Below are 70,401 nucleotides of genomic sequence, written 5' to 3'. Positions count from 1 at the left end.
ACATAAATAGGAACCTACTAATTATGAATTAACTAATTTGCTATGAATAAAAATCTGAATAATTGAGTATTACAAAAAATAATAATATTTTTTTTAACAATTTCGATTACTAAATATTCTTTAGAACTGGAGTCTATACCATTACAGCGGTAAGAGCAATTAATTGCAACAAAGAAGAGATTTTTATTAAAATCGGTAAGCATTTGTGTAGATTGTAGAACATGCATGACGTTTTTTATTGTCCTATGATGTTGCATTCTGGGTTGTGTCACGTAATGATAACGAGATTGACATTTTAAGATGTCTGTAGCGGTTTTTTTACGTCTGTGTATTTTATTCTACGATTTGGCAAATCCTAATCTCATAATAGATGAAAAGTATGGTGATTCAAGATAAGATGAACAATTTATTCTAAGCTCATATCTGACTTGTTATGAGTTACATTAACAGATCGAGGGGTAAATATAAAAAAAAAATATAAGTACAAACTTTTGTTCTGACTGCGTTTGTCAAGATAGAGCTGGGCGCCAGAGCAGATGTAACCTGGCAGGGGCAGGACACCGGGGTTGTACGGCAGCTCGGTCTCCAGAGAGTACGGCACACAGACTTGTTCTGCTGGGCACGGGTTGCGGGAACAAGGATCCTGTTGCTGGAAATCAATTAGGATATGTTAGTCATAATATTTAATTATAGTCACTTAATAGCAGGTTGCTGATAGCAACCGCCGCTGCATTTTAACCGCCTTCGCGCGACAGCTTGGGCAGGGATCTTCATGCCAATAATATTATAGGAAGATAGTGTTAAATTTATTCAAGAGCCAAGCAAAAAAAAACAGAATTGAATGGTTTGTCAATACAAGGCATCAAAAGAAGCATCTACGACTGCCTAGCTTTAAAACCGTTAGTACTTAGTTCAGCAATTCTGAATTTCATTCTCACTAATTCTTTAATACTTGGGGCATTGAAGACAGAAAAGGTAGTGCAACTACCGAGCATTAATATTCTTATTACTCCTCCATTATCCGTTGCCGTTCAGTTTGAACGTCGCTCTTTGGTTTTCATGTACGATTGCTCTCAATTTATTAAAAAGGTATTTATTTTGTTGTGCACAACACTCCAGTTACCATTATTATATACTTGTTTACTCTTTAGTGTCGCACTCTTATAATATAGCGGTTTCAGCGTTTATTAGGCCGTAGGCCTGTCGCCGATTCTTAACATCGCAGAACATTCACAGCATTTTGATTCAGCACAATCACAGCATCGCAGAACATTCACAGCCAGCACTCTTAAATCTTAACCTCGAATTAACTCAAACCTTAATTATGGAACATCAGAGAGTTAATGGCACAATTTTTGCAGTTCAATTTAATAGCCCAATACGAGCCGTTCCAAGATCAGACTAACTCATATACTGTATAAGTTACTTATCAGAATTTAGTAACTAGACTAAACGATTCCTTCCACTCACAAAAAATACTTATCAGAACATGTTAAGCCTTCGATAAATAAGTGTCCAAATTTAGACTATAGAAACTAACTAGGAAACTAACTATGAAATAAGAGGCCCATCCTGCCGCAGCCACGGGTCTCGTCAGGTTGGACATCAGCTGGCACGCACCTCCTGTCAACAGACTTCAACACATCACGGCCAGGGAGTAAACTTTCTAGGTATAACCATCCAATTATTTCTTTACTTTTGATATTCAAATGTCTACAGACCTCCACAAGTCACAGCAAGGACGTTAACTTATTGGACATAACTGTCAATTATTTGTTTACTTCAGACAATGACATGCTAGTGTCTATCCCGAATGTATGGTCACAATTAACAGATCACCGAAGTGATATCTGATCAATTCTAGCACGTTTTATAAAGTTAGAATTGGAATTTTCATCCCCCATTTATTTCTTTATTTGAATAGGGATTACTTTTTTAATATTCGGGCAGCTGGAGCCGAGCATACAAACATATTACAGTAGACGATGCTTGCAAATTAATACAGAAAACTTTCATAGGATTAATAGATAGATTAGCGTTACAATTAAGATTAATCTTGTATGAATTAATACTTATAAAATTACAGATATAATGACTTTATTAATATCACATTAATATTGTTGTATAGATAGCGATATTTATACAAGATTCCAAATTCATAGTTGGAATGCTTCGGATGTCATTAAAGAATTTCGGCTTGCTGCTTGATCAACAGTTTATGCTCAATAACAGATTTCATTCCTTACGGCCTTATTCTAGAAACTCCTCTTACTATTCATCTGGATATATGCTTAGTTCATATAAAGCTAAAGTGCAATCAAAAATTTCAGAAGCGTTTTTCCGAGAGCAATGCAAGACAAAGCCAAGCCAAAAAGGCAAACCTAATTGCAAACGTAAATACAATATTCAGAATACACAACTAATGTTGTCGCGTCCAGTACGCGTGCGACAGATACTTTTAGTTTGTAGCCTTAAGACACGGCGCGGAGCCACCATTCGGGGTCGCAGCCACCTGCCATTCACTACAGTTTTGATGTTCCTAGAAGTTAAGCTTCCGCTGAATTAATCTTTAGGTCAATTTGCTATAATTGTCATATTGTCTTGTTCATGTTATAGTAGTTAGTTTATAGTTTTCCAGTGTGAAGTAAAATCATTTTCTTTCTTTTAACAGAGTAAAGTAAGCTTAATTCCGTTGACAACTTAGAATTTAAAGACTTGGGGCCATACTTTCAAAATTCGCTAAGTGAACGTAAGTACTTACGCTCTATTTTCTTATCTATGATTGGTGGATTTTGCTTGAAAGGCCGTCAATGATTGGCTGATGAACTTACGATCTCTTAACTTTTTTTTGAAAGTATGGGCCCAGGGGTAAGTTTTGATAATGCCAAAATTAGGGTGTATTTACGTACCACAGAACTTTTTTGTCGTAAGTACAAAAAGTTACGAAGTTTTGATAATCCGGCCCTAGGGCATAAACCATCCACGTAAGTTACTAGTGATTTGTATCTGTTGCCACGTTCATATTTATTTTAGCCAGGAATTGTGCGATACTGATATATTGGTTCTTTAAATACCCATGTATGCTTCAGTTTTGTATTTTCATTTGTTCTGATGTGCGGTATTTGTCCCGCAGTTTTACAAGAAGAAGAAGGAAGCACGGAATGACTATACTACTTTCCTTATCATTGTTCCTGCCTGGCTCGATGAGGTGGCCGTTCGTAATTTAGCCAGGACAAATGTCAAAATCATATTAACTAAAACGATCGTTTAGTATAGTGTTCACACTTGTAAATAGTGTTCATACTTGTAAATTATAACACATATCATCTGTGAAACCGAATAATTGGCTTGCTATTCACTGATCACAACGTACTATAGCATTAGATCCTGAACAGAAAATCCTAAGCTAGTTATTACGTCACCGTTGTAGCTGAAGCCTGAGCAGAGCCTCGTGACGTCATTACACAAGCTCAGGCAGACCAGCCGACTGTTGACTGTCGTGTTCAGCTGAGGAGTCCCTGAGAAGCGCATGTCTTTCCCTGAAATTGATTTAAAATGATATAATTTTAATTAATGGTATAATTATATAATATATTTAATAATGGTAATATAATATATATACCTAATATATAATAATATATATAAATAACATGTTTCTATGTTTTGGTGGCGGAAACTTTTTTGAAGATAAGAATGTTACATCTAAAGACAATATATATGAAAATATACAACAAATAATAATTATTAACAGGTAGTGCATTTTCCTTTTTGCTCTTGAAGCATATATATATATATATATATATATAAAATATATAAATGCTATGGTTAATTCACACTGTGGACATTTACTTGGGTGAAATACATCTTTTATCTTTCTTTGAAAGTTTGTGGCTTTATATCGAAGTTTATATATTAAAGTCATGCCATTTATGCTCATGACGAGCGTCGCAGAATGCCTGACTTGCAATATATTTTTGCACTGGTTAATCATCAATTGGATGATCTTGCCTAGTTTCGAGCTCAAAAATGGTCAGTTTTATCTCTCTAAAGATAAGTTCTAATCTCGATGAAAGATCTCCAGACATCGCAAAGCGCAGTGAATAGTATGAGAAATATTCTTTCGTTTTGTTTACTAATATTTAAATCGCAAAAAGCTTATGTAATTGATATAACCTCTAAGAAACCGAACATAAGACATACGCTAAATAATTTTGAACCAATCGTAGCGAAGCTATAAACAATTCAACATAGACTTTGTCAAGTGTTTCACGTAATTAAGATCACTCAATGGAATAACTTACCCAAAGTTTTCGCCAGGGATGTCGAGTGATTGCCCGACGCGTAGCTGAGATACCACGCGAGGGAGAGCCCAGCGAGCAGTAGAGGATGGGTCATCATTATAACGGCACTCGTACTTTGACTATCGTTAATAAAAATCACTGCTACTACTTTCTGAAAATGAGCATTTGTTTGGCATTTAACACGATTCAATTTGTTTTTAGGCTATGACCGCTTAAATTCAGATAAGATTTGGTAAATTAAATGTTATAAAAGATAATTTGCTGTGCACCTATGGTGGAAGGCATGCCACTTATGCCAAAAAACTAGGGTAGCTCGAGAACCGAAACACTTTAGCGCATTTTCTCATTTATGGAAAAAATGCACTATTGCGCTCGCGATGTCCGTCTTTAATTCCGTCCGTCCATCTGTCTGTCTGTCCGTGACTTAATTTTTTCGTCGACGAGAAAATGCGCTCTCTGTCAATCACTGCAGTGAATACTGAGTTACATTTTTTTTTAATTCCGTTTTCTAGAAACCCATAGCTATTTCTAAAACTAGAATGCTGTTATCTGAAGAATGACGCGTTCAGCCTCACATTTAACACTAAGCACTATTTTATCTCACTTTATAATAATTCCTTTAAAACCAAATATGGCTCGGATAAATTCAAAATATGTTATGAATTTCTAATCTAGATCCCTTATAAAGTGTTTACGATGCCACATCACGTGAAATTACATTTCAATGCCAGGCAATATGCCGTAGCAACTAAATGTAATTACGATCAAATGGGCGTTATGTATTTTTAGTGCCAGGCAACTATCTTTCTAAATAAAAAATATAGGATAATTAATTTTGGGATTTACATTTAACTTACTTTACTTTTACTTATACTACTTTTTTGGGATTATTACTTTTCGGGATGAGTATCATTCCAGTTGGACAAATCGTCCCAATCATTTAAGCAATTAGTTACTGTATTGAATTTACGTGGTAATATGGAACTGACCATTGACTATACACGAAGAAGCTCACAAGTGACACCGAATAATTTTGAACATTGAAGAAAGTATAATTTATTTAAATGAAGACCTTTAATAACATTGATCTGCAACCAAATGCTGTTGGATCATTTTCAGCAAATTCTCATGTATGTTGGTGTGCCAACAAGGAAAAAAATGATGAAGTAATTCTAAACGTCCGTTGTTGTTAAAAATCTCAAATTATTTTTTAAAATATAATTTGTATTACTTTTTTATTTTTTCATCCCCTGTTTTTTAAATAAAATCAAAATCAAAATTTAATAATTCACATCAATGCAGTCGAGATATACAATGACATATATGTGTAGCTTTAAACTACAAAATCTTTTAGGAGCAAATGAAATAAAATTTAACTCAAATAAATTCAAATTACATTATATTTTTTCATTAATATTTTTTTTAGATATTAAGAAAGATCCCGAATGAAAAAATAAAGAAAGAATGAATTGCAAGAAGTGTGACGAGCTGTGGTGAGTTATTGAGGATAGGATAGGAGGATAATATCATTAGAGCAGGGATGGAATAGGCTAAACTGCTTGTGGAACACTTTTTTGCAAGCCTGTGATAATAATCGACGAACGTCCATAGTTCAGATAAGAAAAAATGAATTAGTTTCTATCAATTCCGATAAATGAAAGGATGTGTAGAAACACCCGTATTTTTTTAAGTACCATGAATCCAAGCCTAATAAATCTAAGCACAAAATTTATCCAAAGCCAAGCTGCAAACTATATAAGACGCTACTCAAGAACAACTGGCAACGCGTTTATCCGAACAGTTACTTTTATAAGTTCATCTTAGTCTGAACTTTTTGAGTTATATTGCTAAAATAACTTACAGGTAGCGTGACTTATTGCACTGCTGTCAGTAGCGTGATAAGCTAATGCCCCCAAAATGCCTCTATATCATAATCTGATGACTGCTACTACCTAGGCAAGTGATTACGTATTCCTTGATATATGTAGATAAAGGAAAGGTTATCGTTCTACGAGCGATGAAAGGAATCAGTAAAAATTATCATGCCGGGCTGATAATTTAGAATGACTTTTTGAGTAGGTAATCTTCCTAAGGAGGCTGTTAATCCGCATGGTCGAACCTTTGATCTTTATTTCACTCATAATAAATACGCACGTGAACGATGTATCCACTAAATAACTTCGACGCCTCGATAGATCTTCTACTGAGCGGCATGCAAAAGGTGAGAGAAGTTCGTTTAGTCCAAATTCAATTCCGTGGAATATTTCAGGAGTAAGTAATAGCAGCGAGCGAATCTGTTTGATGTCTAAAATTACTGACGGTAAAATGAAAATTAGTTCACTATAATTTCGGAACATTTTCTGCCTAAAAGTAAGCTAGGAGTGGATATGAGAGTTTCTTACAATCAAATGATTGCACTTATTTTGATATGGACATTAACTTCCACTGAATGCTTAGATTGGTTATGCTAAGTGTTCAGAAAAAATGTTTCGGAACATCGCCTTGCTCGGTCGCTTTGGCCTGATATTTACAGTTTAAATAATTGGTTTGACCTCCAATGTTTGAAATTCATCATTGCAAACATTCGCTAAAAATTTTCGAGCACGATGTATAGAATTGTAGCGTTAATAATAATAAACTTTATAATTAACGATTTAAACAAGCGTTAACAATTTTTGCAGTTTCCGCGGATATTACTACATAAACACTTTTAATACATAAATTATTCAACATCATTTTGACGAAATTTAAATATCACTCCGAGGTCTACATTTTTATGTTAGGTATTAAAGTGATACGAAAAGATGCATCTAATTGAATGTAAGTGTTTTTCATTATCTGGAGAACATCCATGATAAAAAAAAGTTCCAGATAAAACTTTTCAATCCTGTGCATAGATAATGTAAGTATTTTTTATTTAATATGAAACCGTACAATAGTTTTCACCACGTCATTTAGCGCGCTGTAGCCACCATAGCATAAATGAACATGTGACTAGTAGAATTTTCACGTATTGAATAATATCTTGTGGATTTAGTCTGCAAGTATTATCGTTTTTACTCTTTTAATTGGATTATATAAAAAAATATCTTTAGTTGAACAGTGTCGTATAAATTCCAGCAATAGCCCTACTGAAAAGGTGATGCGGCAAGAAAGAGATCAATCGACAATTTAATGTGGCAATGATTGTGGAGCTTCCTAATTACTACATTTTTTCATGACGTAAATACATACATCGAGCTACCGTAGGTGGTAGGGACAAAATTGAAAACTTTCATTTAAACGCCGTGAATGTAAATTCAGAATTATCGTGATAAATTAGGATATTTAGCATCCGTAGAATATACTTTAAATTGATATTCATTACAACCTGCTAACGACGAGAAAATGTACGGAAAGCTATCCGACCCGCAAGCTGGCTTTGCAATCATTGTTCGGTTGAGGATCGTCAGTGAAATTGGCGGCGGAATTTGGCAACGATATTGCGAATTTTAGAATAGTATTCCAACAACAAGATTTCTTTCCACTCATGTTTACCTGCCGAATTTTATTAATACTCAAATAATATTCATTCACATTGCCGAATTATTCGGAAAATAATAATTTATAGTCAAATTTTAAGGGCTTATAACGAAATAATTATTATATTCTGAGATAGATGGAACCCTGCAATTTGATACTTTTGTCTCATATTTACGTTGCGACTGTTTATCAGAAAAATAGCTGTATATTTCTGCGGCCAAACCATCAAGACTTGCTAGGACTTCCGTAACGTCCTAAGTACACGTAGCAGCAAATTTCTCGTCTGTGATTGGTGGGTTTAGATTGGTAAGCCGACAGTTACTGGATCACGGATTTAAAAATACTTTATTATTATTGTTGGTCGGGCCCATAATTCAATAGAGAATCTCCATGCAAACAACTCATCTACATATTTCGCCGCCATCATAGAGTGCCTGTCGAGCCCCGCGGCGTAGGTGAGATACAATGTGAGGTATAAAGCCCTCCGAGTAGCCGATGATGGGTCATCGTTCCCGTAGCACGCACATTGTGTGTCACTATCACGATTAACTGTTAAGCAATGAGTAATCCCACTTAAAAGCTCTAAAGCCTTGTATTGACTGTGTGTTTAGATTTCCGTAGTACTCATACTATTACTAATGATTTACCTTTAAAATAAACAAGGCTGCCAAGCCCTCGTTAATTAGGCTGCCAAGCCTAATTAACGATTTAAACAAACGTTAACAATTTTTTACAGTTTCCTGGGAGATTACTACATTAACACTTGTAAGACATAAATTATTCATCCACATTCTGACGAAATGTGGATGATAACTATAACCCTTAAACTTCCACCATTTTTTTTTTTGTAGATGCTACACACATAGTGATGCTGTGCTAGTGTTGTGGCAAATCAAAGGTTGAGATTAACAAGTTGACCGATGCAATAAAGGACTTTATTGAATTTAAATATACTGAATATCCTTCGACGGACTATCGCTTCTTCTCACGAGTTCTTTTCGATTTTTGCATTTCAAAATTTCATCTAGTTTTGATCTTGAAAGAAAACGTTCCTTTTGCCTTTGATGTGGAAAATCAACTGCCATTTTTCAAATTGGAAAAATATCTTTCAATCTTTCTCGGAAAGAATCCTCGCTGTCAACATAAAAACGTAACTTTTGTCAAGTTACATAATTTCTGAAGATTACAGACGACGGGTTATCACACAGCCATCCCATAATATAACTTTTCTCAACGAAATACGTATCTCTTTCCCAATCACTGTGAATCTGCTGGAACGGTATCCATTTGATCTTTATTGATTTATAATGAACAGGAGATATTCACAATGCCACACGTGAAGGCTCTGCAAATCAGCTCTGCAAAGTCAAATAATTTCGGAAGCGTTTTTGCTCAATCAGTATTGATCATTTCATTCATTTGTACCAAGGAAAGTTGATCTATGAAATATCTGAGAGTCAATTTACTGCTCTTAGAAAATAAACTTTACCGCAATCTTGACTGGTCTGGCAAAGGAAATGATCTACAGCAGATCCATATTCGCCCAAATGGCCATCACTTGTTAAGATTCGAGTTTATCTTGACCAAACGAAGACGCCTTTGAACTCTTATCTTGATGTTCATTTCCAATTAATGCTTGGGTATTTTTGAGAAAACTTTGGAAATAAAATTTTTCAGTAGTATGTACATGCTTGTGAACATTTCTTTCAATGTTAAAAATGGCGGTGCGAAAATAAAACAAAAATATCTGGTTTGAAAATTTAATAATAACTGTATGAGAAAATTACAATGTTTCGTTCCACTACAATGAAAGCGGTATCATAGCCACAAAATGCAGTCCAGTATATGCTAAAACAATTCATGTTCAGTATATCAAACTTATCGTTCCACGTTCAATTTGCACTCATCTTCGTCACGCGATAGTTACCGATACATTACATTTACATTATATATTCTGTTACTCTCCCTCTTGCAATATGAGCGTTCTTAAATAGTAAAGTAAATAGTAGTGTCAGCGTTCTTAAGGTAAAATAAGGTCTGCTACCCTTTCTTGACATCATAGAATTATCGCGGCTTGATGTGTTTGAACCAGAAACTCATTGCTCCAATCTAAACTCAGAACTATAACCACTCGACTGCCCTGCCTCCGTGCACCGGTACTACCAGCTTCGTCACTTCGGCTGCATGGAACCACGAGATTGGCACCTCTATCAATTCTGCTTTACTGCAGTCAGTCACTCGTGTACAATGTGCTATTCAATAGTCAGAACCTGACTAACCACTATTGTACCCCTACGATTTCGAGTGATACATATTCTACTCAAACCACTGTTCTAACCCGGTTTAATTGTTACTTTTCCAGTCTAGCAGTCAAGCTAGCTACTCTGTTAGTCCACGTAAGACGTTGTCGGAGTTGCATCAGTTGTTTCGTCTTCGCAAGGTGTCAGTTCAGTATTCTTCATTTTGCCATCAGATCTGATTCAAATTTCCGTCCCGAGCAATGTAAAAATCTAACAACTCAATGTTAATGGTTTCGCATTTTATATTCAAGTATAAATGTACAATAGTCGTAAAAACGTGCTCAATATCTACACCTTTTTGAACTCCTCCGCTCAATTCTAAACGATTATTTTGAAAAGATCAATTCTATGGAATCCTACCGCTCAATTCAGCACTTAAAAAGGCCCAAAGTTCATAAGTTTCTGTAACAATTAGAGGGTGAAACACAAAGTTGCAAGTTGCATGATTTTATTTAAGCACACCGTGTATTGGGGGATCTGAAACGTATAACCGAAGCTCCTACCGAATCATCCGATAAAATGAATTACTAAGTAGAGCTGCTACAGATGAATGTGACACAGTTTTGACTGCCTGACAAGATAGACAACTCGATCATCCTATAGTGAATATTAAGAGCTGGACCAAGTTATTATTGCATGATCTCTACAGCTTTACTGGCAACGCAAAATATTGGCATCCGGGTACTTGACAATGCCACGAGTTCTTCAGTGGATGACTGGAGAGAAGCCTTTTCAGAAGCCAGAAGAGATAACCATGAAGCTGGCCGTTCAGCATTGCGAAAATTTACGCACCGCTGACAAAATATTGGAGCACATCGTGGAAGATTGGCTAGAGCGCGAGCAGACTGAGGGGTATGATCAGAATTCAAAGCCACATGTCAAGGAAGAAGGGTCAAAAGTTGAGGGGTAGGCGAAGGTCTGCTTTTCTTATGACAACACTCTTTGACAAGGCTTTCTTGTATATGAAGAATTACTCGCAGGCATTCCGTGTATTGAAGTTCCTGACAATAATGTAATGATTGTAAGCGTTCAAGATTGTGAAAATTATATCCATTGCTGTGCTGTAGTCGGAAGGGCAAAATATTAGAGTATATAGAGGTTGAGAATGCCAAGATAGAAACTGTTGATGGGATGGCAATATCCATGGTTGATGGTGCCGAGAAGGGAGCTGTGGATGGGATGGCAATATCCATGGCCAAAATGTTTGCATCCCGTCTCGGCGTGCGTGATGGAGGAGGCCGAATGGTACTACTTATGGCCTCGGAGCCCTACCATTAAATTCACACAGCACACATTTCAACTAAACTAATTGTTAAGAGAATATATGAGTAAGAATAAGATGTATGAGTAATATATATATAATATATATTCTTACTCATAAGAATATATGAGTAAGAATATATAAAGCAAACAATAGTGCACATTAGAGACATATATATCGTATTGATGGTACGCGGTGGTACCAGGTGGTGCACGTACAGAGCCTCTTCTGGACCTCCAAGTTTTGTGGGAGCACACAAAGATTGTGAACCCCGGCCTGGGCAAGAGGGTATATGGGAATAGAAAATTGGAAAAGAGCAGAGACAGATACAGTCTGCGTGGTAGTGGTGGATGGACCGAACATGTTGTGGGTAAAGCCTTACACCGGTAACAGAAAACGGTGAGTAACGGGGTGTAATAAGCCTTGGCCGGCTTGTGCTCTCCAAAGAGAACAAAAATACGATGAAGCGTGAAGGAAAGACAGCGTAGGGTGCCCCAAATGAGAAAAGTAAACAGTCAGACACTAATTATCTGGAGAGCGGAGCTTCACTGAGCAGCTAAAAAAATCAAAACGCAATATCGTTACAAATATCCGTGGGTGCGCCTGTAATTGTCAGCCCAGCTAGCGATTCCCGGAATCCAGGCCAGCGGGAAAGACCAGGACACATGCTACATGACGTAGGCCCTATGTAGTCGTTAGAATCTTAAAGTCATTGATTAGTCGAAAAGTATTCTTAATCAGGGGCTTCTTGTTGTGTCAATTCGTCACCGCATGCACTTTTATTGTATAGCATAAGTTATTTAACATTAATAAACTATCAAATTACAGGTAAACATTGAACGATGTATATACTTATTCCAGGATACTTCGCAACAGAACGAGCATCACATATATTGAAATACAGAGCCACAGTAAATAAATCCTTCATTTGAATATTATTATTTTAGGAAATCTAATAACCAGTCTTTGTATCTTAGTCAAGGTGAAACCGTGCCGTGTAAAAAATGTCGAGACACAGAATTCTTCATAAATTGCCAAGTAAAAATGCTTAAGAGCAATGCTTTAAGTAATACTTCGCATTAATGGAAAGCTTCCCCCTCCAGATACACATGATGTTCCTCAAGCCGCTCCGACGGTGCGTGGTTCAGGTACACTCAGGGAGCCAGCCGACCATGACTTCAGCAGGCCTCACGTAAGGAGAGGTTGCGACGGCCGCGTTCTTGTAGTATACGTCTGTCCTGCCGTCCGCTGTGACAGAACACAAAATCGTTTGAAAGATAACTAATATGGTTTTTATATTTTGAACATTGAAATTATAGTTTATAAATAGCTTTAAAGTGATTTTTTTGATGGAGGTAGGAGTAACCGGACCATTTCCTATCACGTGACGTAACGTGTTTTACAAGGCATCTGATCTTCTGTCTTCATAATTTATTTTTAGTATTTATTTTACGTTGCTCATTCATTTCCTAAGAAAAGCGAATAATGAATGTGAATTATAAGAAAAATGGAGGAAAGTAGGAATGCATAAAGCGTCGACAGCATTGCCGAATTGGTTTGATCTTCTTTTATTCTGATCATAACTCATCAAGACCGAACTCGAGCTTGATCCTCAATTGTTAATATGTTCCTGTGAAGTTTTCCTAACAAGCAACTTTTATACATTCATACGAGAGTTGTGTAAATTATACGAATATTTATTCGTGAATTATGTTAGAATATTGATTCGTGAGGTGTTTAGATTGAAGTATATAAATTTTCTCACCTTAATATATAGCTCAAGGTACACATTTGTATGTGCATCCCAATGTTCCTCTGAGATTATGGGGCTAAACATTTTAATATGAAGGTAATTCCCCAATTGTGTACATTCTTGATTTTATTTCAAATAATTTAGTCGTACAAATATTTTAATCAATCAGAGCCTAGAATATAATTCAAAATTATATTCAATAATTATTGTTGAATATTAATTATTCTGTTCAATAATTCAAAATTAAACCCACTTACTGTCGGATCTGTTCTATTAACGAAGAAATAATAATAATATTTATGACATAATTGGTATATGGCATTAAAACGAAAGAAATCAATCGCGAGACTTGAGCGTGTATCAAAGGCTGCCACGAGAGCATCCGTGTCAAAACTTACGTGTAAAATAAATGAACAACATCACGCAGTTGTAGTCGGAGCAGCGATAAAAGGCCTCGGAGAGAGGGAGATAATAAGCTTTGTACGAGTCGTACCCGTAGACGTTCACGTCTTTGACAGCCACAAGTTTGCAACCTGACGTATGAAAACACAAACAGAGAATCAGTTATATGTGAATATTGTTTTCAGTCAACTGTTTATTCCTGGAAAAATTTACAACGTAACGAACAATAAGCAAATAGTCGAACAACTAGAATTGATTCAAACTAGTTTTTTATGGCTATCTGACTCGAATTTAAGTTGCATGATATGTCAGAAAATTATAACGCAGGCAAATGGTTCACAGTGATTGCTTCAGAAAAATAAACAGCTGAAATTTAGAAAAGGATTGTGTTTTTGCCTCAACAAGTTTAAAGGGAAATGTTATTCAACAATTTCCTTGATAAATTTTTAGTTGAATTCATTAAAAATTAATTTTCAAGCTCAGGTACTTTTTGTGGAGTAGAATATAGACGTTATTCACAAGACACAAATTCATAAGATAGATCATGAAAACTTTTATTCGATTATTTTTAATTTTTTTACATTTTTAAACTTTTTCAGGAAAGGAAAGTATACGGACTGACGTCTCTTATGGAGGCATCGAATCATCAATTTGTAGCTTTTCCAACCACCACATTGGCGGTAACTGCCATTAATTGCAACAGAAACGAGTTTTTTTAATAAAATAGGTAAGCATTTGTTTTGACTGTAGAACATGCATCACGTTTTTTATGTTTTTGATCGTACATAAGTTTTAAAATCACTTGACTGCTTAAATCGCAAGTTTATAAAAAATTTAAAAGCAAAGAAAATAGCCAGAAAATTCACCATTTCTTAAAAAGGAAAACGTTTCGGAGACCAGCTCCATCACCAGTTCAGAACCTAAAACACTGGTACAAACAATTAGCAATAAATTCACATTGAAGCATAAATCGTCAAATGAAATAGTAATAATAATATTTAACAAAATAGTAATAATAATAATAATATTATTATTTAATGAAATAATTTATTATTTATATTATTTATTATTATTTATATTATTTAATGAAATAATATAACAAACAAGAATGAAGCAAACACGGGCACAAACCTATCTATTTACAATTTCGAAGGGATATGAACTGTTAGCGGCATTTAAAATAGGCTTTTGTTTAAAAATATAAAGGGACTCTAAAATTCGCAGGTCGGAAACACCGGTCGTGGAGGCTAAAATTCTAAAATCACGATCGGACACTGGCACGTTGCACTGTTCGGCATGGACGCGTACTGCTGAATGAGGGGGATGCGCAAGCAGGTTTCCTGTTCTAAAACTCCTTTCTTTATGCTCCGCCAGCCTAGTATAAGAGTTGCGAGATGCCATACCGACATACGCAGATGCGCATAGCGCACAACTATATTGATAAACTAGGGACGATCGCATAGGAACAGGAAGTGTGTCTTCATACTTGAAAAAAGAACTGATTTTAAAATTATTCACCAGCAATACATGAAGATTTACATTTGGGAGGTATTTAGAGAACAAACCCTTCAACTCTTTAGCCATTGACTCGGAAGCGGGACCAAGGTAAGGAAATGAACAATAAACAGCATTCCTATGGTCACGTTCGGGAACAACCTCAGAATATTGCTTAGACAAAAATTTCTTAATTTGAGTATATACCAATTGCGACGGAAACCCATTAAGTGAAAACGTTCTGCGTAAAAATTCAAATTCAGAGTGCATAGTATGGAAAGTTGAGCAGATGCGAAAGCCTCGGTTTATTAACGTTCGAATACCATTCAATTTTAAACGAAACGAAATGAACAAAAGCTAAAGAAGTTGGTGCTTAAACCGGTAAACGTTGATTTTCGGTAAACAGAGGTCAGAAAACGGCCATTTGATTTTGTGACATTGCAATCAAGAAAAGATAGACTATTGTTTGATTCTAGCTCCATGGTAAACTTGACCTTGGTCCCGCTTCTGAGTCTGTAGGGTTTAATTCCCTACGTTGGAGGTTAATTCTCTTCTAGAAATGATTTCAAAAGTTAAGCGCTAAGCAGGATAACAATAAGTGATCAATTTAGGCATTTTAATAAGAATTTATTCAAAGCTTCTTTTTCGGGGCAGTTTCTTCATATTCAAGGTAGTGTAAAATCCATTTAGAAAGCTGCGTCCAGGTTTAATTAAATTTGGCAGAAAGGCAGCAGATGTTGACGATTAATCGAGATACTGGTAAAACAAACGCATTATTACAATAGAGTCAATAAGCTAGTAAAAAGTAATAATTCAAATATTTCAGTAGTTAATCAGAAGTAGTTCAGAAGTATACGCTAATAAAAGCTAATGGCTCACCTTAATCAATTAAGATTAAGTGCACAAATTGCGTAGTGCTTTTAGATGTAGAAATCAATTATTGTAGAAATTATTAATGATTTAATTTAACGCGCGGCAGTTCCGAACATAAATATGGGTCACCTTAGAATAGAGAATGACCACCTTGGCCAGTCAAGGTATTAATTTTAAGGTTTGAAGTTTAGAGGTTAACAGTTAAAGTTTAAAGTTTTTAAGGTTTCAAGTCAAATAGGCAATTTGACGAGCTGGCCAAAGTGTCAAAAGAAGTGAAAAAACGCATGCACCCCAAAACTGAAATTTAAACAAATCAAAGGTTGTGCACAACAAATTAACACCATTCATTTAGAGAATTAAGGAAACAAAGGTAACATTAAGCACGTGGAGGAACTGAACACAACCGCGCAGTTACAGTATACAGAATTAAGCCTTATACGAGAGCAGCGGCTCAGCCTTATATGGACTGAGCACGTTCTGCTTCTTCGCCGTAGTCTTTCCAGAAGCCCGGATCGGAAATTTTCCGAACAAGTCTATGGCTAAAGAGTTGAAAGGTTTGTTCTCTAAATACCTCCCAAATGTAAATCTTCATGTATTGCTGGTGAATAATTTTAAAATCAGTTCTTTTTTCAAGTTTTAAGACACATTCCCTGTTCCTATTCGATCGTCCCTAGTTTATCAATATAGTTGTGCGCTATGCGCATGTCGGTATGACATCTCGCAACTTTTATACTAGGCTGGCGGAGCATAAAGGAAGGAGTTTTAGAGCAGGAAACCTGCTTGCGCATCCCCCTCATTCAGCAGTACGCGTCCATGCCGAACAGTGCAACGTGCCAGTGTCCGATAGTGATTTTCGAAGTTTAGCCTCCACGACCGGTTTTTCCGACCTGCGAATTTTAGAGTCCCTTTATATTTTTAAACAAAAGCCTATTTTAAATGCCGCTAACAGTTCATATCCCCTCGAAATTGTAAATAGATAGGTTTGTGTCCGCGTTTGCTTCATTCATGTTTGTTTCTCACTTGACGATTTATTCTTCAATGTGAATTTATTGCTAATTGTTTGTAGCTACCTGTATTTTAGGTTTTTGGTGAATTGTTTTTTTTAGGTGAATTATTATTATATTTTTAGGTTTTTGGTGAATTATAGTTTGGTCCATAAGAAATGATAAATTTTCTGGCTATTTTCTTGGTTTTCAAATTTTTGACGTTTTTTATTGCCCCATGAGGTTGCATTAGCCGAGTCTTTGTTGTCTGTTCATCCGGGAGCGTAGCTGTAGTTAGGCTGCGTTCATCAACTAGCCTGGGAAGGCTCGGTTCTGGGTTACATGGTTGAACTAGTATAAGGTTGACCCTCAGAAGCCCATTTTTGCGGATGTAGTTCGTTGTTCGCATGTGACGTCACTGATTTCAGTGACGTCACGGGCATTAACCAATCACCTAAATGCGATCAAACCAGTCAGCCAATCAGGCATGGGAATGACGGGTTTGTTTGCGTTTCTCGATCTACGTGACGTAACAAGAAAGCTGAACTGAAAGACGGAACTTCTCGTGGGTCAATCTTATATAGTTCAACCATGCTGGGTTATGCCGCGCATCCAACTTCTTTTCGAACAAAGATGCAGGATATGGTGACTAAGAAACTTGAAATTGATAAAAAGAATTGATATTTTAAGACGTTGGTACTGTTTTTTTACGTCTGTGTATTTTATTCTACGATAATGGCAAATCCTAATCTCATGTATAAATGAAAAATATGATGATTCAAAAAAGATGTAGTATTTATTTTAAGTTTTCGGCCTGACTTGTTATGTGTTATATTAACCGATCGAGGACGGTAAATATTCAAAAATATTAATACTAACTTTTGTTCTGACGGCGCTTGTCAAGATAGAACTGAGCGCCGGAGCAGATATAACCTGGCAGGGGCAGGACACCGGGGTGGTACGGCAGCTCGGTCTCCAGAGAGTACGGCACGCAGACTTGTGCTGCTGGGCACGGGTTACTGGGACAAGGACCCTGTTACAAAGAATCAATCAAATTATGTTAATAATAATATTTAGTGAATATTAACTAATGGCAGGTTACCTGGTCTGATAGCAACCGCTGTTGCATTATAACAGCCTTGGCGCGACAGTTTGGGCAGGGATGTCTTGCCAATAATATCCTAGGCAGATAGTGTTGGAGCAACATTCATTCAGGAGACAAGCAAACAAAAAAACAGAATTGAATGGTTTGTCATTACGAGGCATCAAAAGAAGTATGCACGACAGCCTAGCTTTGAAACAGGCAGTACTGTAAGGTTGTAAATTAAATCCTAGGAGACACCGGTTGGAAACACTCGACAAGAGTGAAAGACCGGACCTTTGACTAGTCGTTACCCGGCAGTTCTCCTGTGAACAACCCATTTCTAGGCATGGTTGACGATAATCATTACGCCTTGACTTGCTTTGGTTCTAGTCAACTTACCCTGCCGTTATTGGTAAGATGTTCCGCTCATTCAAATTGAGAGTAGACAATAAAATATGCAGCATCTATTTCATATTCAGTTGCTATTTAGTGATTATATTTCGATTCTATAATTAACGTGCTAAAATGATTAGTCTCAGTCAGTTCATAAGTATTATTATTTTTATTATGTAGGGTTGCGGATCTCGCGTGGACTGGACTGGAGGTGGCACTATCCAAGCTTGTACTTGAAGCTGTTCGTGCTCAGTGTTCACCACATGCACCGACTTCTTACTTTGAGGATCGGAGAAGCCCTGCAGACTATCATGGTTAAGGAATTCGCAGATGTCGCCTGTTAAATCGGTAGACTGAACAGCTAATGTGACAGATAGATTAATGTATGGCGTTATCTCTTAATGTAAAGTTTGCTTTTTCTGTTTTGTTCTATTAAATTGTTGGTGTTCCTAAATATTTGAAGTATCCGTGTGAGTGAAACGAACCCCGCTGAAGGACAGCCTTCATTACAAGTGCTTAGTTCATCCATTCTGAATTTCATTTTGAGCACTACGGCCTTAATACTTGGGGCATTGAAGACGTAGGAAAGGTAGTGCTCGCGTTACTATATAGAGCCAAGGCGCAACTACCGAGCATTAATTTTTATTACTCCTCCATCATCCGTTGCCGTTCAGTTTGAACGTCGCTGTTTGGTTTTAACGGAAGATTGCTCTCAATGTATTAAAAAGGTGTTTATTTTGATGTGCACAACGCTCCCGGTACTATTAAGGTGCCTGCTATTTTACTTGTTTACTCGTTAGTGTCGCACACATAAATGTTAACCTCGAATTAGCTTAAATCTTAATTATGGAACACCTAAGAGTTAATGGCCCAAATTTTGCCGTTCAATTTAATCGCCAACACTCTTGCTAAGAACATGATTTCTTCCTCCTCCCGAATACGTTCTTTTTTCTCTAGATGAATACTAAAACTAAAGAGTTAATGGCCCAATTTTTGCTGTTCAATTTAATGGTCCTATATACTCTTGCTAATAACTTGATTCCTTCCTCCTCCAGAGTACGTTCATTTTTCTCAAATTTCTGAGATATTCAGTATTATTAAATTCACTTGTTACCTTAAATCGCAAATTAACCAGGAATCTAAAATCAAAGACAATATCACAAAAATTCACCATTTTTCATAAGAGAAAACGTTGCAGAGTCCAGCTCCATCGTCAGTTGACAACGCAAGTCCAAGAAACACAAATATAATTAGTAAAGTAAAATCCACTGTCAGGTATTAAATCGGAAACAAGCGAACGATGAGAAGCCATTTTGTGGGTATCTTTTCACAAAGTGGCTTTCCATCGCACCTGGTGATTACTCAAATTAAAAAAAAAATTAGGTCCAAGCAATATACTGAAGTTGTTTCTAAGTGTGACAATATAGGGACGTTGTTTACAGTTCTTTTCCCTACTTTGTCCCGGCATCTGAGACAATGTGAGAGGAATTAAAATTTTTATTCGCTAAATACCTTCCTTGTACAAATCTTCATGTGTTGTTAGTTAACAATTTTGGAATCAGCACGTTTTTCAGGTGTAAGGATACTCTCCCTGTTCTTATGCGGTCGTCCCTAGTTTACAGATATAGTGCACAGTGCGCACAAGCGTACGTCGGTATGACGTTACGCAATTCCTATACTAGGCTGGCAGAGCATAAGGGGCGGAGTTATAGAGCTGGAAACCTACTTGCACACCCCCTCATTCTGCTGTACATGTTCATGACGAACAGTGCAACACCTATGTATCTGATAGGGTTTTTAAAGTTCTGGCTTCCACAACCGATGTTACTGATCTAAGAATTTTATAATCCCAGCATATATTAAAAAAAGCCTAGTTTGAATGCTGCTTTTAGCTCCTTTCACCTTGAAATAGTAAATAGATATGCCTGTTTACTAGTGTTTATTTCAAATAGTCATTTTGCTTGTTTCCATTTTCATGCCTGACGGTGGATTTTACCTTACTAAGACTATATCTGTATATACAGTATTTCTAGGACTTTTGTTACGAACTGACGATGGAGCTGGACTCCGAAACGATTTCTCTAATAAATAAATGGTGACTTTTTGTGGTATTCTCTTTGCTTTTAAATTCAGAATTATAGTATTTTTCTCGAACTGTTAACCTACTACTTAGTATTCTGAATAGAAATATTATAGTGAAAGAATTACATTAGCGTTGGAAAATTCCCTATAATTTCAAAAATGTTTATTTTCATATTAAGTACTAGTGCCCATTCAAATGAGTTTAAATATTAATGATAAATGACTCCGTTAGACCTGTTCCCTTTTGCTTCATTTAGTTCATTTAAAAATATTGTTTCCTCGGCTACAAGTCGATACATGATTGAAGAAATTCGAAACATCTCCTCATCGGTGCTGGTGCAAACCTCACACGGTGTTTTGAGGTTGTTCGTTTGAACCTCCATTCGGCTTATTCGTAACATTTTTCCTTATTTCTTCTTATGTTTGCATGCTCATGATACTGAATTTCACGTTGAATCAGCTCACAAATTTTATATCCCAAGTAGCCGGACACACCAGTCAGTCGCACATTATATCAATTATCAGTGAAAGCGTCCACCAAATTTTGATATTAGCGCAATGGAGTGTAAAACACCCAACTTCCATGTCTACCCATATTTTGGGTAGATATATTAGATCCAACATAACGAAACACACATTTCTTTGTGACACCAAACCTCTTTGCGTGAAACAAAAAATTTGTCAGTGGACGGCGTTATTGATCCCAAGAGTTACGTATCATTTGGTATGGTCCAGCTGTGCTTGGTCTCAGTTACACGCTACTGGAGATGAAACGCCTGCCTGCGAGGCCAACTTCGCTCAACTTCACGTTTTACTCGTACAACTTTCCGTGGGTAAGCTCGCTAGAGGACATGGTATCCTTAGAAGCCAACTGCCTTAAAACTTAGCCCCAGATGTCCACAGTCACCGCTTTTGCATGGACTTCTTGCCTAACCTCTTCCGGCCTAACCTCATTGGCTGCAGGAAGTTAGAGAGGTGGATCAAGTGAGAAGGTAAATAGAGCCAGTCATTGGCCGCAAGAAAGTTGTGAGTGAGGTAGCATAAATAATTTATGCCAGATGAGGTTAGGTCGGATGCAAAACTGCCTGCTTGTGAGCTAGCATTCATATGTTTGACTGAAGACTTGCAGCGTTATTATCTCTAGCCAGTGTTTCACTGGTCTGGATTTCGGTGTTTTAGTAGTCTGATGCTTCTAACTCTGAGGTTGAGTGTAGTTATAGCTTAATGTGGCTGAGCGTTAAATCCCGGGCGTATTTACTTGTGGAATTTGTGGTTCACGGCTTCACCCACTTGTGAATTGTTTTTGTGCTTGAGCCCAAACCTGGAAACCTGGACATTGGACAACCCTGCCGACAGAGGAACGCGGCAAAATGTGTATCCAACTGAACCAACCTAATTCCAATGTACCAAGTCCAAACTCGAGCAATCAACGTGCACAAGCAGAAGAGGTCAAGATCAGTAACCTTTACCTATATATTCGAGACCGAGAAGGCTTAACGGCAGCAACCACGACCGTTCCCTGTATTACGTACTGCCGAGTCAAACAACCAACTAAAACACAAGAAGAAAAGCGAATAGATGAATTACCGACAAAAGAAGCGCCGCGTTAGATTCACCGAGGACAAGAAAAAATAACACACTTCAATCCAAGCAAAGAACAAAATTACCGTCGAGGGAAATCGCCGCGAGCCGAGACATTTTTCGGTACCAAGAAAAGCGTCAGATCGTAAAATGTCAGAACGCACAGTTCACGAGGCGATGCTTGTGGACACTGGTGTTGACGTCACAAGTGTCATCGAACTGATCGAAAAATTTGTGTAGAAGCTATAAACCTAGTTCAACTTTTCGGTGATAAATAAAATTTACATGGTGATCTTATACGTTAGGATTGAGGCTTAGATTCACAAAGCGGTGAATTCTGAGAACCAGTTAATTTTGACTGCGGGGAACCCGGATAGATTCCAATGTGGGATTGTTTCATTCAGTAGGTTCGATCTTACTCCACACGCCAATAAGATATCAATCTGAATTTTTTATGCCTATCCAGCTTTTTATTTGCCAACTACAGCAACTACACAACCGTCCTAAAAAATACGTAAGCTTTATACTACAACATTTATGGTTACCGAAATTTGGGCACATTCGTGTTTAGTTTATGAATTGTGCTACACTTTCTAATTTTTAAGATGTCTTTTGGTTGAAATATTTATTTTCGGCTGATCGATACGTAGGTATACCGGGCATTTCTGGATCAGCCTCCTAGGTTGTGATATATGTTGCAAACTTAGGAATCCCTAAGTAATGCGAAGCTCTTAATAACAACGTTGGTTGCCCGTGATGCTAAATATGTCATTTTACAAAGACAAAGAGTAAAAACTTGCCGATCTGAGAAGTATGCTAGGATTTCATAACATAGCCAGAATACCGCGCTCTGAAACTTCGCCGCTATGCCAACTAAAAACCTTGCAATCAAAACTCGTTTAAGAAAACGAAGCGGCCTAAGTAAGCGTAGCGGCACATGGTGGGTTTAGCCTTCAGTTATTGGTTAATAGGACAGCCCCAGCTGATCCTTAAGCAACGCGTTATCGGAGAAAGGAATTTCAAATTCGTGGTAACAAAAAGTTTTATATCCTAAATGTTAAATTAATTTTTAAATGAGAGTTAGAACTTCGATTATCAGAACTTATGATTATGAAAACTTACAGGTGGTGGCGGTACCATGGTGTAATAGGCCCAGCCTGGCGCAGCCACAAGAGTCGCCAAGTCGTTCATAAGCTCACACGCACCGCCTGCAAACCAGATACTATAATAATTCAGCGGTCTTAATGTCCGGCAATAATAAAAAAACCTACTAAACCCATGAAAAATTTATCTCATCTCAATTACGTTATGCGTTCCAATTAACATATCCGCCTAAAGAATTTTATTCTGCTTGAATAAACAGGTACACCAGAATACAAACTACCAAGCGGATGAATTAACGGATTTTATAACATTAAAAAAATTGAAGACCTAGCGAATGCAACCCTATAGCGACCCTTAGAAATATGAAACAATGTATAATAAGGATTCCTATAGAAGTGTTTTTCAATATTTGTAAGGTCCATTGTTTTTTTTTTTTTGTTTTGTTTTTGTAGCTCTTCTATAATAAGGTCCATTGCTCATCTATTTCAAATGAGCAGACTTTTACTTCATGCATGAAATAGAAAAGGCTACAGTGGGAAATCATTCTGGTTAAATCACTACATTTCATGTTCTATGAAAAATCTCTCATACCAAGTTCTCACTCACTATTTGTAGTGACATCAATAAAAAACACGATTTAACGATTTAATTGCCGAGGATCAAAATTTATTTAACAAAAAATTTTTTTTAACAATGTAAATTTTAACCCAGGAACTTCACCGATGATATGTACTCTAAATTATATGAGACAAAATAATCCCTATATCATCTTCAATGAGAAGTATAACCCTTTGGAATTTTTAGAATATACTTTAAATCTCACTTAGACAAATTTACTTCAAAATCATGTAATACCGAACTTAGATTGCGACTTTATTCCAGCGAAAACAATAGTTGTCAAAAACAATAGTTGAGAGATAGTTGTTTTGGCAACGAAACAACAGTTGGAGATAACAATAGTTGGCAACATATACCTTCTCTTTCTAAACGCTATTTCCTTGTTTCTGTCGCCTGGAAAACATCGCCATGCACTAAGATATGAGCACATTTTATACTTCGGTGTCTGAATCAAAGCATCGTCTCTTCTTTTGGAAGCAAAAACACGTTTCTGCTCGCCGTCGTACACCGCCATTTTCGTTCGAATTGTCTGAATTAGTAAAACTGAGCTAATTTAAAAAAAAACGGATATCCATTCGAAATCATCATCGTTCATTTATATATAATGACAATACACCTCAAATATACTCCCCTATCTGTACGGCATGTACGCTGTATAGCGGTACCCCTACGCTGTTGGATGGTATTATGGCTGGTCGGGCTAAGTGGCAGAGGCGACGATCTCCTTTGCAACGATGCCACTCTGGCCACGACCATAACTCACCCAGCTACATGCCCTCCTTCAGATCATCTTGCCTCTTTACTTCTCTTCCTGTACCGCCAAATTAAAAAAATATAAATCAGTACTCACTGCAGTAAGTGACAGAGAGCGCATTTTCTCGTCGACGAAAACGTGAAGTCACGGACGGACAGACAGACGGACGGGGCGAGCACAATGGTGCATTTTTCCCATAAATGAGAAAATGTGCTAAAAACTCAGTAAGTTATCAAAAATTAGACCTCAAAAAATACACGATTGAGTTGTGATTAATTTTTTTTGTCGATCAATGATGGCAGCGCACTTCTTGAGCATTGGACACCAAACTGAGACTAGTTGAGCTACTAGTTAAGGGTACATCACCTTTGTAGTTGAAGTAGAAACAGCGTGGCGCAGCATCGCCGCACAATCGCAAGCACTCCAGTGGACGGCTCACTTTTGTGCTCAGTAGAGGACTTCCAGAGAAGCGCTGTCCATTTCCTGAAATTGATTTTTAACATGAGACTGAGACTGTAAATGTTAATTAAGATAAGAATAATTTGATATCTTAAGAAAGTGAAGTAGAATGAAAGAGTTCAACTTCCTTAAATGACAATGCTTTTTCCTAAATTGCATCTGAACCTATCATTCACGCTGCATGAATTCTTCGCGTGTTTCCACACGTGTAGTCCTACGAATTCTACGTGATTGAGAAATTAATAAAGAACTTATCAAATTGAACCGCATATTGCATGAATAAAAATCGGTGAACACATATGACTTAAACTCACTACTCAACATTTATAATTATATTTTCATAAAAGCAGGCTTTTACAAATTTCAGAGAGTGAGAACAGTTTAGTAATTCCAAACATCCCACTATCCATCCGAAAAATCTTCCGGTATGCTCTCTGGCAACTACCGCACGATAGATGCCAATGGAGTACGCGTGAAAATCTTTTCAACAATCACATAATAATTGCCTTCAGCAATATATAAAGTTTCTCACATTTAGAATCCATCATATGAGTAGTGAGACCATTACAAAAGAGCTGGTCAACAATATAATACAAGATTATTGTGGCCCATGGAGCTTTCTCAATGGTGGAATAAGACATGTCTGAATGAAAACTTGATTTTTTGCCGATTTTGGTAAAAAATATGGGATCTTTTTTATTATTTCTGTGTTTTTGTAGTTGTTTGTTTTTTCTTATTTTATTTTTTTCCACTTGCTTTTTTAGTTTTAATCGAAACTGATAAAAGTCTTGGAGAAGTTTTTAATTCACATTTAATCTATAGAATCTAATGTATCATAGTATGCATATCCAAAAACTTTAGAATTCATAATCCAGGCAATACGAGTAAGCTTTCTGGACTGTAATTATTCTTATTCGTCTTATTTAATCACACAAAATAGGTAAATTTTATTTGTAGTAATAGGAATAAAATTGAGGGACTTTCGTCACGTAATGTTATCCCTTTTCTAAATTTTACAATTACAGGGATAACAAAATTAATCTCAAAGCAATAATTGATAAATCAAATAAATTAATGTTGGGGAAATTTAATCTCATATGTTGGGAAAAACTTGATTGAAATTTGAGCAATTGAGTAATGATTTGAACTGAATTAATATGAGCTGAATTTACTGTGGATACAAGAATACCACCAAAGACATAATTAACGAGCACCATACAGAGAACTCACCCGGAGACTTAGCAGTGAACGTCGAGCGATTGCCGAGCCCCGCGGCGTAGCTGAGATACCAGGCGAGGGAGAGCCCAGCGAGCAGTAGAGGATGGGTCATCATTGTCCTAACATACAAATTACAAAAATTTTACATTCTTCCATGAAGTTGTGCTTATTTCTATACATTTTGACGTCTATAAAGTCAATAAGTTTTTCAATATATAATTAGAATATATACAGTAGAGCTTTCCTTCAATAGAGTAAAGAGAAATAACTAGAAATTACGGTGACGGAGTGAGATTGAGAATAATGAACGTTTCTGGTTGACTACTAATGTGTTACTATTGCATGGGGAAATTGTAACTGTAATAAATAGAAAATAATTTATATGTGCATTAAATAATGAATATATATTTTATTGGTAAACGACTCGCTAAACTCTTTATTCTTTGTATGACATTAGCAATCCGCCATTCATTTTGTTTAAAAAAGTAAAAAATTAATTTTTGGTTCTGATTTAGACTGACATTTTTTTAGAAAATAAAAAACTCAGATTTTTCAAAAAATCAAAATTCAAAAAATTCAAACTTTGAACATTTATTAAACTGAAATTAAAAATTAGTGGATGGTTTGAGCTGGTTTTTCTCTAAAAACATTGCAAACATTTATTATGGGATTCGGGACTTCCTATTCTCAAGTACTGTATATCCCTATCCCTAGAAATGCCATTCTAAGCGCGACGATGACTTCCGAACGCTCTTATGTCCTCGCCAGCCAGACAACCGAACTTTAACCGTGCATGGAAGTGAACTTGGATTTTTACAAAACTTCTCTTCAATTTCACTTCTTGTTGTTTGTTTGTCTGTCTGCTACAAATCTTATAATCGATATTTAATACACTTCTACCTCTCCAATCGATTTGAAATTTTGCAAACTTGCGTAAAGTTGGAGACAATGCATGAATCAAGTGACAAAATAAATCATTTACAAATAAAAATTTTTTCAATATTAAAAAATTGAAAAATAATTTTGCCTGCTACAAATCTTATAATCGATATTTAACATACTCCTACCAGTTCAATCGATCTAAAATTCTGAACACTTGCGTAAAGTCGGAAACAATGCATGAATCAATTAACAGAATGAATAATTTTGAAAATTTAATTTTTTTATATATTAAAATAAGATTGAAAATTTTTTTAATATTCAAAAATGAAATTAGAGTTTCATTGTACATGTGTAACATTGGAGACACTGGATTCTTTAGAAGTGTTGTCTTTAAATAAAAAGTAATTTTTAAACGTAAATTATTTACACTTTATTTGTAATGAAAGCACTGGTGGATACTAAAGATGAGGAGTAAATACAGAAGCAAGAATAAAATGAACCCAAAGTAAACTTAAATTAAACCCAGCGGATCGCTCGTACCGAATTTACCCAGTTAAAATTTAGGGCAGGGAATAGAGCAGGCCGTCGCCGGCTGCAGAGCCGGCGTAGAGACGCGACAGAGCAGCGATAGAGCAGAAATGCGACCAGCCCGGCTAAACCCGGCGCCGGTCTCGGCTCAAAATTTTAACTGGGTATTGTTGGTGGCAGTGAATTAATGATTCTGAAAACAAAAGTATTAAACTTAACCAGGGCCTACCTACCAGGGGCCTAAACTTCAGAAAAATCCCAAACAAATATTGCTCAAGTAATTTTAATGATTATAAATTGATATTATTTCTTGTAGTTATTGGTTCAGATGTACAAATTAATCAATACTAGAACAAGACATGTAGTGTGGTCATGTGATTATAGTGGAATCTAGTTCTTGCGATTAGAATGTTGTTCGTACATTTTCGAAATTATTTTAATTTTCAGTATATTCAATTTCAGGGAAAGCTACAGCTAGGAGGCAGTGATTGTTGCAGTGAATATTTTTTTTCAATATTTTTCGGTAGTCGGTGCACTCTGGGTTGTCTGGTCTTTTTGAAAACAATTCATTATATTTCAATGTTTCAGGGGAAGAAGAACCTTCCTCGCACACGTTGAATATAGGTATAAATAGTGCTTTAGTATAAAAACCATCGCATGTATTGATATAAAATAATATTTTTTATTGGTTACAAATAATGGCAAGAGATGAATTTTTATGTTAAAAATGTAAAAAATATTTTCCCGTATGATAGACGCGAACCAATATCTGATATATGTAGCTTATGAGGCTTATCTTAAGTAGCTTATGTATATTTTATTGCGCGAGCCACATGGTTACAATCAGATTAATCTCCATGGAGCGTTGAGATTGCAATTTGATCTCTTATGTATGAATTTAAATGTGCCAAAACTGAAATGAAACTATTGGAAGAAAGAAACTTTACATGAAATAGTGCACACCATGTTAAATTTTTTCCTGCGATGTCGTAACCGGCGATGTCGTAAGTTCTACACAAATGTTTTTTTGCTCAAGTTCTTGCGAAGTTCGGTGTTCAAATAAAATGAGGAAAATAGTTTCAAAAGTAGGAGTTGATGGGTGACAGTGGAATCGTTTAAATTTTTTCCTAACAATTGTTAGTTCCCAATATGGAATTGCTTTAAATTTGAATTCGAAAATTTGTCTCTAATAGACTAAAATAACCGTGGAATCAATTACCGCCGCTTGGAATTAATATAAATTTGGAGGAAACTCGTAAATTTCTCTTAATCTAGAACACATAAAAGCTAATTGTTTGTTCATGCATTTTCGAGTCCACGTTTACGTACGATTTTGCATTTTCATTCATGCATTTTCATAACTGGAAAGACGATATAAAAATAAAAATAAACATTTTGTATTTCCTTCTCCAAGTTTGAGGTGGCTCATAATTAGAAGATCGAACTGTTGTAAAACGTCACTGCTACTGAAGTTGCTATTGGAGAACTTTGCTGATTTTATCAATCTTTTCCTGTATAGAAAGCCAACTCATCAGCCTGAATATAAGTTGTTGAAGAACTCTTTCGATAAGGGATATAATAAATCTGAAATCATTGATTGATTTTCTGACGGCAATGGTAATATTGATAAATAACTTGAATATCTACCTAAAAGACGTCAACAAAAATGTGCTAACGAATATTTTGAGAATACTGCTTCTGTACCTAACCCCAGTGATATAGATCCTAGGAAGAAGAATTTGTTCCTATGTGATGAAATTGCGACGGAAAAGAATCAAAATCCTGCTTATAGTTTTTACACCCGTGGAAGACATAATATCTGCAGTTCAATTTGCTTATCTCAAAAACTATCGCATATTACCATTAGAACGAATTCAGATTTATTAATTCTATTCGAGTTAACTTTCATCGATATGAACAATATTCACAGTGATTACGTTGCTTGCGATATACCCTTTGCCGTGTTTCAAGAGTTGTGTAATGAAACGTATAAAGTACCATACAGCTTTGTGTTGATTAATAAAGATGAGCATCCCAGTTCTGGAAAGCATTTAAAAAATTTAAATCAATTATACATCCCACAGAAGTATTTTTCCGACAGTCGCTCTAGGTTACGCCCTGAGTTCACGGTTAAAGAGTGCTCGGTCAGTCGGGGTAAATAGTCGTTAAATCATGACTTTAGTGGCCAAGATTCTGAGTAAGATTACGGGTAATTGGTCAGGTTTTCGATCGGAAGACTGTGCTCAAATTATTGATGGTCAAGATTCGAAATAAGATTGTGGGTAAATTACCTGGTTTAATTCGGGAGTAATTGCTCAATTTTGATGGTCAAGAATCGAAATAAGATTGTGGGTATATGATCATGTTTTATTCGGGGGTAATTGGTCAATTTTCATGGTCAAGATTCGAAATAAAACTGTGAGTAAATAATCGGTAACCCATGATTTAAGCTGTTTGGACAAACCATTGTGATAGGCTCACTATCTATACTACTCATAAATTTTTAGTAATTTTTTTATTTTTCAATCCTTTTAAATCTTTTTAACCCAAAATCTTTTAGGAGCTAGCATAATAAAATTTAACAGAAATAAATGAAAATTACTTTCTATTTTTTTCATGGATGTTAAGGACCAGTTGGTTGACGGCATCGATTTTAAAAATCTGATGACTTCTATTTTTAAATTCTTAAAAAAGTTTTAAAGCAGATTTAGTCAGCATCGGCGGTTTTCGTGCTCCAATTATTGAAGATTCTTTCACACATCTCAAGGACACCTACAAAAACTTGGAACTGTTTCTTCATAAACAGAAATAATAAAAATTCCTCTGTACGGGATTTGAAAGTGTCGTGCGTCCTGCTCGGCCTACAAGCTGGGTGTACCAAAAACAGTTGTTTTCTGTGCACATGGGACATTGAGAACAACAGAATCATTGATCCAAATGTTTGGCTACTACGGGGGCTCTCAGTTGGTTGGAAAAAGGCACACGAGAAACTTTGGTATTTTCTGATGCATATTCTTTACCAACTCTCAGCATAAAATTGAGAATAATGAAGCAATTCTAAAATCACATCCAGAAGATGGACAGTGTTTGATAGTGAAATTTTCAGTATTATCGGAGGCCAAATTGAATGAGGGTGTGTTTTTTTTTGGCCAGACATTAGAAGTCTTTTGGCTGACCAGGAGCTCAATAGGAAACCAAAAGTATGACAAATCCTCAAAAAGTATCGTGGATTACATTTAAATAGGTCATAAATCTTTTTCTAGATAATAACGAAGATCCTGAATGAAAAACTAAAAAAAGAATGAATTGCAGAAGTACGAACTGTGGCGAGTTATTGCGGATAGGATAAGGTCTTGTGATACGCCCAGTTGACACCGCCCCCGCAAAATTAATAATATGTACAGATGTTAGCAGACTACTGTTAGACGCTTAAGAGAAACAAACTAGAAGCTCGCAGAAAATAACGGCACAATGAAGAGCCTCGGAGCCTCATATGACAGAAAATCGATTTAGCGTGCATCAGTGGCCTTATATCAGTTTCAAAATTATTATAATGGAATCTACGAAATAGTAATTTTTATTTCCGTTTATCTTGAAAGCGTGTCTTATTTTACTCTCATTTGTAAATTGTCAGAAAACGTAACGTCCGAGAAAGAAACGGGTATCTCTTTCGAATTCAGATCATATCATTAACAGATATCATTAGAGCATGGGTGGAAGCTTGCGAAAATCGAAGAACGTCCATAGTTCAGATAAGAAAAAATGTACTAGTTTCTATTACTTCCGAAAAATGAAAGGATATGTAGAAAGCCCAGATTTATTGTAGTACCATGAAATCAAGCTTACCAAATCTTAGCACGATATTTATTCAAAGCGAAGCTGTAAACGAAGACGCTGCCAAAGAGCAACTGGTAACGTGTCTATCCGAACAATAACTTTTATAAGTTCATCTTTGTCTGAACTTTTTTGAGTTATATTGCTAAAATAACTCACGTGTAGCGTGACTTATTGCACTGCAAATGACAGTAGCGCTATAAGCTAATGCCTCTATATCATAATCTGATGACTGCAATTAACCAAGGAAAGTGAGCGCGTATTCCTTGATATGGACAAAGAGAAGGTTTTTATTCTACGAACGATGAAAAAAAAACAGAAATATGATCATACAGGGCCAGTTATTTAGAATGCATTTTTGAGTAGGTAATTTTCCTACCGAGGCTGTAATTCCGCAAGGTTGAACCTTTGTTTTATATTTATTTCAGCTATAATAAATATGCACGTGAGCGATGTATCCTCTAAATAACTTTGACGCCTTATAGAAAGCGGGGCCCTATTGAGCGGCGTGCAAAAGGTGAGAGAAGTTCGCTTTTTCCAAATTCAATTCCGTGGAATATTTCAGAAGGAAGTAATAGCAGCGAGCAAATCTTTTGGGTGCCTAAAATTACTGACGGTCTGCCTATGGTGGGGTTGTCAGTTCACTCTAATTTCGGAACATCCTGTGCTTTGAAGTAAGCTAAGACTGGATATGAGAGTTTTTTACAATCAAATGATTGCACTTATATTGATATGGAAGCAATCAAAGCATCATTGCTTAGATTGCTTATGCTGTGTCCAGAAAAAATGTTTCCGAACATTGCCTTGCTCGGTCGCTTTGGCCTGATATTTACAATTTAAATATTTGCTTTGACCTCCAATGTTTGAAATTCGCTAAAAATTCGAAAACATTCGCTAAAAATTTTCGAGCACGATGTATAGAATTGCCGCTTCAAGAAACTTTATAATTAACACTCCCAACAAATGTTAATAATTTTTATAGTTTCTTGGGGGTGTTTGCTAAATTGACACTTGTTAGACATAAAATAATAATTCATTCACATTCTGACGAAATGGAAATATCACTCCCAGGTCTACATTTTTAAGTTAGAAATTAAACTGGTACGAAAATATGCATCTAATTGAATGAATGTTTTTTTCCTTATCTAGGATAAAATTCATAACTAGAAAAAGTTTCAGATGACACTATTGAGCATAGATAATGTAAGTATTTTCTAATTAAAATGAATCGTACAATAGTTTTCACCACGTCAATGAGCGCGCTGTATCCAATATAGCATAAATGATGTATAAGTAACTAGTTGAATTTCTTGGAAGGATTTGCCAATCCGACTGTTTCTGGACATCCATCTGTAACAATCACTTCCATACTGATGGATAGAATCTTTTCAATAAAGATATAATTTAAAAAGAACTTTCAGACGACAAGATGGGACAAAATGTGTGGTATTGTGGCCGGCGCACCTGCGGCTGAGTTCTATAGTACAATCTAGGACCTACGCATGTGTTATACTAGCAACTGACTACCTATATATATGGTTGCGTATAGGCAAAGAAGGGCTACTGAATGACGATTAAAGTTGTCTATTGATGTTTAAATTACAAAGCTAAACAAATATATCAGTAATGAAAAAGTTATATAATCAATGGAACATAGAAATACTTGGAAACTAAGGAGCTGGGCAGACGATACTGCTGTAACAACATTAATAATAATATACGCTTAAAAAGACAACACTTTTAGAGAAGCCAGTGTCTCCGATGTAACACATGGACAATGAATTCCTCAGGCCCTGAGGTAAGCGCTAGCGACGTATCACGTTTACCCACCCTAATGCCATCCAGCCATCGGCACGCTAGACCATAATGCCATCCAGCCATCGGCACGCTAGACCATAATGCCATCCAGCCATCGGCACGCTAGACCATAATGCCATCCAGCCATCGGCACGCTAGACCATATATTGAATCGTGGCGTCTGAACTGCGCGACGTCTCAACTGATAGGAATTATCTTTAGAATACGGAGCAGAGCTCAGTATAATCAGCAATTTCCTTCTTTTGACTATTTGAAAACATGCGTTTAGAAAATTACTTTCTAAGCACCACTTCTAAGGAGACCGGAGTCTCCAATATTACATATGAACAATGAACTTCTTATTTTATCTCTACTTAAATATTTAAAATAATAATTTTTACATTTTATACATTATTTTTTATTATGTAATTTGATTCGTGCATTGTCTCGTACTTTACGCAAGCGTGCAAAATTTCGGATCGATTGGACAGGTAGAAGTGTGTTGAATATAGATTATAAGATTTGTAGAAGACAAAATTATTTGTTCAATTTTTTGTTAAACTAAATTTTTTTATTTCTTAAATTATATATTCTGTCAATTGTTTCATGCATTGTCTCCAACTTTACGAAAGTGTGTAAAATTTCGGACTGATGGTAAAGGTAGAAGTGTGTTAAATATCGAATATAAGATTTGTAGCAGACAGACAAACAACAAAAAGTGAAGTTAAAGAGAAGTGTTGTAAAAAATTAATTAGTTAACAAGAAAGATAACTGGATTACTCGTACAACGTAAGCTCAATAAATGAATAATTAAGTTGCATTAAGCAATATTCTATTCTGCAATTTATCTCAAAATGATCGGGAGTTCCGCTAAAATTGTCTACATCCACCTGAAAGCATATATTGCCATTATTTATTTTACATACATTTCCGAAAAATGTAACGAATGACGAAAAAATTAAAGTTACTGTATCGAATAATATGCTTGTGAATTTAGTTTGCATGCATTACCGTTTTTACTCTTTTAATTGGTTAACATGAAAAAATATCGTTTGAGAAACGGTGTCGTATAAATTACACAAATTGCTCTACTGAAAAGGTGATGTGTAAAGAAAGAGATCAATAGGCACTTTAATGTGGCAGTGACTGTGGAGCTTCCTAATTACTATATTTTCTCATGACGTATATACATATATCGAGCTACAGGTGGTATATGAGCCCTAATGGCAGCCCTGACTCCAGAGCATTAAATCTTTGTGGCTTTACATACATGGCTCTTGTTCAATGCAACTTTAATAATATGCGTTTAAAAATTACTTTTTAAAGACAACACTTCCAAAGAATCCAGTGTCTCCAATCTTACAAATACACAATGAATTTATTTTTTAATTTTCGAATTGAAAAAATTAGTTTTTCATTTTTTTTAACATATACATTTTTAATATATAATTTTTTCAAAATTAATTATTCTATTAATTGATTCATGCATTGCCTCTGACTTCACACAAGTGTGCAAAATTTTATATCAATTAGACAGGTAAAAGTGTGTCAAATATCAGTTATAAGATTGGTGCTGACAAAATTATTTTTTCAATTTTTCTAATATTGAAACAAAAAACTTTTTTTAATTTCTAAAATCATTTATTTTGACATTTGATTCACGCATTGTCTCCAACTTTACACAAGTGTACAAAATTTCAGATCGATAGGATAAGTAGAAGTGTAATAAATTTCGATTACAAGATTTGTAGCAGACAGACAGACAGACAAACAGACAAGAAGTGAAGTCAAAGAGAAGTGTAGTAAAAATCGGCCTAAGAAATGTCGGTCGTTTCTCCGTATAACTCCCGAACGAAGGCGAAATCGAAAAAAATTGTCAAGAGCTAAACATCACCGTTTGAAGGTTAGGTTTGTATATCCAAAGTTTCGTTTAAATCTGCACAGAAGTTAAAAAGAAATTTCTTGTTCACTGCGTAGTTCGAACCGTGCCGCCATTTAACTCACGAATGAAGGTAAAATTCCAAAAATTTTAACGAGCTAAACATCGTCGTTAGGTCCTAATGAATACGTGTACCAAGTTTCATTGAGCTACCTTCATTACTTTGTGAGATATTACTTGTTCACTGAATTTGGAGATATGCCGCATGACCGGCCGCAAGTCCGGCCGTAAATTTGTCCGAGACGTCGGAAAGCTATCCGATCCGCAAGCTGGTTGTGCAATTATTGTTCGGTGGAGGATCGTCAATGAAATAGGCGGCGGAATTTGGCAATGATATTGCGAACTTTAGAATAGTATTCCAGCACCAAGATTCCTTTCCACTCTTGTTTACCTGACGAATGAATATACTAATGCTTGAATAATATTCATTCACATCGCAGAATTATGCGGAAAATAGTAATTGCTAGTCAAATTTTATGGGCTTTTAATGAAATGATTATTATTTTCTTAGATAGATTAAAACCTGTAATTTAATAGTTTTGTCTCATATTTAAGTTGCGATGGTTCATCAGGAAAATAACTGTATATTTCAGAGGCCGAACCATCAAAACTAGCTCAGTTATCCGTAACGTCCCAAGTACACGTAGCAGCAAATTTCTCGTCTGTGATTGGTGGGTTTAGCTTGGGAAGCCGACAGATACTGGCTGACGGATTTAAAAATACTTGATTTTTTTTTTGTTGGTCTGGCCCATAATTCGATAGAGAATCGCCATGCAAACAACTCATCTACAGATTTCGCCGCCATTATAGAGAGCCTGCCGAGCCCCGCGGCGTAGGTGAGATACAATGTGAGGTATAAAGCCCTCCGAGTAGCCGGTGATGGGGCATCGTTCCCGTAGCACGCACATTGTGACTCACTATCACCAATTAACTGTTAGGCAATGATTAATGCCACATAAAAGCTCTAAAGCCTTATATTGACTGTGTGTTTGGATTTCTGTATTACCCACACTATGATTACTAATTAATGATTGATTACCTTTAAAATAAACAAAACTACCAAGCGCTCAAACTTCCGCAATTTTTTAGTAAATGCTACACATAGAGTGATGCTCTGCTAATGTTGTAGCAAATCAGAAGTTGAGATTAACAAGTTGACCGATGCAATAAAGGACTATATTGAATTTAAATTTACTGAATATCTTTCAACAAACTATCGTTTCCTTTTACGAGTTATTTTCGATTTCTTACCTGTCATAATTTTATTTAGTTTTGAACTTGAAACAAATCTTTCCTTCTGCTTTTGATGTGGAAAATCGATTGCCACTTTTCAAGTTGGACAAATTTCTTTCAAATTTTCATGGAAAGAATCATCGCTGTCAGCATAAAAACGTAACTTTTGGACTTTTGGTAAGTTTCATAATTTCTGAGGAACATAATATAACTTTTCTCAACAAAATGCGTATCCCATCCCACCCCACTATTTCTCCTACTATCCCTTTCCCAATCACTGTGAATCTGCCGGAACGGTATTAATTTTATCTTTTGTGATTTATAAAGAGCAGGGAAGATTCACAATTCCACTTGTGAATGCTCTGCAAATCAGCTCTGCAAAGTCAGATAATTTCTGAGGCGTTTTTGCTCATCAGTTTTCATAATTTGTACCAAAGAAAATTGATCGATGGAAAATCTGAGTCAATTTACTGCTCTTAGACGATAAACTTTATCGCAATCTTGACTGATTTGGCATAAGAAATGATCTGCAACAGATCCATATTCACACAAAGGGCGTGCGTTGTTAAGATCCGAGTTTACCCTGGCCAAAATAACGAAAACACCTTCGAATTCTTATCTCCATGTTAATTCACAATAAATGCTTTGGTATATTTTTTGGAACACTCTAGAAATAAATTTTTTCAGTATGTTCATGCTTGTGAGCATACCTTTTAAGGTTCAAAATTGTGGGGGAAATAAAACGAAAATAAAAGGTTTGAAATTTGAATTATAACTGTAGGAGAAAAATATAATGTTTCGTTCTCCTAAAATGAACGCCGCACTATATTACCCCAAAATACAGTCCGGTATATGCTAAATGAAGTCCGGAGCACAAAGGAAGAAGTTTTAGAACAGGAAACCTGCTTCCGCATCCATCTCATTCAGCAGTATACGCGTTCATGCCGAGCAGTTCAACTTCCCGGTGCCGATAGTGATTCTAGAATTTTAGTCTCCACAACCGGTGTTTCTGATCTGCGAATTTTCAAGTCCCTATATGTGATGATGTTGGGTTCAATTAAGTGGTTTAAAGTTTTTATATTTATTCAAGAACAGTTCAGAATCACGATCATTACTAGGTAGACTATTACACTAAGGAGAGACTATAACTATAGAGAGTCTTCTAGAGAGGAAAGGGACTTCGCTCTGTCTTGCAGAGACAAACAAATGACACAAATAAATACACATCAAAATGAACAATACAGAAAGATAATTCAATAATCTAAAAAACAATAATTCACGGCCACTTAAGGAAGAGCACTGATCCAAATTCACGCGTACCTGAGAATAGCGTACTGCAGCCTATAATAGCTCAGTCAGCCTCACAAGGAAATCAGAGACAAAGTGCTTCAACTTGACTGGCTAGGCCTTACAACAAGTACTATTCCGACAAGTAGTGCGGATAACCTTCTTACACTATATTTTTAAACAGAAGCCTAGTTTAAATGCCGCCTACAGTTCATATCCCCTTAAAATTGTAAATAGATAGATTTGTCTGCTAATATTTGCTTCATTCTTATTTGTTTTCATTTGACGAATTATTTTTTAAAATCTTCAATGTAAATTTAGTTTCCTAATTGTTTGTACTTTTGATTTAGGTTTTGAAATGACGAGTGAGCTGGACTCAAAAACGTTTTCATTTTCAAGAACTGGTGAATTCTTCGACTGTTTTCTTTGCTTTTAAATTCTTGACAAACATGCGATTACCCCCACGATTTCGAGTGACCCCCACGATTCCGAGTGATACATGTACCCCCAAAACATGTACCCCCACGATTTCGAGTGATACATATTCTGCTCAAACCTCTGTTCTACCACGGTTTAATTGTTACTTTTCCAGTCTAGCAGTCAAGCTAGATACTCTGTTAGTCTACGTAATACGTTGCCTGAGTTGCATCAGTTGTTCCGTCTTCGCAAGGCGTCACCTCAGGATCTTTATTTTGCCGTCAGATCTGATTCAAATTTCCGTCCCGAGTAATGTAAGTATCTATCAACTCAATGTTAATGGTTTTGCATTTTATTTTCAAGTAAATGTACAATAATCGTAGAAACGAGCTCAATATCTACACTTTCTTGAACTACTCCGCTTAATTCTAAACGAATATTTTGAAAAGTTCAATTCTATGGAATCCCACGCTCAATTCAGCACTTAAAAAGGCCCGAATTTCATAAGTTTCTGTAACAATTAGAGGGTGAAACACAAAGTTGCAAGTTGCATGATTTTATTTAAGCACACCGTAAATTGCAGGATCTGAAACGTATAACCGAAGCTCTTACCGAATCATCCGACAAAATGAATTACTAAGTAGAGCTGCTACAGATGAATGTGGCACAGTTTTGACTAACTGACGAGATAGACAACTCGATCATCCTATTGAATATTAAGCGCACCTAGTTAATAACAATAATAACACCTAGTTATTATTGCGAGGTCTCAACAGCTTTACTGGCAACGCAAAATATTGGCATCCGGGTACTTGACAATGCCACGAGTTCTTCAGTAGATGACTGGAGAGAAGCCTTTTCAGAAGCCAGAAGAGATGACCATGAAACTGGCCGTTCAGCATTGCGAAAATTTACGCACCGCTGACAAAATATTGGAGCACATCGTGGAAGATTGACGAGAGCGCGAGAAGACTGAGGGGTATGATCAGAGTTCAAAGCCACATGTCAAGGAAGAAGGGTCGAAAGTTGAGGAGTAGGCGAAGATCTGCTTTTTTTATGACAACACTCTTTGACAAGGCTTTCTTGTATATGAAGAATTACTCAAAGGCATTCCGTGTATTGAAGTTTCTGACGATAATGTAATGATTGTAATTGTTCAAGATTGTGAAAATTATATCCATTGCTGTGCTGTAGTCTGAAGGGCAAAATATAAGAGTATATAGAGGTTGATAATGCCGAGATGGGAACTGTTGATGGGATGGCAATATCCATGGTTGATGGTGCCGAGAGGGAGCTGTTGATGGGATGGCAATATCCATGGCCATAATGTTTGCATCCCGTCTCGGCGTGAGAGATGGAGGAGACCGAATTGTAGTACTTCTGGCCTCGGAGCCCTACCAATAAATTCACACAGCACACATTTCAAATAAACTAATTGTTAAGAGAATATATGAGTAAGAATAAGATGTATGAGTAATATATATATATAATATATATATTCACACTCATAAGAATATATGAGTATGAATATATAAAGCAAACAATAGTGCACATTAGTGACATATATATCGTATTGACGGTACGTGGTGGTACCAGGTGGTGCATAGAGACTCTTCTAGACCTCCAAGTTTTGTGCAAGCACACAAAGATTGTGAACCCCTGGACAAGAGGATATACGGGGAATAGAAAATTGGAAAAGAGCATAGACAGATTCAGTCTGCGATTTAGGGGTGGATTGACCGAATATATTCTGGGGAAAGCCTTGCACCGGAACCAGAAAACGGTGAGTAACGGGGTGTAATAAGCCGTGGCCGGCTTGTGCTCTCCAAAGAGAACAAAAATACGATGAAGAGTGAAGGAAAGACAGCGTAGGGAGCCCCAAATGAAGAAAGTAAACAGTCAGAAAAGATTATCTGGAGAGCGAAGCTTCGCTGAGCAGCAAAATAATCAAAACGCATTATTGTTACAAATGGCGGTGGGTGCGCCTCCAATGGTCAGCCCAGTTAGCGATTCCCGGAAACCAGGCCAGTGGGAAAGACCGGGACATATACTACATGACGTAGTCCGGGACACATACTACATGACGTAGGCCCCAAGAAATCGTAGGAATCTTAAAGTCATTAATTAGTCGAAAAGGATTCTTAATCAGGGGCTTCCTATTGTGTCAATTCATCACCGCTGCACTTTTATTGTAGGTATAAGTCATTTAACATGATAAACTATCAAATAACAGGTAAACGAGAAACTATGTATATATTTATTCCAGGATACTTCGCAACAGAATGAGCATCACATATGTTGGAATACTGTGCCACATAAGTAATTCATTCATGTAAATAATAATATCATTTTAGGAAATCTTAACGTCTTGGTAATCTTAATCACGGTGGAGATGAGTGGTGTAAAAAATGTTGAGCATTCTTCAAAAATTGCCAAGCAAAAATGCTTCACAGCAGCCGATTGGTTACGCATTACTCAAAAAATAAAAATACTTCACGACACCAAACGGTTCCAAAATGGTGCAAATTATTCACCCGAGGAAATTTTGAACAACTTATAGCGCCGAAATATTTTACGACCACGAAATGGCGGATAAACTGAGAAAAAAAAATTAACAAAAGCAAATTGTGCATAAGCGAGCAAAAATTATGTAATTATGTCGAGCAAAAATTATGTAACTAACATCGATCATGTAACTAACATATTACCAAACTCCATCGCAGAACATAATATTGAACATAAATTGTTACGAATAATCCTTAATAAGAAAAATGGATTCAGTCATCGTCCCTGAAAAATTTCACAACAGCAAATGGTGCATAAAATCTAGTGCCAAAATACTTCACAACAGCAAATGTTGTATTATGTTTCATAATTCACACAGGATGTCGCAACCAACTTGATTTTCAGTTCATAGTCAAATTCACGTAGGCACCGCGTGCGGCTCCGACAGTGCAAGATTAACCCTCCAGATACACATTATGTTCCGCAAGCCGCTCCGACAGTGCAAGATTAACCCTCCAGATACACATGATGTTCCTCAAGCCGCTCCGACAGTACAAGGATCACTGTCCAGATACACATGATGTTCCTCAAGCCGCTCCGACAGTGCAAGATTAACCCTCCAGATACACATGATGTTCCGCAAGGCGCGCCGACAGTACAAGGTTCACCCTCCAGATACACATGATGTTCCTCAAGCCGCTCCTACGGTGCGTGGTTCAGGTACACTCAGGGAACCAGCCGATCATGACTTCGCCCGAGCGCAGGAAAGATGAGGTTGTGGCTTGTGTCGCGTTCTTGTAGCTTACCCATGTCCTCCCGTCCGCTGTGACCGAGCACAGAGCATTTGAAAGGTAACTAATAAGGGTTTTTGTATTTTGAACATAGGAATGATAGTTTGCAACTAACTTTAAAATGAATTTCTTTAACGGATGTAGGAGTAAGCGGACCATTTCCTACTATAAGTGACGTAACGTGTTTCACCGAGCATCTGATCTTCTGCCTTCATAATTTATTTTTAGTATTTATTTTACGTTGCTCCTTCATTTCCTATATTCTTATAATCGGGTCATAAGTCATTAAGACCGAACTCGAGCTTGATCCTGAATTGTTAATATGTTCCCGGAAAGTTTTCCGAACAAGCAACTTTTATTCATTCTGACGAGAGTAGTGTAAATTATACGAATTAAATTTGGAATATTCATTCGTGATTAGTTTAGATTGAAGTATATAAGTTTACTCACCTTAATAGATAGCTCGTGTAACACATTTTTTGTGCATCACAATGTTCCTCCTATATTATGGGGCTACATATTTCAACATGGAAACAATTGCGCAAATGCTTTATTTATCTTAATTAATGTAGTTGCCCAAATATTTGTATCAATTAGAGGCTAGAATTTCTGTTCAATAATTCAAAATTAAACCCATACTGTGTGATCTGTTCCATTATAATAATAAAAATAATTATTATTATTATGACATAATTTAATATATGGCATTAGAACGAAAAAAATCAATCGCGAGACTTGAGCGTGGATAAAAGGCTGCCATGAGCGCATGTTTGTCAATACTTACATGAAAAACTAGTGAACAACATCACGCAGTTGTAGGAGGAGCAGCGATAAAAGATCTCGGAGAGGGGGAGAAACCACTGCCACAAGTCGTATTCATAGAAATACACGTCTTTGACGGCCACAAGTTTGCAACCTGACGTACGGAAACAAAAAAAAAGGAATCAGTTATGTAGGAATAGTGTTTTCAGTCATCTGTTTTTTTTCCTGTATAAAATTTAAAACGTAACGAGAAATTAGAAAATAATCCAACAACAAGAATTAGTCCAAACTAGTATTTTTATGGCTACCTGACTCGAATTTCATTGAAGTTGCTTTCTGGCCGTGATCGAGGACGTACGTATGTGTTTGCGGGTCCCTATTTTTTCACTTTTTACTATGCCGGTTTGACTTATCTCTCGAATTTGTACCGAAACGATTTCAGTAAAAGGTTCTATTTCAGTGCAGTTCAGTAAAAATTCTGCGAATAGTGAGAAAAAGCGGCTAGTACAATTGTTTTATTCCCGACAAATGCCAGTGCATGTAGCGAGGGCAAGCTTAATTGTAGCTTGTTGGGAACCCTCGGCGGCCGCCTATCAACCAGAAAACAACGGTGCCTTCAGCACGCTCAGGCCTCGTCTTCCTATACCCTCCCCACCCTCTTGGCCCCTATCCCTCCCCTTCTCCAAAGCCTGTCGCGTCGATCCCTTGATTCCCCCAGCCCACCCCTGTCTTTTCCCTCGCCAGCTACAGCTCAGCAGTTCCGCCAGTCGAAATTTTCGAGGGAATTTGACTGAACTCAACTCAACTCTCTTTTGTATTTTTCTCCGTCCTTTTCTCCGTTCAAGAGGTCTAGTTCGAGCATTTTAAAATGGCTGGACAGAAAATAAAAAGAGTCGAAAAGCCCTCTACGGCCTCTAGAAAAAAAATGAAACCAAATCAGCCTAGCTAGAGATGAAAGTTTTCAGGTACTGCAAAGAGATCTCTCCGAGCGAAGTCCAGACGGTCATCTGTAAACGATGCGAAGATCTCATTTGTAGCAGCTGTTCGAAGATGAGCTCTAAGGAGTTCTCGTTTCTCCAGAAATCTAAATTACTTCATTGGTTTTGCCGTGATTGCTAAAAACAAATTCTTGGTGCTCGAAAAAGCGAGGAGTCGGTGGAAGAGCACGGCAATGAATCGAAATCGTTGAATGATGTAGTAAACTCCTTGAGTGAGATGGTGCGCTCGCTGAGTGACAAATTGAGCTCGCTATGCAATGAGATGACTGAAGTGAAGGTTCAGCTGAAAAATACAGAAGAAATAGACGTAAAGAACAAGAGAGCTGATTTATCTGAAGTAGCTAGCGAAAGCTCACGTGAATTACTTGCTAGAGAACGTAGGAAGGCCAACTTGTTTTGGCTTGGGATTCCCGATAGTACCGCATCTGATGCGAAGGACCGAGTGATGGATGACACGGCATTTGTTGTAGAATGTTGCAGCAAGGTGCTCAACACACCGATTAATGTTATATAGTGCAAGAAGCTACGCTCGAAGGATGCTGCTGCCAACACCTGCAGACCTCACCTGCAGACCTCTTTTGGCGAATGTAAAGGATCCTGTTCAGGTCTGGAGCGTGCTGAAAACAGAGAAAAAGCTTCGAGAAGGGGCTGATTACACGTCAGTTTTTGTAAAGAAAGATTCCACCCCATTAGAGAGGGTGGTTTTTCGCAAGAAATGGCAGGAGAGAATCAGGCGGACCCTAAATATTCTAGATCTAGTGTTTATTAGTGAAGAATCATTGATAAACGAGCTTCGCCACGAGGCTCCGTCGGGCAAAAGCCATCACCAATCATTGTTTTTCACTATTAAGTGCTGTGCAGAAAAGACGCTTCGGAAACGTGAATGTTTGAACTTTGCGCAAGGCGACTATGGTAAACTCCGTGAGGCGTTGAATGCGGCGAATATTTCGGACTGTTTTAAGGACACAAATGTGGCTGATTCATGGTCATTTCTCAAAGAAGCGGTTATGTCTGCAGTTGATGCCTGCGTACCTAAGATTACGCTTGGAGGAGTCAAAAAGTCCCAGTGGATGTACGGTACAGTTAAAGCTCAGCTAAAGACCAAGAAGGAAGCATACAAGCGTTATTGACGAACTCGCAGCGATTCTGATTATAACCTGTATGCAAGGGCTCGAAATCAAGCTAAAAAAGTCTGTCGCACTGCAGTGAAAAACTTCTAAAAAATATTGCTAAAAACGCAAAAAAGAATCCGAAAGCCTTCTTTTTGTACGCTAGTTCGAAGTGTAAGACAAACAACGGTATATCTGATTTGGGAATAGACCAAAGAAAGATTTCCTCTGATGAGGGCAAGGCTAACGTTCTTAATCAGTTTTTAAGCAGTGTGTTCACAGATGAGGACTGGAACAGTATTCCAGATATTGAGGAGCGCCCAGTCGACTCAAAATTAATAAATTTTGAAATACAAGAAGAAGTTCTCAGACGCCTGATCGCTGTAAATCCAAACAAGTCATGTGGGCCAGACGGCTTTCATCCCAGATTGCTCAAAGAATTAGCAGCCGTTCTGGCCGGCCCATTGACATTATTCTTTCAAAAAACATTGAATGAAGGAACTTTGCCGTCCGATTGGAAAGAATCTCAAGTAACACCATTGTTCAAAAAAGGTGACAAAAGTAGCCCCGGCATCTATCGCCCTGTCAGTCTGACGAGTGTTGTTTGTAAGGTAATGGAATCTGTTGTGAGGGATAGGATTATCGATCACTTGACTGTTCATCATCTATCAGATTGTCAACATGGTTTTATTGCCGGTAGATCCTGCACCACTAACTTATTGTGTACGTTGAACGATTGGACTAGCCTGCTGGGCGAAAGGCAGCCAGTGGATGCATTGCACCTCGATTTTGCCAAAGCATATGATAGTGTTCCGCAAAAGCAGCTGTTACGTAAAATGAAGTCTTTGGGAATTGAAGGAAACGTACTCCAATGGAGTACGTTTCCAATGGAGTACGCACATTTCTTCTCGCTTCGAGTCACCGACATTTGGAACAGCCTCCCTGATAACATCGTTGACGCTCCGAGTATGAACGCCTTCAAAAACAGACTGGACGAAGCTATGCAGGAGCATATGTTCAGTCTTAAAAGGCCTAGCAAATTACGGACCAGGCAATAAGTCTAGCAGCTATCTCAATCAACCGTCAGTTATGGAAAGATCGGGTTCCAAAGGCCGGATCCCTTGTGAATCAAGTCACGAAAAATTCAAGAATCGGCAACAGGCCATGGGGCTATTTATTCAGTGCCGACACTTCTATTCTATTCTAATGGATCAGAGGCTTTCTAGTATACAGCAGCTCCGGCGGCTTGTCAATGTTGCGGAGAATCAGGCACTAAAAAATGTAGGTAGACGACAACGTGTCAGCATTAACGGAACCGTGTTAGACTAGGCATCAGTGCGCAGTGGCGTGCCACAAGGAAGCGTTCTTGGGCCTATTTTGTTCATTACTTTTATAAACGATCTGCCAGAAGCAGTGTCCAGCCTATGCTCCATGTATGCCGAAGACACAGAAGTTTATAAAAAAGTGAAGGATGCGTCAAGTAAAGCGCAATTGCAAGATGATGTTGTCAGTTAAGTTAACTGTGCTGATACGTGGCAGCTGCGGTTTAATGCTGACAAGTGTTAAGTACTTGTAAGTGTAACAAGTGTAAAGTACTAAAGTCGGCGATAAAGTACTGTTGACAAGTGTAAAGTACTAAAGTCGGCGACAGGCCACATCAGGCCTACACTTCAGCGCCGACATCACTAAGTTACTTCACTTCGGGAAGAACAATGAACAGCAAGATTACAGTATGAGGAGACATGGTTACAACAAGAGAGTAATGATTGAGAAGTCTAGTGTGGAAAAAGATCTCGGAGTTTATGTCGACAAGGAGCTGAAATTTTCTAAGCATGTTGAAACGAAAGCTAATGCATCCAACAAATTTCTTGGTCTAATCAGACGCTCTTACGAGTTCCTAGATGCAGAAGCGATAAAGCAGTACGTTGTTTGTTGCTGTCGTGCGCCCGAATCTAGAGTTTGGAAACGTTGTGTGGTCACCGAGATTTGAAAAGGACAAAAATTTAATAGAGAATGTTCAGAGACGTGCAACAAGGATAATTCCAGGCTTGAAGGGCAAGTTCTATAAAGAAAGATTAAAGATTATGAAGCTACCAAGCCTCAGATATCGAGGTCTGCGTGAGGACCTCATTGAAATGTAAAAGTATAAGCATGGTTTATACAAGATCCCTGAAGGATTACTGGAATTTTAAACAAGAACCAACACCAGCTAGGGGCCACAGCTATATACTAAAAAAACTACGCTGTAACTTGTCCAAGCGACAACATTTCTTCTCGCTTCGATTCACCGACATGTGGAACAGCCTCCCTTATTACATCGTTGGCGCTCCGAGTATAAACGCGTTCAAGAACAGACTAGATGAAGTTATGGAAAAATATATGTTCAGATTTTAAATACCTAGCACCATATCGAACCCGGTGGAAGTCTAGTAGCTATTTCAAACTATCGTCAGTCTTGAAAAGATCCGATCAAATGACACGATTTTAGATCAGTGAACAAGTCGCGAAAAGTTCAAGAATCGGCGACAGGCCTCATCAGTCCTATTCTTTAGCGCCGACATCACTATATATGTTAAGTTATGTTATGAATTTAACTCGCATGATATGTCAGAATATTAAAACGCAGGCGAATTGATCACAGTGATTGCTTCAGAAAAATAAACGGCTGAAATTTAGATATGGATTGCGCTTTTACCTCAACAAGCTTGAAATAATTGTTTTTCACAAATTTACTTGATAAATTTATAATTGAATTAATTTTCGAACTTAGGTCTTTTTTGTGGCGTAAAACGTAAGCGTTTTGCACAAGACACAACTTCATAAGCTAGAATAATAAATGCTTGATCATGAAAACCTAAGGTACTCGAATTGTTTTTACGCGTTTTATATATTTATAAACTTCTTCAGGAAAGGAAAATACGGACTGACGTCTCTTATGGACGCGTCGAATCATTCATTTGTAGCTTTTCCAACCACCACATCTGTAGAAAGAGCCATTATTTGCAACAGAGACAAGTTTTTTTAATAAAAAAGGTGAGCATTTGTGTAGATTTTACAACATGCATCACGCTTTTTATTGCCTCAAGAGGTTGCATTAACTGAGTCTGTGTTGTCTGTTCATCTAGGAGCGCAGCCGTGAGTCACATATTTAAATCTTAACTTGCCTGGGAAGGCTAGGTTTGGGTTATGCCGCGCACCAAACTTCTTTATCGAACGAAGGTGCAGGATATGGTGCGCTAAACATTTGAAATTGCTAAAAAGATTAGAAATTTTCAGATTTTCGTAGCGGTTTTTTTGATCGTCTGTGTATTTTATTCTAAGATAATGGCAAATCCTATTCTCATGTTTGAATGAAAAATATGATGATTCAAGAAAATATAAAGTATTTATTCTAAGTTCTCATCTGAATTGTTATGAGTTACATTAACAGATCAAGCACGATATCTATCCAAAAAATATGAATACTAACTTTTGTTCTGACTGCGCTTGTCAAGATAGAACTGGGCGCCGGAGCAGATATAACCTGGCAGGGGCAGGACACCGGGGTGGTACGGCAGCTCGGTCTCCAGAGAGTACGGCACACAGACTTGTGTTGTTGGACACGAGTTGCGGGAACACGGACCCTGTTGTAAAAATTAATTAGAATAAGTTAATCATAATATGTAGTGAATGTTACCTAATGGCAGGTCTCCTGGTCTGATGGCAACCACCACTACATTATAACCGCCTGGGCGCGACAGCTTGGACAGGGATCTTTTTGCCAATAATATTCTAGATATTCTAGTCCGATAGTGTTGAAACATTATTCATTCATGAGCAAGGCAAGCAAAAAACAGCATTGAATGGTTCTTCAATACGAGGTATCGAAAGAAGCATGTACGACAGCCTGGCTCTAAAACAGGTGGTATTTAGTTCAGCCTTTCTGAATTTCATTCTGAGCACCCATAATAAGGCCCATAATGCTTGGGGCATTGAAGACGCTGAAAAGGTAGTGCTCGCGTTACTAACGCGCCGTTTAGTTTGAACGTCGCTCATTGGTTTTTGTAATGAAGTAAAATGCAAATTTCCACTACTTGCTGCGAGACCACACAGATTGAGTAGGACCGGCCCTGATGTGGACGTTGAATTAGTTACAGCCATCAGATACGATGCCGATCCCGTCTTGCATACTGGTTCCTTTCTTATAGGGTTTTGTCTCAGATGCCAGAGTGAGTTGCGTGCGATTGTGGTGAAATTTAAATATGATTACTTGGTGAAATATCGTGATTTGTGTGATTATTTTGATTTGTTATTTGTATGCATTTACTTTTGGTTTCTGTTGTAGGATCGTGCGTTATTCTCAGATCTCCATGCTCTAGCTCTCTCCTCGCATTTTGCTCTCCTCGCACTTCGCTTCCTCCGCATTTAATTTGTTAGTTCGTTTAATCCGTGCCGCACCTCTGTAAAATCGTTAGTGTGATTTGTTTAGTTTCAATTTGCCCTTTATCTTTAATAAATTTAAGAAAGTTCGTTTGCGTTAACTATCCGCTCGGTCCAAGCTTTGCTGATCCATTAGGGAAGTTGCATTTAATTTCCGGTCATTGGTGGACGTGAAAATTAGACCATCCGAGCTTCTGAGGTGACGCGATTGGCTATTCGGGGATTCAAGATTAGTTCGTCACAGTTTTCATGTACGATTGCTCTCGATGTATTAAAAAGGTGATTGTTTTGTGGTGCGCAACTCTCCCGTTACCGTTAAAGTGCCTGATATTTTACTTATTTACTCATTAGTGTCGCACCCTTAAATCTCAATCTCGACTTAACTCAAACCTTAATTATGGAACACCAAAAACTGAATGGCCTAATTTTTGCCGTTCAATTTGATGCCCAATACGTGCCGTCCAGGATCAAACTAACTTGTATGAAGCGATCCTGCTAAAAGTAGCTCTTGCTAAGAACTTGATTCCTTCCGCCTCCAGAATCCGTTATTTTTTCTCAAAATTCTAACATATTCAGTATTATTGAAATCACTTGTTTGCTTAAATCGCAAATTAACCAAGAATTTAGAAGCAAAGACAATACCACAAAAATTTCCATTACTCTATGAAAGAAAACGTATCGGAATCCAGCTCCATCGTCAGTTCAGAACACAAGTCCTAGAAACACATATACAGTCAACTAGTTGAGTAAAATCCACGGTCAGGTATTCAAACGGAATGTTTTAAAATACTTCAACGTGAACGGAAGGTTCAAAACGGAACGTTTTGAAACGCACGAGGGTTCTTGTGGTCGAACGGAAGTCAGCGAGAGGCAACTGACACTTGATACTCGCCCGTGATGCTAAACATATCGTTCTGCAAAAACAAATATTGAAAACTTGACGAGAAGAAAACTCTGAGAAGTATGCTAGGATTTCATTACGTAGTCCAGAATACGCTCTGAGGCTACGCCGCTATGCCAACCAGAAGCCTTACAATCAAAACTCGCTCAAATTAAGTACACGTAGCGGCACATTGGTGGGTTTAGCCGTCAGTTATTGGCTAATAGGACAGCCCCAGCTGGGCCTTGAGTAACGCGTTATCGGAAGGATGAATTTCAGATTCGTGGTAACAAAATGTGTTAATTCGTGAGGAGTAAATTAATTTTTAAATGAGAACTTACAGGCGGCGGTGTTATGGTGTAATAGGCCCAGCCTGGCGCAGCGACACGGGTAGTCCAGTTGTTCATCAGCTCACACGCACCGCCTGCGAACCAGACATAATAATTCAGCGGTCCTAATGTCCGGCAAGAATAAGAATTGCCTACTCAACCCATAAAAAATTGATATTATTCTAATTACGTTATGCGTTCCAATTAACATATACGCCCAAAGAATTTTATTCTGCTTGAATAAACAGTTACACCGGAATACATTACCAAGCGGAGTGAATTAACGGATTTAATAACATTGAAAAAATTGAAGACCTAGCAAATTCTACCTATAGCGATCCCTTAGAAATACGAAAGGACATATAATACGGATTCCTATAGAATAGAATAGAAATGTCGGCACTGAAGAAATAGGGCCATGGCCTGTTGCCGATTCTTGAATTTTCGTGACTTGATTCACAAGGGATCCGGCCTTTGGAACCCGATCTTTCCATAACTGACGATTGATTGAGATAGCTGCTGGACTTATTGCCTGGTCCGGAATTTGATAGGCATTTTAAGACTGAACATATACTCCTGCATAGCTTCGTCTAGTCTGTTCTTGAACTCGGAGCGTCAACGGAGCGTCAACGGAGGGAGCGTCAACGATACTATCAGGGAGGCTGTTCCACATGTCGGTGACTCGAAGCGAGAAGAAATGTTTTTGCGTGGGTGTGTTGCACCGCAGTTTTTTTAGTTTATAGCTGTGGCCCCTGGTGTTGGTTCTTGTTTCACTAGTAATCCTTCTGGAACCTTGTATAAGCCATGAATATACTTGTAAGCTTCAATGAGTTCCCCACGCAGACGTCGATAACTGAGGCTTGGAATCTTCATAATCTTTAATCTTTCCTCATAGGACTTGCTTTTCAAGCCCGGAATTATCCTTGTTGCACGTCTTTGAACACTCTCTATTTAATTTCTGTCCTTTTCAAGTTTCGGTGACCACACGACGTTTCCAAACTCTAGGTTCGGGCGCACGACAGCAACAAACAACTGCTTCAACGCTTCTGCATCTAGGAACGCGAAAGAGCGTCTGATCAGTCCAAGTCGTTTATTGACTTTATTAACTTGACCTTCAATATGCTTAGAAAACTTCAACTCATTGTCGATATTAACTCCTAAATCTTTTTCCATTGTCGACTTCGACATCATCACTCTGTCGTTGCAACCGTGTCTTCTTATACTGTAATCTTGCTGTTCATTATTCTTGCCAAGGTGGATTACTTTACATTTGTCAGCGTTAAAACGCAGCTGCCACTTATCAGCCCAGTCAACCAGCCTGTCAAAATCACCTTGTAACTGTACTTTTTGCGACATATTCTTCACTGTATTATAAATTTTTGTGTCGTCAGCAAACATCGAGCACACGCTAGACACCGCTTCTGACAGATCGTTTATAAACGCAACGAATAAAACAGGCCCGAGAACGCTTCCTTGTGGCACGCCGCTGCGCACTGGAGCCCAGTCTGATAAGGCCCCATTAATACTGACACGTTGTCGTCTCTCTACTAGAAAATCTCTGATCCATTTGAGTACATTTCTGTCAATTCTTAAAGACTGCAATTTCCGCAACAGCCGTTCATGTGGGACACTGTCAAATGCCTTGGCAAAATCGAGGTACACTGCATCTACTGGCTCCCTTTCGTCCAGCAGGCGGGTCCATTCGTTCAGAGTAGACAAGAGGTTAGTGGTGCAGGATCTCTCAGCAATAAAGCCATGTTGACAGTCTGATAGGAGATTATTAGCAGTCAAATGGTCCATCAATCGATCCCTCACAACAGATTCCATTACCTTGCAAACGACACTTGTCAATCTAACAGGGCGATAGTTGCCCGGGCAGCTTCTGTCACCTTTTTTGAACAATGGTGTCACTTGAGCTTCTCTCCAGTCAGCCGGCAACATTCCTTCGTTCAAAGTTTTTCGAAAAAATGACATCTAAAGGGCCGGCTATCTATCTAAAGGACGGCTAATCTATTTCTCAACATTTGTGGGTCAATGGTAAACAGAGTGTCACAAAAGGCACACGGGTGTCGAAAGAAAATTATTATTTCATCAGCTGGACAATATTATTTTTAATCGCAAATTGTCACATTGTATTGACTTTTAGGAAGGAAAAAGAAACTGTGCAATAAAAATCTCCAGCACAAAATTCCAAAGTGAATATTTTCGTATTATTGACATCCATTTGGTTCAACTGTGATGTATGGTCTGGCTCAATAGTGAGGTATTGTCTGGCTCAATATTGATGTATTGTCTGGCTCAATAGTGCTGCATTATCTGGCTCAATAGTGATGTGTTGTCTGGCTCAATAGGGATGCATTATCTGGCTCAATAGTGATGTGTTGTCTGGCTCAATAGTGATGCATTGTCTTTGGCTCAATAGTGATGTATTATCTGGCTCAATAGTGATGCATTGTATGGCTCAATAGTGATGTATTGTCTGGCTCAATAGTGATGTATTCTCTGGCTCAATAGTGATGTATTGTCGGGCTCAATAGTGATGTATTGTCTGGCTCAATAGTGATGCATTGTCTGGCTCAATAGTGATGTATTGTCTGGCTCAATAGTGATGTTAGATTTCATTTTTATGGCTACCACAGCATAGCATGAGCATGTATTCCACAAAATGGCTTGCTAACGTTTACTTGAGGGCTCTGGTAATATTTTTGCTGGTTTATTTCAAATCAGCAGACTTTTGATATTTGGAAAATGTTACAAAGGAAAATCATTCTTGTTAAATCACAACATTTCATGTTCTATGAAGAATCTATCATACCAAGTTCTCACTCACTACGTACTCGCAGTGACATCAATTATAAGCATGATTTCTTTGCAGAAGATCAAAATTTATTGAACACAAATGTTATAAACGCTAAATTCTTAACTATTTCAATTTCAACCCAAGAACTCCACCAAAAATATGTACTCAGTATTATAAATGACAAAATAATCGCTATATATCATCTTTTATGAAGAAACCTAACCCTTTGGCTTTTTGGAATGCAATTTAAATTTCACTTAAAAAATTGTACATCAAAATCGTTTTAATATCAAACATAGATGGTGACTTTATTGCAGAGAAAATAATAGTTGGCAACAGTTAGCAAAACTTCTCTCTCTAAACGCTATTTCCTTGCTTCTGTCGCCGGGAAAACATCGCCTGTAAGAAATGAGCACATTATATACTTCGTGTTCTGAACCAAAGTAAACTTCGTCTCTTCTTTTGGAACAAAAAAAAAACACGACTCTGCTTGCCGTCATACACCCCATTCGTTCGAATGGTCTGCATTAGTGAAACTGAGCTGATTTTAAAAAACGAATATCCATGTGAAGTCATCATCAAGAACGTCCATTTATATATAATCAAACTACACCTCAAATATGCCCCTCTATCTGTGCAGCATCTACGGCTTATATTCTACGCTGTAGCGGTACCCGTACACTGTTGGATTGGATGCTGGCTGGTCGGGCCAAGTGGCAGAGGCGACGATGCCACCCTGGCCAAAACCATTCCTTTCGATAACTCACCCAGCTACATTCCTGTATCGCGAACTTATAAAAAAAAACTCTGTAAGTTATGGAAAATTAGACCTCAAAAATGCACGATTGAGTTCTGATTAAATTGTTTCTGTCGAGCAATGAAGACAGGGCACTTCTTGAGCATTGGGCACCAGACTGAGGCTAGTTGAGCTACCAGTTTGCTGTCTTCTCAGAGGGACTTCGGACGCGTGTCTTTGCTCGTCAGAAGTCCTGTGGGATTTCGCGCTACTAGGGGATTGTTCCTGAGCGCCCCACCGCTGAGCTCGCGGTGTCTGACCGTTGGTCGCAGTTGTGTGGTTAAGTTATGTAGGTAGGTTTCCATACACTTCCCTTCTCAGTCTCTTGTGCGGGCGGCGGAATCCCGTGTAAGCGACCTCTTGTTCGAGAGTCTTAGTTTCTGTTGCTTTTCACCTGTCCCTCCTTGTCACTTTGTCTCTTTGAGATTCTAACGCTGCTCCTCTCGAGCCAGCTTCAGTGGGCTGGACAATTGAGGCCTTCCGCCCCTTGTGGGCGAGGAATGATTTTTTTATTTAAAAAAACTTTCGATAACTGAGACCTTCCACCTCTTTGGTGATGTTCATCTTGACTTCCGGTGCGAGATAGCTAAATAGTGAAGCGCTAGTAAACATTTGGTCACCAAACTAATTAAATAACTACTAGTTTAGTGTACGTCACCTTTGTAGTTGAAGTAGAAGCAGAGTGGCGTAACATCTCCGCACAAACGCAAGCACTCCAGTGGACCGCTCACTTTTGTGCTCAGCAGAAGACTTCCTGAGAAGCGCTGTCCATTTCCTGAAATTGTTTTTTAACATGAGACTTAGACGGTAACATTTACTTAAGTTAAGGATAATTTGATATCTTAAGACAGTGAAGTAGAATGAAAGAATTGAACTTCCATAAATGGTCACGCTTTTTCCTAAATTGCATCTGAACGGCATTCCTATAATTCACGCGGCATTAATTCCTCGCGTGCTTCCACACGTGTAGTCCTATGAATTCTTCGTGATAAAGAAATTATTAAAGCAATTCAAGTTGAACCGTGTGTTGCATGAATAAAAATCAGGGAACACAAATGTCTTCAAACTCACCACTCAAAATTACCATCAGATTTTCATAAAAATAAGTATTTACAGTTTCCAGGGAGTGAGAAAAGTTTAGTAATTCCAAACATCCCACCATCTATCCGAAACATCTTCCGGTATGCTCTTTGATAAAAGCTCATACAGTACACATGAAACTCTCTTCAACTATTACATAATATTTGCCATCAGAAGTGAATAAAGTTTCTCATATTTTAAGTCCCTATCATGTGAGTAATGAGTACATTACAAACGAGCTGGTTAACAATATAATACAACATTATTGTGACCCATAGATCTTCCTCAGTGGTGAAATAACACATGTCAAAATGAAACCTCCATTTTTTTTCTCTCTGATTTGGGTTAAAAATTTAGGATACATTTTATAATCTCTGAGCTTTTTGTAGTTTTATTTTATTTTTTTCCACTTGCTTGTTTCTGTTTTAGGTGATCGAAACTAATGAAAGTTTTGGAGAAATTCTTAATTTACATAAAATCTTATAGTATTTTGTATCATAATATGCTAACACAGAAACTTTAGAATTCATGATCCAGACCATAAGAGTATAAGCTTTCAGGACTGTCATTATTCTCATTCGTCTTATATAATCACACACAGGAGGTAAATTGTATTTGTCGTCATAGGAACAAAATGGAGGGACTCTCGTCACGTAATGTTATTCCTTGTTTAAATCATGCAATGACAGGGATATCAGAATTAATTTCAAAGCAATAATTGATAAATTAATCTCATTTGTTGGGGGAACTTGCTTAAAATGTAAGCAATTGAGTATTGATTTCAACTGAATTAATATGAGCTTAATTCACTGTGGATACATGAATACCATTAAAGACATGGTTATTCGCAAGACACCGAGCATCATACAGAGAACGCACCCGAAGACTTAGCAGTGAATGTCGCTGTATTGCCGAGCCCAGCCACGTAGGTGAGATACCAGGCGAAGGAGAGCCCAGCGAGCAGTAGAGGATGGGTCGTCATTGTCCTAAGTCCTAACACACAAAATTTTTACATTAATCAATGAAATCGTGGTTATTTCTTTACATTTTAATATCAATAAAGCAGATAAGGTTGAAAACTCAACAAGTTTTTCAAGATATTAGAATATTTACAGTAGATCTTCCCTTCGACAGAGTAAAGAGGAATAACTATAGAAATTGCGGCGATGGAGTGAGATTGAGAATTATGAATGTTTTTAATTGACTACTACTGTGTTACTATAGCATGGGGAAATTGTGCCTATAATAAATGGAAAATAATTTATATAGGCATTAAATAATGCATAAATGTATTTATTGGTAAACTACTCATTAAACTCTTCTTTGTTTGTATGACATTTGCAATCCGCCATTTATTTTGTTTAAAAAAGCAAAATATTAATTTTTGGTTCTGATTTAGACTGACATTTTTTTAGAAAATAAAAATTCCAATTTGCCACAAACTTTGAACATTTATTAAACTGAAATTAAAAATTAATGGATGGTTTGAGCTGGTCTTTCTATTAAAACATTCGCGACACTCTAATCTCAAGTATATCCCTATCCCTAGAAATGCCATTGTAAGCGCCACGGTGACTTCCGAACGCTCTTACGTCAGCGCCAGTCAGACAACCGAACTTTAACCCTGCATGGAAGTGAACTTGATATTTTTGACACTTTATTGATAACGAAGGCACTGGAGGATAATAAAGATTAAGAGTAAATACAGAAGCAATAACAAATGAACCCAAAGTAGCTTGTAGCGAATCTATTGTTGGTGGTAGTGTACTAATGATTCTGTAAACAAAATTAATAAACTTAACAAAATTCGGCTATAATACTTATTCCTAGTTATTTCAAACAAAATTACATCACAACACAAATTTAAATGACACAATATAACTACTTATAAATATCACACGCAAGTTCACACATCACAATAACTATTCACTGAAGATTCAACATCAGTGAAATTCAAAGTGCTTCGCGACTGACAGAACGAAAGTGACGAGCATCGGTTGATCACTATGAAGGGGGCGCAGCCGTAGGCCACAAATTTTACTCCTAAATAAGCCCTGGAGCCAACGCCTTGCTTCACCATGCATTAACTTTACTCAGCCTCAGAACTAGAAGCCGCCGTCTACGCTTGAACTCCGTAATCCAGACTAGCGACACACTGCCGAAAGATAATAGCGCCGTAAGTCTTAAGCCACTGCTTAAGCATGCTCGCTCATAAGCAGGCAGTTCCCCATCCGGCTGTACCTACTCCGGCCTAACCTCTTCTGGCCTAACCTATTCACGCTGTCCCGGCTCACAACCTTCTTGCGGCCAATGACTGGCTCTACCAGCACACATGGACCGCCTTTCTAACTTCTTGCAGCCAATGAGGTTAGGTTAGGTCCGCTCAGGTTTGTTTTGGGTGGAGAAAGGTTGCCGCTCGTATAGGTTAGGCCTATAGAGGTTAGGCCAGATGCGGTTTGGCCATGTTTACCTTTGGCAAGCTTATTTGTGGCTGTGGACATCCGGCGCTATATGACCTTGAGCACTTGACTTCATTGGCCGTTGTGCACTCTAGCATTCTTACTAATGGAAAGGAATATGAACTAAGTGTGATATTTGGCAAAGCTGGCCTCCGGCATGTGCCCCAGTGTGAACAGGCTTCTTCTCTAAATGAAAATGCTGGTAAAATTGGCAGACAACGACATTAATGACAAAAATGAGTACAAATTTAAGAGAACAAATACAAGAAAAAACTGTTCATCGCAAAAAATTGGCAAGGAAAATCGCGGTACAGAAATTAGTGACGCATGAGGCGCAGCTACACCATGTTCAGCTGCTACTATATAATAAACCACGATTTGAACACAGCTCAGGCTATGGACGTTTCAGTCTTAGCATTAACAATCGGAAAACAGCGTTTGTCAGGATTACCAAATACCTACAAAAAAATTAAGGGATAATAGGAAGAGATAGTGCAAGCGCACATTTTAGTTCGTCTTTATTCAGTAATGTTTACTGAAAATTACTCTAAAGAAGTAAGCAAGTTCGGATGAAAAGATCATTTTGTGTTATTCATGGCTTGTGACTGGTGCGACGGCACGGTGCCCGAACTGTTTGGTAAAGATCTATTAATTAGAAAATTTAATGCTAATTTTTAATTATTGTAACGTTGAATCACTAGTTCTTCATTCTTGTTGTACATTTGTTCTTTTATTTTGCTCTCAGAAACCGTTTGCGGTATGGTTAATAAATGTGGATAAAAGTAAATGTTAATCATCCTGCGACGCGTCATATCGAACGTTATGGGTTACTGGAAAAGAAAGGTGACCGCCAAATTAATGCTACCGTAGAGGTCATCTTTAGATAGGTTTTGTGAGAAATCGTAAACAAAATTTAAGATAACCAAAGTACTGACCTCAATTTGCTGTGACGTCAAGTGTTTCACCACCACGTAGTTTCAGTGCATACTTAATAAACTGTAGTACGAACTGAGGCGCAACCCAGGACTTGACTGGCGCAACCCAGTCGACCACGACCTTATGGCTAAACCTCTCGTCAAGTGAGTAGTGCATTGCATTGCAATTTAATGAAATCAATAAGATGATGATAGTGAATAGATGCTACCTATCATTGCTACCTATCATTGTCTGTCCATTTACTCTGCTCCGCTCATGTGTATTGCGAGTTTACCGATATAAATACTGAGACCGTTTTCAGTATTCGAATCTTAAAAGCAGGAACTAATTTGATACTGTCGGAACATTAATCTTTGAGATAAATGTATCCACTTAAAAATTGATAGCCAAATGCATGTGTCTAGATAAAAAAAAGAGTAATTCGGCAATTTCGTTGGATATAATGATGCAGCAACCCTTCTGTGTTGGCAGTTAATACGAATGAAGAAGATTTGTAGGTTCTTTGTAATTTTAATATATCGTTACTTATGAACTGCATTCAGAACAAACTGTCACTCCAATAATTCACCTCAGTAAAAATTATAGGTAGTAACGATGACAGGTAATCTGTCTGGTATGAATTATTGACGCTCGTTGTATTTAGTGATCATCATTCATCCTGATTTTGAATATTTATAGACTTATTATAATCTTCCATAAGCGGAAGTCTTCACTCTCTCGACTGGAATAAAAGAAAAAATGATGGTTTGATAGAATCAAATCATTGCACGTGTTGATATGAAGTAATTATCTTTGTCGTATGCTAAGATTTACTATGCTAAACGAATTTTTTGTATGTGAGATTAAGGAGTCGTCCAAAATGATTCATTCGATAGTCAATAGTCCTGCCGTTTTGCTCTGATATGAAACTGCTTATTGGCATTTTAAGTCTCTAGCCATCTTAGACTACGAGACAGCTTTTTGCCCTGCAATGATGAAGTAGCTGATAGTTTTGGTATGAAATTCGATAACGCTACGAATGTGAAATTTGAAATTGCTGAAACGCGATGCAAAATTCCTAACACCCTAAATTCCCGAAAATGATGCTCAATTCAATGAAAACGTAGTGGAGATTACTTCTTGCCTCATTTCTTGAAATTTATGCATGAAAAAAAATGTTCGCATCAAGTCTGAAAAGTAATGATTAGACTATATATGGCCCGTATCCTAAATAGGGCACTAGCACTACGAAGTAGCACTACGCACTACGAAGTATCCTGTTGGTATGCTAAATACGTCACAGACACTAAGCACTTCGAAGTAGCTCTACAATGTTTAGTGTCGCTTAGTGTCGCACTACTGGTTCGTATGCAGAAAGACTTTGAAGTGCTACTTCGATGTTAGAGTACTTTATAGTGCCGCACTACGCTATTAGTCTATTGAAGAATGGTGGTTAAGTGCTCAAATAATTAATTATTGCCTAAGTAATTCTCATTCTTTGCAGAAGATTGATGTAAAATGTCTAATTGTGATGGTAATGGTACTAGTGAAAATTGTGATGGTGAGCTGAAATTCGCAACGCGTCTGCGCACCTTCCCCATCAAATATTCAAAGTCCACGCTTCCCAAAGACATTGAACAAAAGAGAGAAGCATGGAAAGTTCTTGCAGAAGAATCTCCATTTTCTTGTTCCAAAATAGTTTTTACAACAGAATTGCGAAAAACTCGGGCGTCGTGAGTACATCCTGGCCATTGGATGTCAACCGCTGTGAATTTTTCATTCACGTCGCATGTCACAAGAGCATTGATGGAATGAAATCCTTTTCGACAGATATATTCGTCTGGATGATATCGCGCTGCAGGTTTCTGTATGGGGATCAATGTTCCGTCGATCACACCGATGGCATATGGGTGAGTGAATCTCACTCCCCAGTTTTGTTGGGCTTCCTGTAATTCTTCTGCAGTTGTGGGGAAATGTATGTAATCCTTGCATTTAGAAGCTATTTTCTCAGCTACATCGAGGATGACCCTACTTATAGTGGACTGATGGACGGATATTTTTTCACCCACATTAATCTGGTATCCAGGATCTCCAACATATCTGAGGAAACACTCCAGTACTTTTCCTTTCTTGTTAAAGAATGCCCACGCTGTTCATCTGTTTCGCCAAGGAAAATGTTAGCCATAAGAATAACATGTTGCTCACTGAAGCGGTACACTTTTTTATATTCATGGCATGTAGTTCCTGAGGTTTTTACGCGATGATGCCTTTGCTGTAAGCCCAACAGATCCATAGCTGACGAAGTAAACAAGGTGAAATATACCGTAGTGTCGTCGTGAAGTGCGGTGTGTAGGACACTTCAGATTTTTGTAGTGAGCGTTATGCTTTTGGCCCTATTTAGCATGCCGACCGTAGTGTTCCATGCCGCACTATGGCTTGTAGTGCATAGTGCTACTTCATAGTGCTAGTGCCCTATTTAGCATGCCAACCGTAGTGTTCCATGTCGCACTACGGCTTGTAGCCGCACGCACTACGGCTTGTAGTGCGTAGTGCTACTTCGTAGTGCTAGTGCCCTATTTAGGATACGGGCCTTTAATGAAATACACTGATGATGGAGTTGCTTTTTGGAGCATGTTAAGAGAAAAACCTCAACTACTTGACATTTTGTTCGCTGCTGAATTTATACTGAATTCACGATTCTAGCGGCTACATAGTCACTAAATGTTCTTTTTTACAAGAGAGTGAATAAATTGACATGCAAAATGTCTAAAAACAGCAGTTGACGTAACAATTTATATCCTCCTGAATAATTCGCAACCTCCAATGTAACAAATTACTCGGCACTCTGAATCAGAAAATGACTTATAATAACTTATACATGTAATAACTTATAACATGTAAAATAACTTATACATGTAATACATATCAATTATACTTATACATGTAACATGTGAATATAGTGTAATGTAATACTTGCGATTAGAATGTTGTTCGTACATTTTCGAAATTATTCCAATTTCAATATATTCAATTTCAGGGAAAACTACAGGAGACAGTGACTGTTGCAGTGAAATTTTTCTTTCAATATTTCACTCTTTTTCTCTTTCACTCTGGGTTATCTAGTCCTTTTGAAAACAATTCATTATATTTCAATGTTTCAGGGGTAGAAGAACCTTCCTCGCACACGTTGAATATAGGTATAAATAGTGCTTTAGTATAAAAACCATCGCATGTATTGATATAAACATAATTTTTTTATTGACTACGAATAATGGCAAGAAATGTATTTTTATGTTAAATGTAAAAAATATTTTCCCGCAAAATAGACGCGAACCATTATCTGATATAGCTTACGAGGCTTATCTTAAAAAGCTTATGTATATTTTTTGCGCGAGCCACTATTGTTTATAATCAGATTGGTCTCCATGGAGCGTTGAGATTGCAATTTGATCTGTTATGTGTGAATTCAAATATATCAAAATTTCAATGAAAATATTTGAAGAAAGAAACTATTTATGAAATAGTACACACCATGTTAAGAACCTTCCTAGAAGTAGGAGTTGGTGGGTGACAGTGGAATCCCAACACGGAATTGTTTTAAATTTGAATTCGACAATTTGTCTGTAAACGAGAAAATAACCGTGGAATCAATTACCGCTGCTTGAAACTGATACAAATAGGGGCGAAACACGTAAATTTTGTTTAATCTAGAAAACATAAAAGCTAATTGTTTGTTCATGCATTTTCGAGTACACGTTTACGTACGATTTTACATTTTCAAGTACACGGTTAGCGTACACATATGCAATAAAATAAATAAGAAACTCAACCTATTTTGTTCTCACTGCCCTTCAACAACTGAAGGTCCAACGTTTACAGCATATTGACAAACGAAAATCAAGTCAAATTATTAGTCATGTGAATAATGCACGTTGTCGTGATTAATGATCAATACTTGACGACATAATAACAGATGTCCAAAAAGTGGTGATGTTCCATTCTGGAAAAATTAATCAGCTGCAGATTGATGTTAGTAATATCATTGTCTTTACGAATAGAATGGTATATGTCTCATCGCTGTAGCTTCAAAACTCTAGGAGGAGATAGGTTTTCCGTGACAAAAAGTTGAACTTTTCAGGACAGCGCGACAAAGTTCCGCGCGCCTTGAAATAGTCACTCAATGTAGCATAGAGACCAAACTACAGGCTTCTGTAGCCTAATTCCACTCAAGGAAGCTAGCAGCGACTTGCAGCACACGTCTCCGTACGAAGCGAACAGGGTAACTGAGCCTTGATGCCAGAATCCAGATACACCAATATATGTAGTCTTAGCGACTGAATTACCTGCCATCTATTTTGTTAAGGAAATCCACCCCCACCCCTCTTTAAAGCGCAGCCGTGTACGTAAAATTTTACTTACAGCGATCGCAGTAGTATCGTTGAAAAGCTCAGAATGTCAGCTTTAAGATGAGACTAAGCACGTAACTGCAGCACAACTCAAGTAGAAACTATATTTAAAATGCTCAGCAGCTAATTACCTTATATCTAATTAGTGAAGGAACTCCCCCACCCGCCCCCATTTAAAGAGCCGTCATGTAAGTAAAAATTCACGTAGAGTGATCGCAGTGGTATCATTGGATAGGGCAGAATGTCAGCTTTAAGATGATACTAAAAACCGAAATGCCAAATCCGAAAATTTTAGGGTGAACCTCCCCCTTAATTGGTAATAAAATTATGATTTACCTTTACCTTGGCAACACCGTTAGGAAGTTAACATCACGCACAGAATTTTCTCGTTAAGTCATTATCGTTCGGCTGATCCCCGCTGCAGGTTAGTTTAAGCTCTAATAGGCTCCTTTTTATTGTCTGAATAATTGTTATTGTGTATTATTATTTCTTTATTCATCTTCAACGACGATCATTAGATTTAATCTTCAACACATACGCACGTTGCCAAGGGTATTATTCTTTACACCATTTTTCCACGTCGTAATACTTATATTCAAAGCCCACCTTGTTATTAATTTGCCTCGCATTAAAATCTCAGTTCCAGTCTCTTTCATTTCCATTCTTGTTTTACTGTGTGGGTAATGACTGGCACTTACCCCACAATGAAACGTATAAAGTACCATACAGCTTTGTGTTGATAAATAAAGATGAGCATCCCAGTTCTGGTAATATTTCAAAAATTTAAATCAATTTTACATCCCACAGAAGAATTTTTCCGACAGCCGCTCTAGGTTAAGCCCTGAGTTCTCGGTAAGAAAGTGCTCGGTCGGAGTATGATTGTGGATAAGATTCGGAGTATGATTGTGGATAAATGGTCAGGTTTTTGATCGGAAGACAGTGCTCATATTTTGGATGGTCAAGATTCTAAATGAGATTGTGCCTAAAAGACGAGATTTTATTCGGTGGTAATTGCTCAATTTTGATGGTAAAGATTCGAAATAAGATTGTGGGTATATGACCAGGCTTTATTCGGTGGTAATTGGTCAATTTTCATCGTCAAGTTTCGAAATAAGATTGTGAGTAAATGATTGGTAACCCATGATTTAAGCTGTTTAGATAAACTGTTGTGACAGGCTCACTTTAATACTACTCATTAATTGTAAGTAATTTTTTTCAATCCATTTTTTTTAACATTATCAAATTCAAAATTTGATAATTCATATCAATGAATTCGGGATATGCAAGGAAATAAATGAGTAGCTTTCAACTACAAAACCTTGTAAGAGCTAATGAAATAAATTTTACAAAATAAATTAAAATTACTTTCTATTTTTTCATGGATGTTGAGGACTAATTGGTTGATGGCATCGATGTGGAAAATTTAATGGCGTCTACTTATAAATTCTTTAAAAAAATGTTTTGAAGCAGATTTAGCCAGCATCGGCGATTTTCGTGCTTCAATTTCTGAAGATTCTTTCTCACATCTCAGGGAAAACTACAAAAACTTGGAATTGGTTCTTCATAAACTGAAATAAAAAAATTCATAATTCATTCATAACAATTAATGAGGAGCCTTGGAGCCACACATGACACAAAATCGATTTATCGTGCATCAGTGGGCATATATCAGTTTAAATAATTATTCTAATGGAACCTACGAAATAGTAATTTCAATTTCCGTTTGAATGCGTGCATTATTTTACTCTCTTCTGTAAATTGTCAGAAAACGTAATGTCCAAGAAAGAAACGGGTATCACTTTCAAATTCAGAGCATATCATTAACGGATATCAGTAGAGCATGGGCGGAAGCCTGTGATAATCGAAGAACGTCCAAAGCTCACATAAAAATTAGTTTCTATCACTTCCACGAAATAAAAGGACATGTAGAAAGCCCATATTTTTGAAGTACCATAAATCCAGGCCTACTAAATCTAAGCACAATATTTTTCCAAAGCCAAGCTGCAAACTAATTAAGACGCTGCCCAAGAACAACTGGCAATGCGTCTATCCGAACAATACCTTTTATAAGTTCATCTTTGGCCTAACTTTCTTGAGCTATATTGCTAAAATAACTCACAGGTAGCGTGACTTATTGCACTGCAACTAACAGCAGTGCGATAAGCTAATGCCTCTTTATCATAATCTGATGACTGCCACTACCCATGCAAGTGATCGCTTATTCTTTGATATAGATAAAGAAAAGGTTTTTATTCTACGAACGATGAAAGAAACCGGTGAAAATGATAATACCGTGCTTTAATTCATTCACTTCACGAGATATTGCTATCTAAAATACTAGAGATATCAGAAATCAATTTAAAAATTGAGAAAGAATTTTTGAGTAGGAAATCTTCCTACCGAGGCTGTTAATCCGTATGGTTGAACCTTTGTATTATCTTTATTTGAGCCATAATAAATACGCACGTAAACGATATCGACGCCTAGATAGCGCCCCATTGAGCGGCATGTAAAAGGCGAGAGAAGTTCGCTTATTCCAAATTCAATTCCATGGAAGAGTACAAAAGGAAGCGATTGCAGCGAGCGAATCTGTTTGATGTCTAAAATTACTGATGATTTGCATATGATAAGTTTTTAGTTCACTATAATTCCGGAACATTATGTGCTTAAAAGTAAGCTAGTAGTGGAAAAGAGAGTTTCTTACAATCAAATGATTGCACTTATATTGATGTGGAACATTAGCTTACAATTGAATGCTTAGATTGCTTATGCTAAGTGTCCAGAAAAAATAGTTCGGAACATCGCCTTGCTCGGTCGCTTTGGCCTGATATTTACAGTTAATTAAAATAATTTGTTTGACCTCCTATGTTTGAAATTTATCATTAAGTATTTGCTAAAAATTTTCGAGCACGATATATAGAATTGTCGCATCAACAAACTTTACAATTAACGCTTTCAACAAACGCTAATAATTTTTTATGGCAGTTTCCTGGGCGATTACTAAAGTGGCACTAGTAAGAAATTAAATTTTTCATCCAAATTCTGACGACATGGAAATATCACTCCCAGGTATACATTTTTATGGTGGGTATTAAAGTGGTACGAAAAAATGGATCTACCTGAATGAAAGTTTTTTCCTTATATGGGACAAAATTCATGAAAAGAAAAAATTTCAGATGACACTCTGCAATCTTGCGCATTGATAATGTAACTATTTTTTAATCAATACGAAACCGTACAATAGTTTTCACTACGTCAGTTAGCGCTCTGTTGCCAACATAAAATAAACGATCAAGTAACTAGTAGAGTTTTCTCGGGGCGGTTTGCCAGTCCGCTTATTTCTGGACACACATCTGTAACAATGACTCAATTAAACGTATGTTGAGAGGGGAGCTGTTGATGGGATGGCAATATCCATGGCCATAATGTTTGCATCCCGTCTCGGCGTGCGAGATAGAGGAGGCCGCTGTACTACTTCTGGCCTCAGAGCCCTACCATTAAATTCACACAGCACACATTTCAAATAAACTAATTGTTAAGACAATATATGAGTAAGAATAATATATATGAGTAAAATATATTCTTACTCATTTTTACTAATAAGAATATGTGAGTAAGAATATTTAAAGCAAACAACAGTGCACATTAGAGACATATATATAGTATTGATGATACGCGGTGGTATATACCAGGTGGTGCTCAGAGACTCTTCTGGACCTCCAAGTTTTGTGCTAGCCTCTGTGAACCTCTGGGCGACAGGACACACGGGAATAGAAAATTGGTAAGAGCAGAGACAGATACAGTCTGCGATGTAGTGGTGGATGGACCGAATATGTTATGTGGGTAAAGCTTTACACCAGAAAAGAACAACGGTTGTGGCAACGGGTTGTAATAAGCCGTGGCCGGCTTGTGCTCTCCAAAGAGAACAAAAAAGCGACAAGGCGTGAAGGAAAAACAGCGTTGGAAGCCCCAAATGAGAAAAGTAAAGTCAGAAAAGGATTATCTGGAGAGCGGAGCGTCCCTGAGTAGTAAAAAAATCAAAATGCATCATCGTTACAAATGGCGGTGGATGCACCTCCAATGGTCAGCCCAGCTAGCGATTCCCGGAAACCAGAATTGAAGATTCCTGGAGCTGCGTCTGACTCTCAGGCTAATGGAGAAGAACCTGAAGGCCAGCGGGAAAGACCGGGGCACATACTACATGACGTAGGCCCCAAGAAGTCGTTGGAATCTTAAAGTCAATGATTAGTCGAAATGTATTCTTAATCAGGGGCTTCCTATTGCGTCAATTCATCAACTCATGCACTTTTATTGTAAGCATAAATAATTCTACATGATAAACTACAGATAAAAGGGAACTATATACTTGTTCCAGGATACTTCGCAACAGAATGGGCATCATATATATTAGAATGCAGTGCCACAGTAAATTAATCTTTCATGTAAATAATAATATTATTATATTAGGAAATCTTAACCAGTCTTGGTAATCTTAATCGCGGTGAAAATGTGTTGTGTAAAAAATATCGCGACACAGAATACTTCATAAATTGCCAAACATAGATTAAGAATAAGCGAAAATACTTCACGACACTAAACGGTTCCGAAATGGTACAAATTATTCACTAGAGGAAATTATGAACAACATAGCGCCGAAATATTTCAATACCACGAAATTGTGGATAAATTTAAGAGTATATATATAAAATCATGAAATTGTGCATAATATGTAGAGAAAAAATTATTTCACGGACAGAAATGAATAATTTACGATTTTACCAAACATAATATTGAACATAAATCGTAATGAATAATCCTTAATTAAAAGGGGAGCATGTGGGCAAAAATTTTGGATTTCGGCTTCTCCGGTTTTTAATTTACTCTTAAAGCTGACATTCTGCTCTATCCAACGATACCATTACCATCTCTGTACGTCCATTTTTAGATTCACGACACTTCATGAAAGGGGGGCGGGTGGGGGAGTTCTTTAAGTAATTAGATAGGAACTAATTAGCTGCTGAGCTCTTTCAATATAGTGTCTATTTGAGTTGTGCTGCAGTTACGTGTTTAGTCTCATCTTGAAGCTGACATTCTGAGCTATCCAACGGTATCAATACCGTCTCTGTACGTGAATTTTTACGTACACCATACTTCATGAAAGGGGGGCAGGGGGGGGGAGTTCCTTCAGTAATTACATTGAGGGAAATTCGCTGCCTAGCACTACAAATACAGTGTTTTTAGAAAGTGTAAGCCAGTGTGCCTCCGGGCGTCGTACGGGTACGTGTGCATGTAGTCGCTCCCACCATCCTTGATTGGAATCAAGCTCCAGAAACGTTTACTTTGGTATCTATGCTACATTGACCGCCTATTGCGGTGCACCCGGGTCTTTGTTGCGTCCTCCTTAACTTTCACACTTAATGTCACGACAAACTCTATAACTCCTATAGTTTGAAGCTACAGCGATGAGACATGTACCATTCGATTTGCAATTAAAATATCTAGCGATTCTCGAACTATTTTTTTTTCAAATTCATTTTAACTTTGAAAATATTTTGAAAAAAGGGAAAAATTCAAAAATTTGTTGAAAAATCGAAAAATTTCAGAAAAATCATAACAAGTGAACCAAGAAAAAAATTGAAAAAGTGTTTCGAGAATCGCTAGATATGGTCTTTACGCATCGAATGATACGTGTCTCGACGTTGTAGCATATAATTTGCAACAGTCATAAATTTTTTTAGAGTACCCCCTTTTTTGCCGTTTTCTATGAATTTCACGTTTTCTTTCACCTTTTTTCAAAAAATTCACACGAACAAAATAGTAATCATTTTTGACTTTACATATGTGTACCAAGTTTGGAGATGATTCTACCATATACATAGAAAATAGATTTTTGCCTACATGCTCCCCTTTTAATATGACAAATGGAATCACCCTTAGTTCCAAAAAACTTCAAAACAGCAAATGGTGATTAAAATATGGCGCCAAAATACTTCACATCAGTAAATAGTGATTAGCATATCGTGCCACATACTCCGCAACAGCAAATGCATGTATTATGTATCATAATCACACAGGGTGTTGAAACCAACTTGAGTTTTAGTACAAAGTTAAATTCGCGTGGGCACCGCGAGCGGCTCCGACAGTACAAGGTTCGGGTTTGCAGCCGTAGACCAGCAAATTAACGCTCAAATCAGCCCTGGAGCCAACATGAACCATCTAAAAGCTATAAATATTGTCATCCTGGTACCTAAGCAGCTGTAGTCAATTGGGCTGGCCTCTGGAATGCATTACCAAGGTTCATCCTCCAGATATACATGATGTTCCACAAGCCGGTCCTACAGTTCAAGGTTCACTCTCCAGATACACATGATGTTCCGCAAGCCGGTCCTACAGTACAAGGTTCACTCTCCAGATACACATGATGTTCCGCAAGCCAGTCCTACAGTACAAGGTTCACTCTCCAGATACACATGATGTTCCGCAAGCCGGTCCGACAATACAAGGTCAACCCTCCAGATACACACGATGTTCCACAAGCCGGTCCTACAGNTCACGCCTTATATATAGCTCAAGGTACACATTTATGTGTGTATCCCAATGTTCCTCTTAGATTATGGGGCTAAACATTTTAACATGAAGGTAATTCCGCAAATGCTTTATTTTGCGGAATTTACTTCATAAATGATTAAGTTTAAAATAATAATAAAATAATATAATAATAATAATTATTATAATAATTAAAATAATAATAAATAACTAAAATAATTAAATAAATAATTTACTCGCACAAATTTTCTAGTTGTTTATCTCGTCTATTTCTTAAATAATTTACTCCCACAATTATTCCTATCAATTAGAGCATAGAATTTCTGTTCAAAATTCAAAATTAAACCCACTTACTGTCGAATTTGTTCTATTAAATACGAAATATTAAGAATATCTATAATATAATTGAATATATTGCATATGAACGAAAATTTCAATCTCGAGACTTGAGCGTGGATCAAAAGCTGCCATGAGCGCATCTGTGTCAAAACTTACAGAAAAAATCAATGAACAACATCACGCAGTTGTAGTCGGAGCAGCGATGAAAGGCCTCGGAGAGGGGGAGATACTCCTGGTATAAGTCGTAGTCATAGAAGTACACGTCTTTGACAGCCACAAGTTTGCAACCTGACGTACGGAAACACAAACAGAGAATCAGTTATGTATGAATAGTGTTTTCAGTCATCCGTTTATTCCTGAAAAAAATTTACAACGTAACGAACAATTTGAAAATAATGCAACAACTAGAAGTTCAAACTCGTATTTTTATGGCTACCAGACTCGAATTTAACTTGCATGATATGTCAGAAAAATAAAACGCAGGCGAATTGTTCACTGTGATTGTTTCAAAAAAAATAAAGAACAATAAACAGATGAAATTTAGATAAGGATTTCGTTTTTACCTCAACAAGTTTGAAAGAAATGGTATTCATCAATTTCCTTGATAAATTTACATAGGTGTAGTTAAATTAATTAAAAATTAATTTTCAAACTCGGGTACTTTTTGTGGCGTAGAACATAAGCGTTATTCACAAGACACAACTTTTTAAGCTAGATCATGAAAACTAAGGTACTCGATTATTTTTTAAGCCTTTTTTACATTTTTAAACTTCTCCTGGAAAGGAAAGTACGGACTGACGTTTCTTATGGACGCTTCGAATCATTAATTTGTAGCTTTTCCAACCATCATTTACGCGGTACGAGCCATTAATTGCAACAAAGAAGAGATTTTTAATAAAATCGGTATGCATTTGTGTAGATTATAGAACATGCATCACGTTTTTTATTGTCCTATGTTGTTGCATTCTGGGTTGTGTCGCGTAATGATAACGAGATTTGACATTTTAAGATGTTGGTAGCGTTTTTTTTACGTCTGTGTATTTTATTCTACGATTTGGCAAATCCTAATCTCATAATAGATGAAAAGTATGGTGATTCAAGATAAGATGAACAATTTATTCTAAGCTCATATCTGACTTCTTATGAGTTACATTAACAGTTCGAGGAT

At 37.3% G+C, this 70,401-nt stretch overlaps 1 protein-coding gene across 1 annotated transcript; it reads right to left on the bottom strand.

Annotated features, from left to right (window-relative positions):
- Window positions 1-40,914: 40,914 nt before the first annotated feature.
- On the bottom strand, window positions 40,915-55,550 carry LOC108670629. The gene is made up of 6 exons (XM_018158099.1): window positions 55,448-55,550; window positions 54,147-54,263; window positions 49,905-49,987; window positions 47,734-47,887; window positions 42,180-42,311; window positions 40,915-41,427 (listed from the first exon to the last, which is right to left on the bottom strand). Exons 1-6 carry the CDS (start codon window positions 55,548-55,550, stop codon window positions 41,321-41,323), a joined length of 696 nt encoding a protein of 231 aa, XP_018013588.1. The 3' UTR covers window positions 40,915-41,320.
- Window positions 55,551-70,401: the final 14,851 nt, after the last annotated feature.

This window comes from Hyalella azteca, unplaced genomic scaffold (assembly GCF_000764305.2).
Source record: "Hyalella azteca isolate HAZT.00-mixed unplaced genomic scaffold, Hazt_2.0.2 contig13886, whole genome shotgun sequence".
NCBI classification, from domain to species: domain Eukaryota; kingdom Metazoa; phylum Arthropoda; class Malacostraca; order Amphipoda; family Hyalellidae; genus Hyalella; species Hyalella azteca.
Note: the sequence above shows the minus strand (reverse complement) of the source record. Positions and strands in the feature narration are given on the sequence as shown.

What these genes read in the sequence shown, in the direction of transcription:
- LOC108670629 (XM_018158099.1), bottom strand. Translation starts at nt 55,550, where the DNA reads ATGACGACCCATCCTCTACTGCTCGCTGGGCTCTCCTTCGCCTGGTAT. An exon ending in ACACCATAACACCGCCGCCT is followed by an intron (nt 47,888 to 49,904) that starts GTAAGTTCTCAT and finishes TTTTTACAACAG; the next exon opens with GGTCCGTGTTCCCGCAACTC. An exon ending in GTTGTTCACTAGTTTTTCAT is followed by an intron (nt 41,428 to 42,179) that starts GTAAGTATTGAC and finishes GCTCGGTCACAG; the next exon opens with CGGACGGGAGGACATGGGTA.